General features: G+C 40.2%; 1 protein-coding gene across 1 annotated transcript; it reads right to left on the reverse strand.

Moving 5' to 3' along the window:
- Positions 1-13,855: 13,855 nt before the first annotated feature.
- LOC148049935 (vomeronasal type-2 receptor 26-like) lies at positions 13,856-30,026 on the reverse strand. Its single transcript, XM_087705562.1, has 8 exons — positions 29,832-30,026; positions 29,435-29,633; positions 29,292-29,349; positions 26,489-26,780; positions 25,174-26,010; positions 23,096-23,314; positions 15,418-15,547; positions 13,856-14,760 (listed from the first exon to the last, which is right to left on the reverse strand). The coding sequence occupies exons 1-8, from the start codon at positions 30,024-30,026 to the stop codon at positions 13,856-13,858; spliced, it is 2,835 nt and encodes a 944-aa protein (XP_087561688.1).
- Positions 30,027-72,089: the final 42,063 nt, after the last annotated feature.

The following is a 72,089-nucleotide window of genomic DNA, read 5'->3' on the forward strand; positions in this document are numbered from 1 at the left end:
AAAAAGATACTCAGCTAAGTTAATTTTCACCTTCTTTTATGTTTCTGTGAGTTAGGATCCTATATGACCTCACAAGATTGGTCTTCTAGTCCATTCCCCTGCTCAAGCAGAGGACCCCATTCTATTCCAGACAAATGGCTTTCTAATCTTTTCTTCAGGGTCGGAGAAACCCACAACCTCTGGAAGCAAGTCATTCCAGTAACTAATTCTTCTCACTCTCAGGAAATTTCTCTACAAAGAGGAGGGGATCAATTTATTTTCCAAAGCACCAGAGGGCAGGAGAAGAAACAATGGATGGAAACTAATCAAGGAGAGAAGCAACCTGGAATTAAGGAGAAACTTCCTAGAGAATACTAGAGGAAGTCAGCAGAATTATGCACTCTTCTAATATAAATTATTTAACCATTCAACAAAATGCAAAGTGACTTATATAGAAGCCACTACATGTACATTTAAAAATATACTGTACAGCCAAATATCACATGAGGAAAACCACACAATAAAAATTTAAAATGTGGGCTTAACTTTTTTGTATGCAACTAATTCTAACTTTGGTTAAAACTTGTGGAAGCCAAAATATAAATGTCCAATTATAAAGAGAATCTTGTATTGTTATATCAAAAGAGTCAAATATTTGATGTTACTCCTGATTGCTCATATCTCAACCAAGGGACCAACTCTTGTTTTTTAAATATATACCTGTTTTCTATGATGATGGCCACCACAAAATCTTAGAAGCCATGATGTCTCTTTTCTGCCTTTCAGCTAATTGCTCCAATTTCAGAAGATCTTTTTTTTTGTTTCAGATACTTGACAATTTGAGGAATGTCCACTTCAACAACAGTGCCGGAGATGAAGTCTCCTTCTCACAAAATGGACTGAGAACTGCTCGTTATGATATCGTCAACTGGGTTGTCCACCCCAATAAAATTTTAGTACCTGTGAAAGTTGGGCACAAGAATCCCAGAGCTGCCCCAGGCCAGGATTTCTCCATTAACCCTGATGCGATCATCTGGGCCTCAAAGGTGAGTTGGAAGAAAATGTGGTAAATTCAGGAAGGGAATCACTTTTTCCTGGCCTGGGGATGCCAAACATCCTTCTAAAGTGAAAACAGGTCTATTGAATCCAAAAATACTCTTGGCTTTGGTGAATTATCTGCATTTGAGGTTAACACATTTTAGGTCTAATTTGTAAAATGTCAAATAATGGGTGGGAATCAGAAGAACTGTTGGAAACCTGCTAGAAGATGCCCTTTGCCAGGTGAGATTTCAAGTTATGACAGCACTAAATGAATGCTACTTATGTCTGGTTTTCAAAATAATGACCATTGGAGAACCCCTGCAATCACATGATGAAATAACACTATCTCCAGTCTCTCTCTCTCTTTTTTCTTTTAGAAGGTACCCTTGGCCAGATGTGGCAAGAAGAGGTGCCAGGCAGGAGAGAGGAAAAGAGTTCCAGAGGGTGAGCCAGTTTGCTGCTACCAATGTGCCCCTTGTCCAGAAGGAACCATCTCAAATCAGACAGGTAGAACACTTTTCAAATGCAGATCTTCCAGGATCTAGGAAGTCACTGAGTAGATAAAGATGTTAATTTTGTGATTTTTGTTGGGAATAAACTACGTTAGGGTATTCATACTTTTCAGTCAGTTTATGGATTGAGCTGTCCTGCCCTGTCAGGCTATTTTTCTGCTCCTTAATAATGTGATGCAGGATAGTTTTAGAGTACAGTGTATGGGTCCCCTTCCAGCCTTATCAACTGTCACATCCCATCAGGAAACCCTTTTGCCAGTTCTGTGAAAGAGTGGCTTATGCGAGTCAAGCTTTAGCACTCATTATTTAAAGTGTCCTTCTTTTGTCAGCATTTTCCATCTCCAACAGAATTGATACACACGTCAGAGAATGAGGAGATCCATCTATGACTGCTAGCTGCCAAGAGTCACCTTATACGAGAGGGGAGGAATATAATATACAATAATAAATATTAACCCTTAATAAAGATTAATCCTTCCCTGAAATAAAAAGGCTGAATGAGCAGATTTGAAGTAGAAAGCAGAGAAGCTGAGCCTGTCAATCATGAGGAAATCAGGAAATTCAGGAAGTTAAATACAAATTCAGTGGAACTCAAGATGGTCTGGACTTAGATCTCTTGTGGGTGTGAAGGGACTCATGACTGATGGTGTATTTAACCTCAGGCTGGCCATATTCAAAAGAATCAGGGGGAACCAACAAACAACGTGTACACAAAATACTGGATTGCTGGCAGATTCCTCTATTGTACTGGGGTTCCAGTTTATAGTGGAAAAGGAAAGTGTATAATCTCTCTCACACAGAAAGCCACATCAATAACAAGTTAGCAGTGACTGGAGATGGCCTTTTCTTTGTCACAAACACTGACCATGCCAGCTGGAACTGAACAGTTTAGTTTAGTTTAGTTTAGTTTAGTTTAGTTTAATTTAGTTTAGTTTAGTTTAGTTTAGTTTAGTTTAGTTTAGTTTAGTTTAGTTTAGTTTAGTTTAGTTTAGTTTAGTTTAGTTTAGTTTAGTTTAGTTTAGTTTAGTTTAGTTTAGTTTAATAACATTTATATGCCGCCCAATCCCGTAGGACTCCAGGCGGCTTACAATACAAAAAAATAAAATCAAAAATAAAATACAGAGAAAAAGAAAAGATAGATTTAAAAACAACACACCATACACTCCATTCTAAAGGGGCTGGACCGTATTTTAGGGTCAACAGCCCCAGGCCTGCCGGAACAGCCAGGTTTTAATGGCTTTCTGGAAGGCCGAGAGAGTGGGAAGGGTCCGGATCTCTGCGAGTAGATAATTTCAAAGGGCTGGAGCAGCTACAGAAAAAGCCCTACCCCGAGTAGTCGCCAACCGGCATTGCCCGGTTGACAGTACCCGAAGGAGGCCCAGCCTGTGAGATCTTATGGGTTGTTGGGAGGTATGTGGCAGGAGGCGGTCCTGCAGATATCCAGGTCCCAAGCCATATAGGGCTTTAAAGGTAATAACCAGCACCTTGAAGCACATTCAGAGACCGATGGGAAGCCAGTGCAGCTCGCAGAGGTTAGGTGTTACACGGGTGTATCTAGGTATACCCGATATCGCTCGCGCGGCCGCATTCTGGACCAATTGTAGTCTCCGAAAACTCTTCAGGGGCAGCCCATTGTAAAGCGCATTGCAGTAATCAAGCCTAGAGGTGACGAGAGCATGAGTCACCATTTGAAGTGCCTCCCGGTCCAGGTAGGGCCGCAACTGGTGCAGCAGGCGAATCTGGGCAAAAGCCCACCTGTCGCAGCCGACAGGTGGTGTTCTAACATCAGCTGCAAATCCAGGAGAACACCCAAGTTGCGGACACTTTCTGAGGGGTGAAGAGTTTCACCCCCCCAAGCTGAAAGGTGGAATATCTGGGCCATCCTTGGAGGGCAGCATCAATAGCCACTCGGTCTTGTCTCGATTGAGTGCCAGGTTGTTTAATCCCATCCAGCCTCCAGGCACTGGGACATCACTTCTACCACTTCGCTGAGTTGGCACGGGGCGGACAGATACAACTGGGTATCGTCCGCATATTGGTGGTATTTGATCCCATGCAGGTGAATGATCTCACCCAGCGGCTTCATGTAGATGTTAAATAGGAGGGGGGACAGGACCGAACCCTGAGGCACCCCATACTTTAGGGGCCTAGGGGTCGACCTCTGTCCTCCAAACAACCTATCCGAGAGGTAAGAGGAGAACCACCGTAAAATGGTGCCTCCCACTCCCACCTCTCCCAATCATCGCAGAAGGATACCATGGTCGATGGTATCGAAGGCCACTGAGAGGTCAAGAAGCACCAGGGTAGAGACCCTACTCTAAGGCTTACCTTTCCCCAGGATAATCCTGAATGAAGGTTGATTTTTCCTTTTTGAAGCACCATGAACTGCACTGTATCACTAGCAGCATCATTTGTAGTTCGGCCAGAGCAAAAAGGGGTCAGTCATGTCAATCCTTGGGGAGGGTTAATGCTCATGACAGATGAAGCTGAAATCCTTAAGCAGAATTCTTAATTTCAGATGCAGCCCTCTGTGACACTTGCCCAGAAGACCAATATCCCAACAAGGAGAAGGACCACTGCATTGCCAAGAAGATCCACTTCCTCAGCTATCAAGAGACCCTTGGATACACTTTGACTTCTCTAGCTCTTTTCCTTTCTCTGATCACATCTGCAGTACTGATGATTTTCCGTAAACATAATGAGACACCGATAGTTAAGGCCAACAACCGAAATCTCACCTACATCCTCCTGGTTTCTCTCCTGCTCTGCTTCCTCTGCTCCTTCCTCTTCATTGGTCAACCTGGAAAATTTACCTGTCTCTTGCGGCAAATTACCTTTGCCATTCTCTTTTCTCTTGCAGTTTCCTCTGTGTTGGCAAAAACTGTCATGGTGGTTTTGGCCTTCATGGCCACTAAGCCAGGGAACAAGGCAAGGAAACTCTTAGGAAAACCACTGACCAACTCCATTGTCTTAGGCTGTCCCTTAATCCAAGCAGTTCTTTGTGCCACATGGCTGGTAAGATCTCCCCCATATCCCAACATGGACTTCCACTCCTTGGTAGGAGAGGCCATCTTGGAATGTAATGAAGGCTCAGCTTGGATGTTTTATACTGTCCTTGCCTACCTGGGTTTCCTTGCCCTTGTGAGTTTCATGGTAGCCTTTCTGGCTAGGAAACTGCCCGACAGCTTTAACGAAGCGAAGTTCATTACTTTTAGTATGTTGGTCTTTTGCAGTGTTTGGATCTCCTTCCTCCCCACCTACCTGAGCACCAAAGGGAAGTCCATGGTGGCCGTGGAGATCTTCTCCATCTTGGCCTCTGGGGCTGGTCTCTTGGCTTGCATCTTTTTCCCCAAATGCTACATTATCCTACTGAGACCCAATCTGAATTGTCGAGAGAATATAATGAGGCACAAAAATCTCTGATTTATATGGGCCTGGGAACTTTATGTTTACTTTTGGAAATGTTTATACCTGATGTTATTTCGGATGACAATGAATCTGTTAATCAGCAACAATCATCTTGCCTTTCATTTTACTTAAATACCATTTTTTTCCAAAGATGTCTCACGATCAGCTTAAGAAACTTTAATATTAAAAATGTGGTTATTAATTTCTAGAATGCCCATTTTTTATTTATTTTAATCACGAGGTTTTTTTTTAAATATTCTCATATTGTCTTTACTGTCAGTGTTTTTAAACATGATTGTTTGTGTGCATCCCTGATATTTTGCTGAGTTCCTTTCTTACTATTTCATTTCATTGATTATTAGAGGTTGTAGAGTTTTATTCTCTATTAACATATTAGGGAAAGAAACTTTATTAATAAAGAAAATCATAATAAAGAAGAATAAATAGAATAAATCATGATGTTCATTATAAAATAGTATAAAAGACAAGATTATATGTTGTTCTTTTGTTGTTTAACAACTTAAAGATAAAAGTACAGAAAATGCTTAGACATTTGCTATTTGAGAAGGCAATTGTCTGTGTACTTCTATATGAATATCATAATACGTTATCTCAGGACTCAAATCATTTCCACCAATATTCCAGAGATTTGACATATACAGACTTGTTTTATGTATTTGAAAACCAATATATCAAACACCAAGATAATCATGTCTGATAGAGAAATGGAGTGCCCAATCAAGGACAATATTTGTATGTGTGGTCCTTTGTGCTCTCTGACCATGGTTGATTTCATGGAGACATTTTGTTATCCAAACTAGGTAACATCATCAGTGTTAAGGTTGATGAGCTAGCACTGATGATGTTATCTAGTTTAGGTAATGAAATGTCTGGAAGAAAATAACCAAGCTCAGAGAGCACCAATGACCTTCAAATAGAAGGATTTATAAGAAACCCTTATCAGAGAGAACCGATCTATTCCCAATGTCTGCCTAGAAAAAATCATGCTAAGGGTAGGTGGATGAATTTGTGTACCATGAGAGAAGCATAAAGATTGAAAAATGGCTGGAAGAATTATGAGATGTGCAAATATTTGTAGAAACATTGTTGATAATATTTGGTGAGGAATGAACTTTGATGAAAAAGCCAATGTCATGAAGGACATTTGCTTAGAGGGAGTTGATGACTTCCTCCCCCCCCCAAAGAACCTGAAAGAAGGAAAGGGAATTATTTGGATTTGTTGAAATAATGGAGGTCTAAAGAAAGGAAAAGTAAACTGAATGGGGCTGGTGGAGATTAGTTTTTGCTAATCTTCCTTTGTTCATTTGCAATTCAAAACAGTCCACAATTCACTAGAAAAATAACTTTAGTACCAATAAAATTGAGACCAAATACATTTCATAGAAATTCTTCTGCAAATAGATTGGGGAACATGGGAGATCTCAATGGAAGCTATTTTACAGTATAGGGTCCAGTGGTGGCATTCATTATTTTTTACTACTGATTCTATGAGCATGGCTTGGTTGGCATCATGTCAGGGGATGGATACTGCAAAATCCCCATTTCCTCCTATCAGATGGGACTTGGAAGGCAGAGAACAGATGGGGGCAGGGCCAGTCATAGGTGGTATCTACCGGTTCTCCAAACTGTACAAAATTTCTTCTACTAGTTCTCCAGAACTGGTCAGAACCTGCTGAATACCACCTCTGATAGGGCCCGCATGAGAAAAGCAGGACCAGCGTACTTTTACACTCTTCAATTGTGACCAAAAGTGGACTGCTATTGCAGACATGGTTTAATGTCAGACCTGCACAGCTTGGGTGTTCAGGAAAGAAAGACCCTCAATTCCACTTACAATGAAACATATACTTTTACTGAAGCCAAGTGGTTACAGCATGGAAAAGCCCGATCTGAGAATTTCTCTCTTAGTCACAGTAATTTTCCCTCCTCCCATGTCCTCCCTCCCTCCCACAGTCATCCTGGTGATGCCCAATAAGTTTCAAATTAGGTGTTTTGGTAACAGTTCCACATTTTGACACCTCTTTTGATGGGCGATCCACATTCCATTCCCAGGCTTGTTGCCTTGGATCTTTCAACCGTTGTTTCTGGATGGCACCTCTGGTTCCTGTCACCCCCCCTTTCCCTATCCTCCCATTCCCCCTCCCCGGACTTTATAGCAGGATGACATCAATGCAAAGAGAAGCAGGACTGAATCGATTTGATGGCAGATCTGACAGCAGGGCTCTCATGGTTTCTACCGGCACTCCATGGATCTGGTGGTCACGTTTATGGTTAGCAGTTTCAAATTATTTTTTACAAGTCCACTAAACTTCCCTGCCCTTATGAAATATTTTCTTACACTGTAGGTATGTGAGTCTGTAACAAGAACATTATTCTTATTCCAGTTCTTTTGACTTGAGTTTACGTTAAGGTGGTTAAAAGATATTATCTGACTCTAATTTCATTAGTTTGGTCTCACCATTATTTCTTTTCCAAATAAAGTTTCCTGAGCTGCATTTTGAGGGCCACTCAGTCTTTCAATCAGATGAAACAACAAGGATCAAAACATGGTTCTAAATGTGGTTACTCGAACCTTTAGCCATTTGACATTATTTCAACGATTGGTAGTGTCTAGAATAAAAACAACATCTTTGGTAAAACCTTCATCATAATTAAAGAAATTCTACTCAAAAAGGATAATCACAAATTTATTCCTTCTCAGTAAGTCTATTTTCATTTCATTTCAAACAGGGACAAATTTATTTTGGAATGGGTGGGCATTTGTTAGTGTCACCTCAAGGTATTTACTTCACCTTATTATGTGATGTCTTTATCAACATTTCATAATCTTTACTCCTATTTGAAACCAGCTCTTTCTTTATTTTAAAACTGGCTATGTGTCAGTATTCCAAATACCATGCAGAATTAAATCAGAGTCCAAGGCAGAGATATCCTTAAAGTTCCAATTTAATAAGACAGACATTTTGGCACATCTTTGGGAATCCCAATTCTGAAAACTTCCTGGGATTCAACCCAGTTGAAAGTTCATGATCTTATCCCCACACCCATAAATCCATCATATGGGCCAATTTTCTTCGGCCACGCTGGCATATCCACCCAGCTGGTTCCAGTCAGATGCAGAGGTGCGGAGACAAAAGATGACCTTGGGCTTCTAGAAAGGAATGACAACAACACATTCCATAATTCTACTCCTTTCTATTCCCTCCTCCCAATTACTACACTAATGAAACAGCATAGTGAAATAATAGAAAGTGTGACAGGCCAAAGATCCTAAAAGGAACATGACTACAGGCCTGACACTATGTCCCAATATGGGGGGGGGGGAAGCATCCACAGGGTCCGCCCGAATGATGAATGTATGTTGTCTATTATTTTATTATATGTTGTTATCTTAATGTTGTATCCCCCCCTTCCTGGTTTTGTGTGAGCCGCCCTGAGTCCCCTCAGGGAAAAGGGCGGCCTACAAATGCTAATAAACCTAATAAACCTAAACCTAAACCTTTGTTCTGGTTTTTGCTAGGATTAAATATGAGAGTTTCTTTATATCCAACAACATTCAGGCACTAGGACAAAACCTTCAGAACATTGTTTGGACTGCAAAACATAGTAGAACACATTTTCTGGCTCCAAATAGTTTAAATGGACAGGAGGTTGGACTAGATGACCTACAAGGTCCCTTCCAACTCTCTTATTCTTTCTGTTAAATTATCATAACATCTTTAGAGATCTTCCTACCTACCTACTTCTATTGGAGAAATCAATTTTTAATTTCACCCCCTAACAAATATAAGTAAAAGAGTTGTTTCATATAAATTTTGGTATGATTGCTCAAACTTACTAGAATACAACTGATTTCCTTGTGCCACTAGGCCTCATTAGCACTCAATACTATCCAATTTTAAAGGTTAATCTTTAAAGAAGGCAAGAAGGTGACAAGCAGCAGAACTATTTAACTCATGTTTTGCATCTGTCTTTACACAAAGGGATAAAACAGTCCAACCTATCAAAAACAGCACCACAAAAATCAGATTAGGAACACAAATTGAAATAGGGAAGAAAATGGTAAGTGAGCACCTGTCTACCCCAGACAAATTCAAATCACCAGGACCAGATGGATTATACCCAGGGTTCTGAAGGAACTGGCAGACAATATCTCAGAACGACTGAATTATATCTTTCAGAGATCCTGGAACTACCAGAGGACTGGAAAAGAGCTGATGTGGTTCCCATCTTCAAAAAAGGAAAAAAAATAGATCCAGGAAACTACAGACCTATCAGCCTGACTTCAATACCAGGAAAGATTCTGGAAAAAATAATCAAGCAACAAATTAGCGAACACCTAGAAACAAACAAAGTAAGCCAACATGGGTTTGTCAAAAACAGATTATGCCAGACTAATCTTACTGCATTCTTTGATGATGTAACAAAATTAGTGGACCAGAGGAATGCCGTCGATATAGTTTACTTGGACTTCAGTAAGGCATTTGATAAGGTAGACAATAACCTACTACTATATAAAGTAGAAGAATGTGGGTTAGACAGCATCACCACCAGATGGATTCGTAACTGGCTGACCAACCGCACTCAATGTGTAGTCCTCAAGGGAACTGCATCTTCATGGAGGGAAGTATGCAGTGGAGTACCCCAAGGCTCTGTTTCGGGCCCAGTACTCTTCAACATCTTCATCAATGATTTGGAAGAGGGAATAAATGGGGAACTCATCAAATTTGCAGATGACACCAAGCTGGCAGGAATAGCCAACACTCCAGAAGTGAGGCTTAAGATACAGAAGGATCTGGACAAACTTGAAAATTGGGCCCTATCTAATAAAATGAAATTTAATGGTGAAAAGAGTAAAGTCCTACATTTAGGCAAGAAAAACAAAATGCACAAGTACAGTATAGATGGTATCTTGCTCAATAGTAGTAACTGTGAAAGAGATATTGGAGTCCTAGTGGACAATCTTTTAAATATGAGCCAGCAGGGTGCAGCAGTTGTCAAAAAAGCCAACACGGTTCTAGGCTGCATAAACAGAGGGATAGAATCAAGATCACATGAAGTGTTAATACCATTTTATAATTCCTTGGTAAGTCCACACATGGAATACTGCATTCAGTTTTGGTCGCCACGATGTAGAAAAGATGTGGAGACTCTAAAAAGAGTGCAGAGAAGAGCAACAAAGATGATTAGGGGATTGCAGACTAAAATGTATGAAGAATGGTTGCAGGAACTTGGTATGTCTAGTTTAATAAAAAGAAGGACTAGGGGAGACATGATAGTAGTGTTCCAATATCTCAGGGGTTACCACAAAGAAGAGGTAGTCAAAGTATTCTCCAAGGCACCTGAGTGTAGAACAAGAAGCAATGGGTGGAAACTAATCAAGGAGAGAAGCAACTTAGAACTGAGGATGAGTGTAGGACGAGGGTGCAGATTTGTTCTCTGAGTTTGTGGGTTGGTTTACGAACGTTTCTTTACCAGGCTAAGTAACATCATCACATCTTCAGTGGAATGATACATCTGGGAACCAACCCCCAAGCTTGGAGAATGAACCTCCACCCTCAGGACTATATGTGTCCAGTATTGTCAGCTAGTGTAGGAAGGATTCCATCACCCATGGTAAACCCTTGACTGACGGGGGTAATAAGAATGGGCGCAATGTGTTTGTTATGTGCTTCTTTCCTTTCTCTGAAGATGGTTCCAGTCAGTGTTGCTTGGAAATGAGAGACTGAGCCTAAACTGCTGATTCTTTAGTTGGCTCAGTGAGGCCTTCTCAGTTCCAGCTCAGAGGTCAACTGTAGGTTGATGATGTTCAGTTCTACAAGCATTGACTGACAAAGCAATGCAGTCAATTTTTTGTCCAGGTGCTTGAAGGCTGTTGGAAGGGGAGGAAAAATCTCAGTTTGAATCCTAGCAAAACTAAGCAGCTGTAGATGATTGGTCCATTCAGGACTTTCCCTCTTTGGTCCTGCATGATGCTACACTGCCTTGTGGTGTGATATCGGTCTCTCTGTGTGTCCCCCACTTGATTCTCAGCTCCTGCTCAAGAATCTGATTCTTTTCTTCTGCTGCCCCTGTTCTCTGGAGGTTTTGTTTTGTCTATTTATTTAAAATATTTATAGAGCCTCCCACCTTCCAGGACACTGTCAGCTTTGCCTGAGAAACTAGATCTGCTTCTTGTGTCCCACAAGCTATTAAAAATAGATTTATTCTGGAATGTATTTGGTGTTTAATGCCTTGCCCTCAATCCATACTAGTGTCTGTTTATTTCTTTGTTAGTAAAACATAAATTCAACACAAAAATGGTTTGTCACAAAAGCAACTGCCTATGAAGGCTCCTGGATTGGGGCTGAAAGGCAAAAATGAAAATGGAAGCAGTACACTCCATCCCATAATTGGGTAGACCAGGTTGCCCTGGCAAAAAAAAAAATCCTTGCTCTCAATTTCATTGGTTTTATATGAAATATGGCTAAACTCAGCATAGCTCTTCATACCTTTCCCTTCCTTCAGGCCACCATAGTTTCCCCCAAAATCTGTACAGCACAAAATAATTGCCCTTCCTTCTTTCACGTTCTTTTGGGAGTCTCCCCTCAATTCCCCCCATCCATGACCTTTTTTTCCAGATGGCAAATGGGAACTAAGGTTCTGTAACACTCTGGCAAGGGCTTCTGAATAGTTCGCTCCAGAGGTGGTATTCAGCCAGTTCTGACTGCTTCTGGCAAACAAGTAGTGAAAAATTTGAGTAGTTTGGAGAACCAGCAAATGCCACCTCTGGCTTGCCCTGCCCTCAACTATCCTCTGCCTCCCAAATCCCAGCTGATCTGAGTCCCAGATGATTGGCTGGGTCTTCTTATGTTGCCTTGCACCAGAGAATGGAGCTGGAAAGCAGGTTAGTGGAGTGGGGAGGGAATGGGGATTTTATGGTATCCTTTCCCCGGAATTGGGTGGAAATGGAGATTTTACAGTATCCTTGCCCTGGAGTGGTGTTGGAATGGATATTTTACAGTGTTCTTCCCCTGGGGTGGTGTTGGAATGGAGATTTTACAGTATCCTTCCCTGGAGTTGGGTTGAAATGGAGATTTGACATTATTTCTGCCCTGGAGTGGGATGGAAATGGAGATTTTGCAGTATCCTTTTCCTGCCACACCCACCAAGCCATGCCCACCAAGCCACACACACAGGACTGCTAGTAAAAAAATTGAATTCCACAATTGGTTCACTCAATTCGTCTGCCAAATCCAACTGTTTTGGTATTTGATATATTAATTTGCAAATACATTCAACAAGTATGTATTTCAAATCTAGGAAACAATTATTTTGACTTCTGAGAAAACATTTATTGTCATTCATGCTTCTTTCCTTTCTTCCATTCATCTCTTCATCCTTCCTTCTTCATCAATAAAAAGTAGTAACAATTAGCAGGGACAGAAAAATATTGGTAATATCTACTTTTAATATCTACTATTGTTATTATCTTACATCTTCATAAAGTATTTTTCAATTAATAGAGAGAAAAACAATGTGGATTATTTGAATTCTATAATTTATTTTAAAAGAACTAGTAATCAGTTGAATGAAAAAATTAATAAGAAATTCAGCAAACTTTCAGTGATCTGTGGAAACAAACGTGCTTAAAAATAACGATAGTAAATCCACCCAACATATTTTCTTAGACACTTTTGATTCAAATAAATCCATCATTTTGGAAAGGAATATTTACATCTTTAACATCCAGATTTATTTCCAAGATGATCAACTCAAGGGGATCGACTCAGAAGAGGATCTGGATTGGGGTGAACAAACTCGTACTCAATCCTGACAAGACTGAGTGGCTGTGGATGTTGCCCCCGAGGGACAGTCCAGACAGTCCATCCTTGCTCCTTTTTTTGAAAACTTTTGAAAACTTACACCCCTCAGAGAGGGCCCGTAATTTGGGAGTCCTCCTGGATTCACAGCTGACACTGGAACACCATCTGTCGGCTGTGACCAGGGGGACCTTTGCCCAGGTTTGCCTGGTGCATCAATTGCGGCCCTACTTGGATCGGGAGGCACTCCAAACGGTCACTCACACCCTAGTCACATCAAGGCTGGATTACTGCAACACGCTCTACATGGGGTTACCCTTGAAAAGTGTTTGGAGACTGCAACTAGTGCAAAATGCAGCCGTGCGAGCAATACTGGGTGTACTTAGGTACACCCACGTTACACCGATCCTCTGCGAGCTGCACTGGCTACCTATTGGTCTCTGGATGCAATTCAAGGTGTTGGTTATTACCTTTAAAGCACTACATGGCTTAGGGCCAGCATACCTGCAAGACCGCCTACTGCCACACTCCTCCCAACGACTGGTGAGATCCCACAGGGTGGGCCTCCTTCAGATGCCGTTAGCCAGACAATGCTGGCTGGCAGCTCCCCAGAGGAGAGCCTTCTCTGTGGCTGCTCCGACCCTTTGGAACGAGCTACCCCCAGAGATCCGGACCTTACCCACTCTCATGGCCTTCAGAAAAGCTGTTAAAACCTGGCTATTCCGACAGGCCTGGGGCTGTTGACCTCATTGTTGAGGTCCAGCCCCGATCGTAACAAATGTATGCATGTTGATTTTAACCTGCTTTTATTTTCATTTTTTATTATTTCTTTTTCTTTCGTTGTAAGCCACCCGGAGTCCTCCGGGATTGGGCTCCCTATAAATTGATTAAATAAATAAAAACAAATAAGAGAAAATAAAAAAATAAAAAATAAAATGTAAGTGACTGTTTCAGATTAACAGATACTTTGTAATGGTTTGCATCATCTGATTATTTCATGGAAAAGCCCTTTCCTCATTTAATAATTTAAAGAAAGCTGATAAAATAAAAAAAGTCCAAAAATCAAATAAAAGTTCTCAGAAACTACATTAGTCAGAGATTCTTGGGTCTCATTATGTTTTCTCTACAATTTAGATCAGGTCTCAGTAGAATAATATAACATTTGGGGAAAAAGATGCAAGCCAAGAGACCAGCCCCAGATGCTAAGATGGAGAAGATCTCAACGGCCACCATAGACTTTCCTTTGGTGCTCAGATAGGTGGGGATGAAAGTGATCCAAACACTGCAGAAGATCAGCATGCTGAAAGTAATGAATTTGGCTTCGTTAAAGCTGTCAGGCAAGTTTCTAGCCAGAAAGGCCACAGTGAAACTCACAAGGGCCAGAAAACCCAGGTAGGCCAGGACAGTGTAAAACATTAAAGCTGAGCCTTCATTACATTCCAAGATGGCCTCTCCAATCAAGGATTGGAAATCAAAATTGGGAAATGGGGGAGTGCTTATCAGCCAGGTAGCACAAAGAATTGCCTGGATCAGGGGACAGCCTAATACAATGGAGTTGGTCAGTGGTTTTCCTAAGAATTTCCTTGCCCTGTTTCCTGGCTTGGTGGCCATGAAGGCCAGAACCACCATGACAGTTTTTGCCAAGACAGAGGAAACTGCAAGGGAAAACAGAATGGCAAAGGCTGTTTGTCGGAAGAGACAGGTGAGCATCCAAGGTCGCCCAATGAAAAGGAAGGAGCAGAGGAAGCAGAGCAGGAGAGAGACTAGGAGGATGTAGGTGAGATCTCGGTTGTTGGCCTTGACAATTGGCGTGTCATGATGTTTATGGAAAACCACCAGGACTGCAGATGTGGTCACAGAGAGAAAAAGAGCAAGAGAAACTAAGATGTATCCCAGAGTCTCTTGATAGGAGAGGAAGTGGAGCATCTTGGCAATGCAGTGGTCCTTGTCTTTGTTGGGATACTGGTCTTCTGGACAGGGGTCACAGTGAGCTGCATCTGAAATCAAGAGTCATTTTGTATTTCATGATGGATCAAAAAGGGTTAATCAACCTTTCCTATTGGCCCTGATGACAGGTTAGCTAGAGGCAAGGATGTTTTAACCTCTTTGCCTCAAATTCTCTGCTTTGTGTTTTCAATTACACTTTCAGGATTTTGTTGCAGAGGAGAATACATAGATATAGCTGGATATAACTTCTCATTCCCCAACAGGTCTATCATTTTCCTGGGACTGAACAATCATATTCTAGATAATAAATATTAGAGCTTGAACCTCACACTCCTTCATGAAAAGATTTGTAGTGGGATTTCCCAATGGGTTGTAAGAGAAGGAGTAAAAAGTAAAGGAGGTAACACATGAAGAGCACCAAGGACTCCTCAACACATTAATTGTGTCCCAAACTACCTTGCGTTAAATTGCTGAGCAGCGGGACAGGTTGTCTCCTCAGGACAACCTCAGGACAACCCTGACACAGGTGGCCTGGGGTGGGAGGTGGGCAGGACAGTTTAGATCCCATGAACTCAGAATTTCTGCTGAAAAACATGAATATGTTAAAGAATTTCAATTTATGAAAAATAACAACAAAATTGATATTTGCTTCTACTGAGTGGTTTCCTGGATCTTAGTAGAAGATCTACATTAAAAGTTTGTTCTACCTGTCTGATTAGAAATGGTCCCCTCTAGACAAGGGTCGCATCGATAGCAGCAGACCTGCTCTCCCTCTGGAACACTCCTCTTCTCTCCTGCATGGCACCTCTTCATGGCACACCGACCAAAGGGCACTTTCTGAAAGAGAATAAGGAGATGCTTGAGATAGTATAAGCAACAAACATGCTTCACTGATTCATTTGTACATTTCTGTTTCCATTATCAAAATGTTAGAAAAGAAATGGTTAACTGGGCTCTAGCAGAAACCTGGAAAAGGCACAGAGAGATTAAGGCCGATTCCATTCCAGACCACCAATGGATGCTGGAGATTGTAACTGGGGCTTGACATGCAATAGAAGGGTCATGAATTGAGCTATAGCTTTTCTGAAGCAAACACTGATGGAGATCCAACTGAATGGGAATGGTCCATGGAAACCACTATTGCCTGCTCCATCTGCATCCTGGGTATCAAGCAGAATTTCTTCCTAATCTCAAACCTTTTGGATCTGTCACAAATCAGACCTCAAATATGTTACATGCAAAGTAGTTTTGTCATCAAATCGTTGCCAAAGTTTTGATTCAGTAACCTGTTCTCCAGTAAAGGAGATGTTTTGAATCCCTAGAAGAGAATGACTCTTTTGGACTTCCTGGGCAGGACCTTGCTGATGGTAGCAGCTTAATAGGGCTGCTCCCAAGTTCCTGGTCGCGTTATCTGTCTAGACATCTGACAGATACCTTATCCATTCAGGCAAGAAGGGAAGGAGAGAGATCCAGCTGGCAAAGTGCCTTTTTGATCTTTGCAGCTTTTTTGTCTGTGAAGAGAGGGGGGGGCAGCCGAGGCAGAATTATTTCTGCACCAGAATCTACAGCTGCTTTTTGCAGCCCAAAGTAAGATCCTCCTACTTAGAACAATATTTGAACTATTTGATTTTAATACAAGCAGAGCCCGTATCTGAGAACTTCATTTGCTTATTTAATCCTAGCTTCATTTTTTTACAAGATCTTCCTTTGTTAATTTGTTTTTTTTTAAAAAAAAAAAGCTTTTAAAATATTCTCCGTAACAACACTCACCTCCTTAATCTTCTTGCAAAGGACAGCTATAAAACTTCAAAGGAAGGGAGTGATTCATTGCTCTGCCTTATAGCCGGCCAGCAGATTTGTATTAATTAATTTCATTTCTACAAGATTCCACAAGACCTTTTTTTAAATCAACTTTGCTAATATATATTTCTAATATAGAGAAGTTTAAAATGGCGTTGAATATGCTGAGCTGTTCCGTTACAATGCTTTTTTTCTGAAACCTTCTGAAAAGTCCTACGGAGCTAATAAAGGGGTGATTTAATGCCTCTTTTTGTAGCTGCATAGCGGGCCAGTAGAGTTTGATTAATTGCTCGAAGATAAGACTTGGAATGGCCTCAAAATTAAATCCTGCTTTGAAACCACCTCCTAGAAGTACATCCCCAATACCTGGCACAAAGTCGCAGCCTCCACCCTCTATGCCCCATACTGGAGATTTGCTAATGAAAGAACTTTTTTGGAAACTTTTAGAGATTTTAAAGAGGAGATAAAAGAGGAGATAAAAGAACTTAAGGCGGACTTGTATGATAAAATTGATACTAGGATTGCTAAAATGAAAGATGATATGCTGGGACTTGTAACTGTACTGACAGAAAATGTTTCTGGAATTGAAGATAGTCTAGAGGATCTTAACGAAGCTAATACCAATTTGACATCCAAAACTGAGGTGGTGCAACAAAAAGTTGAAAACACTGAAAAACAAATTATTATGATACAGTAGAGGCAGATGGAGCTGGCATTAAGAGTAAGAGGGTTGCATGAGGATAAACAGAACTTGAAACAGATTCTTTCAGAAGCTTTTGATTGTCTGGTGGGAAGACCGGGGTCCAACTTTGACTGGCAGATTGATAAAGCTTATCGCGTTAATTCTTGGGTGGGAAAACAGAAGCAACTTCCCCGAGATGTAGTTATATATTTCACTACAAGAGAGTTCAGAAACATGATATTACAAGAGTCCTATAACACTAGGCTCCAAATTGGGGGCCAGGATTTGACTGTTTTGAAAGAAATACCACCTCAAATGCTAAGAGCCAGGAGAGACTATGCTTTTTTAGTGGAAGAACTCAGAAACTGTCAGATACACTACAGATGGGATGCACCATTTGGTATTATATTTACATTTGACAGGCAAAGATATCATCTCAACTCTGTATGGAAAGCTCGAGATTTTTATCACAATATTTTGAAGGTGGGACACCCTGCACCATCTGGATCCGGAGAAAGACCACAAGAAGGACAAGACAGACAGCAAAACTACCAGACAAGATGTACCATCTCCCCTCCCTAGAAGGGCAAGGTGTTATGGAACAAAAACCTAGCTGTATGACTACCAGACGAATGGAAAAACAAGCAAAAAGGCAACAACCTCAACAATCACCGGCCATCAATCAAGGAGTTACAGCAACAAGCTGAGAAGCCATGGGAGGAGCTATGCCAAAGGTTAAACAGGCCATGCAGGAGGCTCTAAAAAAGCTTCAGGTAACCAAAGATGACAACTAAGATTCTAACATGGAATGTCAATGGACTGAATTCTCCACAGAAGAGAAAGAAAATATTTCACTATCTTAAACAGTTTAAGAATGATATAATTTGTTTGCAAGAAACTCATATCAAATCAACTGATCAAAAATATTTGATTAACCCAAAACGTGGTCAACATTTTGTAGCCTCTGCCATGGAAAAGAAAAATGGTATAGTTGTATACTTAAGAAAAGATATCAAAGCTGAATTGATTGAAGCAGATCCCTTTGGAACATATATCATGTTAGATCTAATCTTAGAAGGGAAAAAGATATTACTTTTGGGAATTTATGCTCCTAATCAAAAGCAAGAATGATTCTATAGACATCTTCATGCTAAATTAGTTCAGTGGGACTACAGGTCTTGTATACTATTGGGTGATTGGAATGGTGTGATAGACACTAAAAGAGATAAGAAGACTTCTCGCCCAAATACTAAGATGCGAGCAAAGCTACCCAAATCTTTTTTTGACATGATGGATGACTTCGAATTGAGAGATATTTGGCGAGAGAGAAATGCAGAGGAACATGATTTCACTTTCTTTTCTGATAGACATCAATCCTTTTCAAGGATTGATTTTATACTAATCACTAATGATTTGCTTTCTAGGGTGAAGTAGACAAAGATTGCGGCTAGGGTCCTTTCGGATCATAACCCAGTTTGGATGGAATTGGGAAGGGCAGTGCAGGCAAGAAGGTCTTGGAGATTGAATGAAAACTTATTTAGATATGAAAAGTATATTAATGATTGTAAAAAAATGTTATCTGAATACTTTGTTTTGAAAATGAATAAGGGTACACCTATGGAATTCATATGGGATGCAAGCAAAGTGTATATGAGAGGAGTGCTGATGAATATAAATAAAACACATAGATATAAACAAAGGCTAAAATGAAGAGAATTGGAAGAGGAAATTAAGAGGAAAGAGTTGGAGTTAACAATAAATCCAGGCGATACAAAGGTTAAGGAAGCAATCACCATATTAAAATCTCAATTTGACATGTTGATCTCTGACCAGGTAGCCACTAGTTTATTATATGCAAAACACAATACTTTTTGTAACGCAAACAAACCTGGCAGATGGTTAGCTTATCAGATTAGGAAAAAAAGGAAAATTTGAAATATATCTAAACTGACTTACAGAGGGAAGGAGGTGTTTCAACAAGAGAAGATTCAAAAGGCATTTTGGGAATTTTTTACAGAATTGTATAAAGGGGATAAAATTAATGGTTTAGATATAGACAAATATTTAGATAAAGAGAAAATACCCTCAGTTAGAGAAGAGCACAGGCAAAAGTTGAACCAACGAATAACCTCGGGGGAAATTTTGCAGGTAATCAAGCAATTAAAGTTAGGGAAAGCACCAGGTACAGATGGTTTGACAGCGGTTTACTATAAAAATTTACAGTTAGAAATGGTAGAACCTCTTAGAGAATTATTTAATAAGATTCAAACGGAAGGTAAGGTGCCTCCATCTTGGAAGACAGCGTTTATATCATTGATACCCAAAGAAGATCAAGATATTACCCAACCAAAAAATTATAGACCTATTTCATTACTTAATGTAGATTATAAAATCTTTACTAAAATACTAGCAAATAGGTTAATGGTGGTTATTCAACAACTGATACATACCGACCAAACAGGTTTTATACAGGGGAGACAGATGAAGAGTAATGTTAGATTAATTATTAATGCTTTAGAATATTTGGGAAAGAATAATCAAATTCCTGCTGCGTTCATATTTTTGGATGCTGAGAAGGCCTTTGATCGAGTTAACTGGCAATTTCTGTTGAAGATATTGCAAAAAATGCAGATAGGAGATAGCTTTTTACAGTCAATTAAAGCAATATACCAACAGCAAACAGCCCAAATCATAGTCAACTGAAGTTTAACAGATCCTTTTCAAATCGGAAAAGGTACAAGACAGAGCTGTCCTTTGTCCCCACTATTGTTCATTATAACTCTGGAAGTAATGTTGAATAAAATACGGGGCTTGGATGGTCTAAAAGGGATCAAGATTAGGCAGCAAGAATACAGAGTGCACGCTTTTGCAGATGATTTTGGTCATAATATTGGAACAACCGCAGGAATCCAGTATGGTTTTAATGAATACGATTTATCAATATGGTCAAGTGTCTGGTTTTAAAATAAATTTAGGAAAAACAAAAATATTAGCTATAAATATGAATACTAAACAAAAGTAAGAACTAGGAGGGATGCTAGGATGTGAGGTAGTCAAAAAAGTCAAATATCTTGGAGTTAATATTTTAACTCTGGAATACTGCAACGTGCTCTACATGGGGCTGCCCTTGAAGAGCATCCAGCGACTTCAGCTAGTACAGAATGCGGCCGCGCGAGTGATTGTGGGTGCACCTCGGTTCGCCCACATAACACCTATCCTCCGCGAGCTGCGCTGGCTACCTGTTGATCTCCGGGTGTGCTTCAAGGTGCTACTTACCACCCATAAAGCCCTCCATAGTAGTGGATCTGGGTACTTGAGAGACCACCTCCTGCCAATTACCTCCTTACGACCTATTAGATCACACAGATTAGGCCTCCTCCGAGTTCCATCCGCCAGTCAGTGTCGACTGGCAACTACGCGGAGGAGAGCCTTTTCAGTAGTAGCTCCGACCCTTTGGAACGATCTCCCCATGGAGATTCGTACACTCACCACCCTTCAGACCTTCCGCACAGCCCTCAAGATCTGGCTATCCCGTCAGGCCTGGGGTTAAAGATTATAATCCGTCTCTTCCCGAATGATGAGTGAATGTTGCTTCTACTTTTAATTATGTACTGTTTTTATATGTCATTGTGTGTACTCCCTTCCCTATACGTTGTAAGCTGCCCTGAGTCCCCTCAGGGAAAAGAGTGGCCTATAAATAAATTTATCTTATCTATCTTATCTACAACTTCAAATCGGAAACTATATAAGCATAATTATGAACCACTTTGGTATAGTATACAGATAGAGATGAAAAAATGGGAGAAATTGCACTTATCTTTGCTGAGTAGGATAGCGGCAGTTAAAATGAACATTTTACCAAAATTTTTATTTCTCTTCCAAATGTTACCTATACTTAAAACAGATGTGAATCTGTTAGAATGGCAGAAGGGTATCAACAAATTTGTATGGGCAGGAAAGAAGCCGAGGGTAAAGCTGAAAATAATGCAAGATGCACGCGAGAGAGGAGGCTTGAAATTACCTAACATAAAACTATATTATGATACAGTGGCGCTATCTCTAATTAGTGATTGGACTCATTTAACTAATGATAGAATATTGAATATTGAGGGACACGATCTGGTATATGGTTGGCATGCTTACCTATTATTCAACAAAAAATTGGACAAGAATTTTAAAAGTCATATCTTAAGAAATGCTTTACTGCGGGTCTGGAAAAAATACCAATATAAATTAAATGACAAGTTACCCATGTGGGCAATTCCTAGACATGCAATTGAAAATATGAATATAACACAAAAACAGGATAGAACTACCTACAGACAGCTTCTAATTTTGGAAAGGGGGGTACTACAACTAAAATCTTTAGAGGTATTAAAAGAGGAGAAGGTAGTTCAAACATGGTTCCAGTATGGGCAATTACAGGCCAGGTGGAAAAGAGATAAAAAAATTGGTTTTATCCAAGTTGAGGATAATCTATTTAAACAAATAGATTAAAGCATAATGCATATAAAGGGGATATATAATGTATTAATACAGATGGATTCGGAAACAGAATTAGTTAAAGACTGTATGATAAAGTGGGCTCAAAATATTGAAGAACCAATAATGTTGGATACATGGGAAAGAATCTGGGTAAGAAATGTGAAATTTACACAAGCTCAAAACCTGAGAGAAAATTTTTATAAGATGTTCTATAGATGGCATTTAGATCCTAAAACACTGGCTTCTATGTATCCAAATTTACAGCCTAAATGTTGGAGATGTGGTTCTCTCGATGCTACATATTTTCATATATGGTGGACCTGCCAAAAGGTTAAGGCATTTTGGATAAAAATATGGTGGATTATGCAAAATATCTTTAAAAGAAGGATAAAGTTTACTCCTCAGCTATTTTTACTAGGTATAAGTACTGACTTTACAGTGGTAGAGACTAACTTGATTTTGCACCTAATAATGGCAGCAAGACTGTTGGTGGCGCAATACTGGAAGAAGGAAGACTTGCCTACAACTCAAGAATGGACATTGAATGTTACAAATTTAGCCGAGATGGCTAAAATATCGGCATATCTTAAAGGTCACTCAAATGAAAGATATAAACGAGACTGGAAAAAATGGATTGACTATATACAAAACAAATATGGGACTAAGAAATTCCAGATAGCCTACGCTTAAGATCAGGAATGATTTAAACTGTTTAAAGTTAGCATAGCAAGAAGAAGCTAAGATCAATGTAGAGATGTTATTAACCATTTTTTTATTTCTTTTTTCTCAATATACTTTAGACTGTGTTTGTTAAAAATCTATACCGTGTATAGGCTCTGGGAAGTTGGGGGGGGGAGGTGGGGTGTTGGGGGGGAGGGTGGGGGGAGGGAGGGATATTTATGTGTTAAATTTCAATGTAATGCGACTTCACATGTATACTGTTTTTCTTTAATTTCTGTGTAAAAATAGGATGTTAAGTACATTGACATATAGTGGAAATACACCAAGGGGAGGAGGAGTGGGATAGAAGAAAGATGGGTAGAGAGGGCGGGAGAGAGGATGAGAGGGAGGGTGAGAAGGAAGGAAGGGAGTGGATCGGGAGAGAGGAGTGGTAGAGGGGGAGGGGAAGTAGGGTAGAGGGGGATGATGGAGGGAAGATAGAAAGTTGGAGGGGGTGGAAGAGAGAGGTATACGGAGAGTGGAAGAGGTATATTGGGCTTCTAATTTGGGGGGTATTGTTGACAAGAGGAATTGCTGCGATTATTGTTTAATGTTGTATGGCTCCGGCTATGCACAGTATATATGTGAGTGTATGAAAATGAAAAAAAAAAAGGAAAATAAAAACCTTTTAATAATAATAATAAAAAAATAACAAGAGAATGACTCTTTTGCTGCATTTATTTTAACTTCCAGCTCACCCTTTTTGTCCAGACAATTGCATCAGAGTTAATGTTGAAATCCTGCCCTGGGGGAGCCTCAGGTTCTATCTGTCCAACTTTACTGTGGACAAAAGATAGATTGGGGAAGAAAACCCAGTTGAGAAGATCATAATGAGCAGCTCCCAGTCCACTTTCTGAGAAGGAGATTTCATCACCAGCACTGTTGTTGAAGCGGACCTTCCTCAAATAGGGAAGAAGCTGAATGAAAAGAAATTGGAATAACTGGTTTCTATCATTGTGTGATGGCCCTCATATTAGGGGATTCGTATCTATCTGGGAATCTAGAAGAGTTTCCTTGTTGAAGATCTGAGCAATCTAGAATAACATCAAGTTTTTACCTACTTCCCCTACAAAAGTTTCTCTTTTGTATTGGCCATTTGCATTACAGCTACTTCAGCTGCAGTTTTTATCAGAATGGTGTCTACATACAAATATGTCAAATTCAAAATTCCTTGTATGATCTTGCTTCGGTGATACTAGGCTCTTTTTAAATGTTGACTTTGGCCCAAAGTCTTGAAAATGAGCAATGCATTTTAGGAACAATTAAATCATTTTTACCACATCGGTGTGGAATCCGAGTGACTTTCTCTAGCTGACAATCAAGGAAAGCAGAATGTGGGAACAAGATATGACCAAGTGGGGCCATGTGAAGGAATTTCCTGCCCCAGTTTGTTATTCTACTGTCCAGAAGAGGCCCAAGGTTTAGCCTTTGATGCCGAATTGTGTGTTTGCTTATTCCCTTCTTGCCATTTTCTTCCATTAATGGATCAATTGTTTCCTTGATTTTTTTCTTCTTTTTCAAATGTTAAAATAAGTTTTTTTATTTTTTTAAAACTTTTGTAAAAGTTTTGTAAAAGGAAAAGTTCCTTTTAATATGCCAATTAGCAAACATCCCTTCTTTATTTCTGTTCTGCTGATACTCCCCCACTCCTCTAAGGATTTGTTTTCCACACAGTGCCTGCCCTGATTTGTGGCTTCACTGGCCAAAGAGATCCATTCTTTAGCCTTTGAGGCAGAAATACAAAACATCTGATGAATTTCAGACTAGGTTGAGTCCAGTTCTGTGTGGTAAATTTGACAAAGGTTGCTTGAACACAACAAGCTGTTCAGTACAACACGTTGCAAACTAAAGACACGAGGAAGGTCACACAGCATGCTAAGCCATAGAAACACAAACCAAGATTAAAATCAACTGAGTTTACTATCTTTTAAAAAAGTAGTACAAGATTGGAGAATGACGAGCAATCTGGACCACAGAATCACCAAAAGTCAGGCATGACGGATAACATCATCATCGTCATCAAGGGCACATCCAGAAGAAAACTGAGGTGGTTCTGCAAATGTGCCCACTAGGACTGTTTAAGCCTCTGGCAAAATTGCTATCTTGCTCTTTGTTCTCTCTTGCTCTGGGATGGTGCTTCCTCCCTGGAATGACCACTTTATGAAACTCAGGCAACCCTTGAAGACCTTTGAAGAATTTTTAGGAAGGTCTTTCCTACATGAACCTCATGGACACTGGTTTGGTTTATTTCCCTTCTCTCCTCCACCTCTCTCAACAAAATATTTTGTTTAATTCACTTTACTGTTGTTTTCTGCTTAAATACTATTTCAATCTGGTTTCATGCAGTGATATGATACCATGCATATATTTGATGAAAGAAATACACATTGTGAGTTTCCTATTTAAAGATGATGATGATGATGATGATGATGATGATGATGATGATGATGATGGTGATGGTGGTGATGATGATGATTGCAGAAATTACCTTTCCAGACTGGACATTGGATCACTCTTGATAATCTTCCATTTGTTACTTCCTGTACTGCTCTCAGTTTCTTTGGAATATAGGTTGACCCCTCATTTGTGTTTTTGTTAATAATTACTGTTTTAATCTGGTTTAATGCAGATTTGATGCAGTGATATGATGCCATAGAATTGTTTAATTCAAGAAATACACACGGGGATCTTCCTCTCTAAGCATCTGTGTCCTGCATTAAAAACCTTTATCCAGTCCAAAGAATGGACTGGGTCAAAAAAACCTCACAGAAATTACCTGCCATGACTGGACATTTGAGATCCTCTTTCCAATCCTCATCATGGCTGGTTGCCCTCTGGATCCATGCATGGCATGTGACGCGTGTGCCACAGCATAAATGGCATTGTAGATGTTGTAACTTTCCCCTGTCGTGCTTGTTTCAAACACGTAAGATGGCAGATTCCGTAAATCCTCCTTTCCTGTACAAGGTTTTCTCCCCTTTGGAGGGATCCTGCCTGGTTTGTAGATCTTGCAGCCAAAGACCCATTCCCACCACGTTGGGAGAAAAACGTCCCCTTGTGGGTTCAAAGGGTCTAAAGACAGGAGAAAATGGCTGAATTTTGAGACATCCCTGGTGTGGTCCCTAAAATGCAAAGCTCCATGGAAGGGTTTTATACTTTTCAATAAGTATTGAGAGTTCAGCGCATTAAGTTTCCAACTGGATGTAAAGATCCAGACTTTCAGAAATGATGCATGTCTCTCTATTTCATAAGCAAACATAACTATCTGTACATTTGTAATAGTATTGGAGTCTGCAAACAAAATAATCACTTCACCTATAGACCAAGTATTGAAAATATGATGTAATTTTGAATGTAAAGTAGGAATAAAATCAAATTTCATAATTTCAGTGAAGGCCAGGCAGATCTCCTTCTCCTTCAGCATTGGCACCAGAGAGGAAATGAAATGTTCTCCACTGTCATTTTCAGGGGCCACCAGCCCAACCCAGTTCCACTGGAAATACAGGAGTAGCTGGGCTATACCCACATACTGAGGAAATTCCCTGGGATTAATCCGGAAGAAGGACGGATAAACTCTTCTGTCTCCCTGAGTGAACTCAGAGCCAACACCGAGCTGGAAAAAAGGAGAATCTTCTTGAAAAGACAAAGTACATTTTAATGCTGACTTCAAGGGTCCCCATTGTGTGGTTCATTGCCCCACCAGTCAGGTTTATCCACTTTGAGTGGCAGGCTTCATCTTCCTCCCTTCTTAGGAAGAGCCACCAGTTATCTATTGTTTCCTGGTTGTGACAGATCAGAAGTAAAAGGAACAAATCCTAAATCTGACACAGAGAATAAATTGCACTGAAAGCTGCAGAAATATGATAAACTTCTATGAAAGTCAGGAACTAATTCCTTTTTCAGAATTATATCAATATGGTTTTGTTGTTATATAAAAATGTATCTTGATATATAAAATCCAGAAATCAATTCAAATATGAGATGGATTATTTAAGTCATATACATCTAATATTCTCCCCTCCCCACCAAAACATTGATTTCATCCTTGCCTTCTCTATGTTTGTCTACTCCATACTGTAATCCCCACTTACCTGTGGGATCTTGAAGATGCTGAAGATGGAGGCCATCTGCCTTGAGGATTTGGGGCCCTCACCCCCAATGACGGAGAGAAGGGTGTCCTGCCTGTCACATTTATAACCTGGAACCATTCGGCCTCGTGTGGAGAGCAGGGAGAGGCTGAATAAGGAAATCTCCCTGTGAATCTTGCTATTCTCATAGATGTGGAAGCCAAGAGTGATGTTGGGCAGGAGATCCAGATCCTTGTTCACCTCCGTGACAGTAAACACCAAGGCTAGGAAGTACTGGTAGTTTGGGGGTGTGAGTCTGTAGTGGGAAAAATATGGGGAGCATTATATTTTTGGTGCTGTTGATGTTGGCATTGCCTTTCTTAAGTGTCCTTGGAACAGAAAGTCACAAATTTCATTTGTTTGGATTTTTTAAACGATGTTCCTTGACTTAACTTGGAGGGATTTCTGAGTAAGGAGAAAGGCCTGGCTGTCCTTCTCCCATATCATTTTACCACCACCACCCCTCTGTTCTCCCTCTTTCCTTCATTTGGTATGAAATCCTCTCCAGTTGCTCCTCTTCTTCCCTAATCATTTTCTTCCTCTCTCGGAGCAGCTTCTTCAGGTCTGAGCAAAAGACTCCAGTGAGGGTCACAACACAGACTCACTAAGGGCCATTATTCATGAGCTCTGCAGATTCCTAAACTGAGGGGTTTTTATTTGGCAATGTCCCACATTGGAATAAGATTGAACATTTCTTTGATGTTTTTTAATTACTATAACTTTAGGTCCAAATTAATATTATAAGTCAACATCTTGACTAGGGCAGCTAGAGTCTCATAGTGTTGTCTCTCCTCAGTTTTATGTTGTCTCTCATCTTCCTCATGAATAGTTCTGGAGCGATGGAAAATTCTAGCCTATTTCTTGAATTTGCCTCTTTATTGAGACAAGGACTTAAATTTGAAGATCCCCAGAATGAGGATTTCTTAAAAGAGGCCCTGAATCCAAAGGAAAGAAAACAATCACCTATATCTTTCCCCTCCAGGTGAAACTTACGTAACTTTATTATTAAAATGCAACAGGTCCTTTTGGAAATCTGGGATTCTGAACTCCAGAGAGGTTAACAGGGGCAAATTCCCCCCAATATTCAGATCACCAGGCCTGTAAAATTCCCATGGATCTTGAAACTGTAAATGTTTTTGCGATGCGCATACGGTTTGAATTTCCTTAGTAGCAATGGGAGGCAGGAGGCAGAGGATCAACATCAGCAGCAGGAGAGGCAGCCCAGCCATTCTTCTCACCTTCCCTCCTAGATCAGAAATGAAGGTTTGTACAGAAGCTGAATTGCAGGGAGCTTTGGAAATCTCACCAGATTAACAGAGTTGAGACTGCCCAAATTACCTCAGGGCAAATTTATCAGATGTCTCTTTTAATTAACACATTTGTATTTTATCACGTTATTTCCTCCTATCTATCGTATTCTGAAATTAGATTTGCTGCATTTTATTCTATTTTAAGGAAAGGTCTGCAAGACTAATCAATCAATAAACTACTCTAATATCATGCTTTCTCTTACTTGTGTTTTGAGGCAAAGACCAGTTGAATCTCACTGAACCCTGGAGTTGGCTCTTTGGAAGACAAAGTAAAGTCTTCCACCACTGGGATAACTCAGTACATATTTCCTAAAGCCCTTTTTGTTACTTTGGAAGATTCATGTGGGTTAAAATCCACAGGGGATACAATACGAATTACTGTTCTTCTGATAATTGCAAGGAAAAACCATTGTCCTACCCACTGAGCAATAGATGTGATTTGCACCTGAGATAGGAAAAAACATGTTTGTGTCCCCTGTAGCTAATCCACAGAGCAGATGGACTTGAGAGTCAAAATGAAGTTGACTTTTTGAACTACCTGAAAGTGAACACCTGCACACAAGATGGAATTTGGCCTGTGCCATAGTATGTTCAGATAGAATGGGTGCTGATGGGGCAGGGTGGCAGTCAGCTGAACCCTAGGAAGAGTGAGCAATCACCCCAGTGTTTAGATAGAAGAACTGGTTTAGTTATATCCACAAAAGAAGGGATGTAATGGATTGATTGATCAAATTTATGTGGCCCCCATCTCATGCAAAGTGATTCTGAGCAGCATGCAACAGTCCAATGAAAAGTGTAAATAAGTGTAAATAAAGTGTAAATGTAAATAAAGAAAACCTTTATACAACATTTATTAAAAGGAATTATTGGGTTTCCCAAGTCTGCAAGCATGACCAGATTTGAAAGACCTTCAGAAGCTCAGGAGTGATGAGGCCACACAATGCAGCTCAGCAAGCAAAGGTGTGATGAGATCTCCAAGAAACATAACTGCTCTTGTTAATGCAGTTTACACCAGCTGAAGCTACTGGATACTCTTCAAGGGAAGGCTCATATGGAACACATTGCCTTAGTCCAACCAAGATGTGACCGGGGCATTTTCTGTCTTGGAAGAGGTGCGACTGGCATATACAGTTGTGAAAAGGCCTTTCTAGCCATGTCCTCAAGCGGGAGTTGTGAGTCTAGAAGGACCCCACCTTTCTTGCAAGGTCTGTTTTGGGCAAATGCTACTCCACCCAGCACCATAGATTGTATAGTCCTAGAATTAGAGATCCCCCCAAACCCAAAGCCACTCAGTCTTGCTGAGGTTCCTTAGAAGTCTGTTTTTCCCCATCCAGATATTCATAGCCTCCAGACAGCAGGACAGAACATGTACAGCACTGCTTAATTTACCAGAAGCACTGATGGGGTGTCATCAGCATATAGCGGATACCTCACCACAAGGAGATACATGAGCTTACCCTGGGGTCTCATGCAGATGTCGAATAGAAGAGGGGACAGCACTGACCCCTGTGGCATCTCAGAATAAGAAGGTCCAGGGTGGGGTCACTCTTCCACATTTGCCATTGAGTCGAGTAAGATGAGGATGGACACACTAATTTACCTGTTCCTAGCACTTCACTCTTCTGGGCCCAGAGCTCTGCTGTTGTTCCTGGGATCTGCTGGAGTCCCTCTACCAGTTTAAAAGCCACAGCCCAAAATACCCCTATCACTAGGACCACTTTGTCCTTGACTTTCCTCTCCAATTCATCCTTTAGACCCCAGAACTTTTCAGTGTCCCACCCTCCTTCTTCCTGATCTTGCTGTCATTCACAGATACAGATTAACAGAGTTGGAAGGGACCTTGTAGGTCATTTAGTCCAACACACCACCCAAGAAGACTCTATACCATTTTTGACAGATGGCAATCCAGTCTCTTCTGGAAAGCTTCCAGTTATGACATGCCCACAATTTCTGAAGGCAACTTCTGTTCCATTTGACACTGCTTCATCTATCCCCACCTCTGCCTTCTTCTCTATGACCTCTATGTCTGGTTCATTGGCCAGGACCTGCCTGTCTGCTTTGATCTGGAAGTTCCAGAGGATCTTAGCCCTGTTATTCTCCACAACTTTGTGTGGAATATCACAACTGGGTTTTAGAAAGCTTAGCTCATACAGTGTGCATATGTTCCTGTTCCAACTACCTGGTGGTGTCATTCAGTGTATGCTGTCCCTGCCTGCATCTTACACCCTGTCACTTATGTATTGGATTCTCTCGGAGGCTGGATGAAATATTGAGGTGTGATCTACCCAATATATAATAGGGATCGATATCCATTGAGTTGGATACGTCTCTCAGTGATTCTATGGGCCAGGCCTCTCCACATCTTCTGATCCTGCACTATACTTTTGAATTGTTTTATGTTCCAGCTGTTGTCACCTTTGGTAATGTCCAGTCATGGTATTTTTGGTGGCCTGGTTTCCTTTTACTTTTCCAAACATCATTGCTTTCTCCAATTGTCAAAGTAAATGAGACTCAATTTCATAATTTTCTTCCAGCAGCATACCTGGTGTTCTATGCTCCAATACTTGCTTGTCAGTCACATTTACTGTCCAAAAGGTTGTTTAATATGTTATTTTAATCAGTTAAGCATAGCACATCACAATACTGAGACCCAAGGAGAAATGTTTTAATACTCTAAATTATTTTGTACCAAATCTGAAGGAATTTCATACAGGAACTAAAATGATGTGTCTTTGGACAGAGATGATTATAAAATACAAATAGTACTTAGACTAATTTATGACTTTACAACTTACAGCCCTCTCTAAGTGGTTTACAGAGTCAGCCTATTGCCCCCAACAATCTGGGTTCTCCTTTTATCCACCTTGGAAGGATGGAAGGCTGAGTCAAAATTGGTGAGACCCGAACTGGCAGCCGGTGATCAGCAGAAATCCTGCACGCCTTCCCTGGCCCTGTTGCTCCTCGCTCACCCTGCCCATTTGTAAGCCTCTCCATCACTCGCTCACCCCACCCGTCCACACGATCCTAGCTGAATTCGGTGTCAAGTCCCATACCTGGGAGTGGAGGTGGTGAACAGAGAAGCATGGAGAGGTACACTCCACTAGACAGCAGCAGCAAGCTCAGGAGTTTTCTCCTGGATTCTTCTCTGTCATGCCTCCTCCTATCTCCCAAAGTTCTTTCCCCAGTCTGTGATAGCTTTCTACTGGATTCTCCTCTGTCTTGCCTCCTCCGATCTCCCAAAGTTCTTTCCCCAGCATGTGATAGCTTTGTCTTGGATTCCTCTCTGTCTTGCCTCCTCCAATCTCTCAAAGTTCTTTCTCCAGAGTCTGATAGCTTTCTACTGGATTCCCCTCTGTCTTGCCTCCTCCAATCTCCCAAAGTTTTTTCCCCAGCGTGTGATAGCTTTGTCTTGGATTCCCCTCTGTCATGCCTCCTCCGATCTCCCAAAATTCTTTCCCCATCGTGTGATAGCTTTCTACTGGATTCCCCTCTGTCTTGCCTCCTCCAATCTCCCAAAGTTTTTTCCCCAGCGTGTGATAGCTTTGTCTTGGATTCCCCTCTGTCTTGCCTCCTCCGATCTCCCAAAATTCTTTCCCCATCGTGTGATAGCTTTCTACTGGATTCCCCTCTGTCTTGCCTCCTCCAATCTCCCAAAGTTTTTTCCCCAGCGTGTGATAGCTTTGTCTTGGATTCCACTCTGTCATGCCTCATCCAATCTCCCAAAATTCTTTCCCCAGCATGTGATAGCTTTCTACTGGATTCCTCTCTGTCTTGCCTCCTCCATTCTTCCAAAATTCTTTCCCCAGCATGTGATAGCTTTCTACTGGATTCCCCTCTGTCCTGCCTTCTCCGATCTTCCTAATTTCAGCCCTTAATCCTCCAGTTGTCAATTTTTGTGAGGTTTTCCCCTCTCTTCCCCCCGCCTTCATAGGAGTCCCAAAAAAGTTTGCCACATGGCTTGGGGGTAGTGGTCATGTGACCGAGTGTGCATGAGTGATGTCAAGTTGGCCATACCTGCCCAATCACATTGCTTCCAAGCCATGCCCACAAAATAGGCCACACCCACATAATAGGTTCTGAAAAATTTGAAACCCACCACTGAGCCCCACCCATCACCCAGGCCATTACAACACAAAACAACAATGGACACACAACCAGCACCAATCAGCACCAGTCTACCAATCATGATACAGCCACACATCCAATCAATCCACCTAGTGAAACAAAGCCAGCACTCCACACCCCCTCCACTAAGATTTATAGAAAGATGGCAGCTCCGACCACGCTTTAAGCCTAAAACCCAGCCTGTAGATGGCGAGTGAGACCTCACCGAAACGTTGCCAAGGCAATCTCAACCTTACATGGGAAAAGACCCGAATACAACAAGACCAGCATATATGTCTCACTCGCCATCAGCAGCAGAAGTAGCAATGAAGAAGTAGTAATGCACTCTAACCACTGTGCTACCATTTTTGGGATTGGATTCAGCAGTGGAACTGAACCAGCCTAGATTCTTCCTTGAGAGATGGTGTGGTACCTCCTCCTCTTAAGGAGGTCTTAATTTCTCCCTCCTCAAGACACACTGGCTGGCTCACATCTTCCCTTTTTTTAAGGAAAGCTTGTGGAGAAGATGATCATGCAGTTCCTTCACCAGATCCTGGGTGGATTATCTACGCCCCTTTCAGTCAAGATAAAACCTGGGTTATAGAACAGAAAAGGCATTGGTTGAACTTTTAGAATGACATTTGGCAGCAATAGGATGGTGGTAACACATCCATTCTTGCTCTTCTTTACCTTTTGGTGGTCTTCAACATCAGATTCTAGATCAGGTCCTTGTTAGGATGTGTGCAGCACTGCATTTTGCAAATTCCTCTCACTTCTACAGAACTGATATAAGTCTGTGTTGATTGGGAGCGACAGGCCTCACAGTTGATCCCTTTATATGGGTGCTGGAATGTTTGGAGTCCCATAGACATATAGTGTTTGGTGCATTCTCCTCTGCTCTTTAACATATACATGAAACTATTGTCCAACTATGTGGGGTGAAGTATTAACAGGGTGCTGAAGATGCTCTAATCTACATCTCTGGCCTTGGTGAACTAAACAGTGCTGTTGACATCCTCACTGCTGCAAACATGCCCAGTGCATAATCTGGGATCCTTTATAACTGTAAGGTCCTTATTCAAGAAAGTAAGAACTCTTGAAACTTGACATTTCAAAAGGAACCTTTTATTGAACAGAGTTATAGCAGGATGTAATCAAAGCAGCCTCTGAGATCCCTCAGGCAGTATAGTTGGAACAAAAGCAATTAGAAACCCCTCCCGAGAGTCCAATGTGGATTTAGCCAATCTGCAGGTGTTAAGATGTTATTGCACCCCTCCCTCCCCGAGAAAGTGATAAGGGAAGTTTCTCACCATCATTCTCTGCTGGCTTTCGAGCAATGTAACCCACATGGCCCGCCCTCCCCTTACATTCCCCTAAATGTGAGAAAATGTTGGGCTATTTAGGTGCCTGGAGAAAGGTTATAAATCAATAGACTAATAGGAGAAAGGAATAAAGTATAAATGTAAGCAATGATCCCTCCCTTCCCCTGAAGAATGGCAGATTCACGGATCTGACAATAACTCTTGACCAAAGAATAGATGCCAGTTGTAGCTTTGAAATCTTTTGTAGAGCTGTGTTTCGTGTGCTAGTTGCACCATTCTTGGTTCATGGTCTGTTCACAATTATTCATGCCCTGGTCACTGCCTGAATGGATTATTGTAATGCATTCTTCTGAGGGCTGATCATATTTGTTAATAAAGTGTGTTCGCTATTAAGTATATAGAGAGTAAAAATGTAGCTCATTTAAACTGCAGAATTGTAAGAACTCTGTTAAAATATTCATGACTGGGAGAGATATGGGAGCAAGGTCAGCCAGTGAATAGGCACAGCAACTAAGTCAGCCAATGGGATGTTAAACAGATCTGAGTCTGTGCAGAGAATTGAAACAGAAACTTAAGCAGTCTGCTGCTCTGAGAAGGAAACAAGCAGTCTGTCTGGGCCTTGTCTGCTGTGTTTGCCTGTAAATCTCCTGTCTTGTGTTTACTTGGAAGAACCAACTGTTGGTATTTTACATTTATTCATCTGTTCTTCTGTATATAAAGAAGTTAATGAATCCAGCTGAATCAGTTATCTGTGTGTGCTTTCTGGATTTCATTTGAATGGAAAAGTTCGTAGGGAACTCAGCAAAGCCTCAAGGATCAATACAAACAAACATGCTTCAAAACAATCCGGCATATATTTAAAGATACTTTTGATGAAAATACAGGGAAATTGTAGTTCTGAGAACTAATATCCACTTCTTTAAAATCAAAGCATATTTTCAAGTTATTCATGAGGCCTCACTGGGATGAACTGACATTAAAGAAAAATAAAAGTGTGGGTGATTACTAAATGGTCTGTGATTATTTAGATCACTTGATTTTCAATTATTTAATGAATTAGCTGCTCTTCTATGTCACATTTTTTTGAAAGCAGATCAAATACAAAAATGCCCTAAAGTCAAAATAAAACTTTCACATCTCTGCATGAATATAGGATTGTAATATACTTTATTTCATTATATTTTCTCTACAATTAAGGTGGGGTCTCAATAGGATAATGTAGCATTTTTGGGGAAAAGATGCAAGCCAAGAGATCAGCCCCAGAGGCCAAGATGGAGAAGATCTCCACGGCCATCATAGACTTCCCTTTGGTACTCCGATAGGTGGGGAGGAAGGTGATCCAAAGACTGCAAAAGACCAGCATGCTAAAAGTAATGAATTTGGCTTCATTAAAATTGTCAGGTAACATCCTAGCCATAAAGACCACTGTGAAACTGACAAGGGCCAGGAAACCCAGGTAGGAGAAAATGATGTAAGAAAGGAAGGAGAAAATATTCATGCAGGCAAATTCATAATACTTTAATGGATTTCAGGTTTCTTCCTGCTCTTTTTTTACCTACCGAGAACTTAGTTAAAATAAACATTTGCATCCAGGGATTCAGAGGTGTCAGAGGTGACAAAAATGGCAACTCACAAAGCATCCCTGGCCTGCTCTCAAGTTGCCATAGGCAAGGGGGATGGGAAACTGACGAAGCAGCATGGCAGCCACAAACAGAAGCACATTCCAGGCATATCTTTCTCAAGGCTGTCTCCCAGGTTACCCACAGTAGCCAGGGGAGGATCTCTACAGCCCAGGAAAGTGCTGCATTGGAGAATGTGATTTACGACACACTCTGTGGGGATGAGGGAAACAGGGTGATAATTGGGCCATAAATTACTTGGGTTCAGATTTGGCTTCACTTGAGTACGTGCTGAAATGTTGCTCCTAATAAATAACTGATTTCTTTTGAAGGTTGGCTCGAGGCTCATGGTTTAACTAGGGCATTTGTTGGAACCCTGACACATCCCCTTAGAGGGCAAAGAGATGCACTGATATTTATTTCAGAAAGGAGAAAATGATGTAAGAAAGGAAGGGGAAATGATTCATGCATACATATTCATAAGTAATACTATAATGGATTTCAGTTTTCTTCCTATTGTTTTGTTACCTATGGAGAACTCCGCGAGCTGCGCTGGCTACCTGTTGGTCTCCGGGTGCACTTCAAGGTGCTACTTACCACTTACAAAGCGCTCCATGGTAGTGGATCTGGCTATTTGAGAGACCGCCTTCTGCCAATTACCTCCCTGCGTCCCATCAGATCGCACAGGGTAGGCCTCCTCCGAATTCCATCCGCCAGTCAGTGCCGACTGGCGACTACGCGGAGGAGAGCCTTCTCAGTTGCAGCTCCGACGCTATGGAACAATCTCCCCGTGGAGATTCGCACCCTCACCACAGCCCAGGCCTTCCGCACGGCCCTCAAGATCTGGCTATCCCGTCAGGCCTGGGGATAAAAAATCTAGTTTGTCCCCTCCCGAATGATGAATGAATGTTGTGCTCCATTTTTAAAATTATGTATTGTCTTATGTTTTTTGTCTTGTACCCCCTTTCCCGCGTTTTGTAAGCCGCCCTGAGTCCCCTCAGGGAAAAGGGCGGCCTATAAATTATAATAAATACGAAATAAATACGAATACGAAACTTAGTTAAAAGAAACATTTGCATCCAGGGATTCAGAGGCTCCTATAGGAATATTCTGAGAAGAATTACAATGGCCTCAGGGAGATATAAGAACATTGTTGGCCTCATGACTCCTGAGCTTCTAAAGTTCCCACAAGACTAGTTATGGAAGCAGACTTGGAGACCACAGGAGCAAGGTAAACCCATGAGTTGGCTTTATGATTATGAACATTCTGTCAGGGTTCCAAGTAACACACCCATAGGAATCAAAACTCAGAGGCAAACATCTTCCTCAAGTTATAGATTTATTAGGCATGTCATATTGGCACATCTGGGGAAACCCGACTCTACCCCCCCTCAGGTTTCTCTCTAGTTAAAAGTAAAATTGTATTTCCCCTGCACATGCAATCCATCACATGGTCCAATCAGGTCAGAGTCTAAAGATCACTTGATCTCAGAGCCCACTTGCTTGCACCTTGTGGGAGAATCCTTGGTTCTCAGAGAAAAGAATTTTATCTTGGCTACAATCCCCTGTCTATCTCTACCTTTTCCCATTCCCACAGCTTGACTCATCTCTGATGTGGCCACCCTGAAGGTGCCAGGGGAAAATGGCTCCAGGGCTGACACATTCCATTGTATATTTTTCTCTTTTCCTGTTTTAGTTCTGCTGTTATAATTTCTGATTCTTTTTTAATAATTATTGCATAAAGTTTTTAAACAAGGATTGTTTTCTTCATTAACAGCTTTTATTGGTTTGTTGTACACTGCCCAGAATAACTTTGCATAAGATGGGTGGTTATATAAATTTGATCAATCAATTCATTTATCCCCCTGTTTTGTGGCAGTTGCATCTTGTTTTCCCACACAAACCCCATTATTGCCTCAAAAATCAACATGCAATCTCAAAGAACCATCTTTCTTCTCCTTGAAGAGTACTGGTACTGCCACCCTAGACTTCACTGGCTGAATAAAGCCCTTAGCCAAATTTTTATCCATGAGCCTCTGGAGCTCTTCCATCTCTCTTGGGGTCATGGAGTACATCTTTGGTTTGGGAACCTTTGCCCCAGGCAGTAAGATGATTGCACAGTATAAGGGGCGGTGAGAGAGGGAGACTCCTGCTCACTAAATACTTCTGCCAAATCTCAGTATTCCTTTGAGATGCTCAGTTTGGCTCCCTCACTCTCCACTAGTGCTTGAACTGAGTGATGTCATCTGTTTAACTTTCAGTGATTTCTCTATCCCCTACACTTTCTCAACTTTGCTCCTCAGGTGCCACTTTTTCTCACTTTCTGACATCGCTATGCTACAACTTTCTCGGAAGTGTCCGGATAGTCTTCATTCATAATGTGAAGGTTAAGGAGAGTTGTTTTAGTGTCAAAAATCTGAATAGTGAACTCAACAAAAGGAATCCTCAAGGAAATTAAGTCCCAGAAAAACCAACTCTGAGATTTCCCGTGCAAAAGCTTGCTTAGCTAAACGTTAGATTCCCATTCCCCCAACCACTGAAGGTTCATATTGTCCAACAGTAATATTTATTTTTGTTTTGGGAACAGTTCACTTCTTCATCAAGCACCTGCATCAATGACCTTGGTATCATGCAGGATCTCATGCTCCATGAATGTGTTCTTGGCATTCCATTCCCTCCTCCCCTTTTTTGGCAAGATGATGAAGCTAACAAGCATTTTAGCAATACAATCTCGACAATAATTAAAGCATTTATTGCATCTAATAATTGGAATGATTGCTCATACTTCCTAAGGTACAGCTCACTTCCACTATGCCCCATTAGCACCCATTCTATCTGAACATACTATTGCACAGGCCAAACTCCATCTTATTTGCAGGTGTTGACTTTCAGGTAGTTCAAAAAGTCAACTTCACTTTGATTCCCAAGTCCATCTGCTCTGTGGATTAGCAACAAGAGACACAAACATGTTTTTCCCTGTCTGGTGTGCAAACAACATCCATTGCCCAACAGATAGGACAATTGCCTTCCCCTCCAATTATTAAAAGAACAGTAATTTTAATGTATCCCCTGTGGATTTCAACATGCAGAAATCTTCCAAGGTTAAACCTGCTTTAAAAAATATTCTCTGAGTTCTCCCAGTGTTGGAGGATTTTGCTTTGTCTTCCAAAGAGCTAACTGCAAGGTTTGTTGAAACTCTGCTGGCCTTTGTGCCAAAGCCCAAACACAGGTAAGAGAAAGCATGATTGATACAGTAGTTTATTGATGGATTAGTCTTGTGAAAATATTTTATTTTATTCATATAAACAACGGTTGCTAGAACTGGGAACATCTAGTCTGATAAAAAGAAGGACTAGAGGTGACAATGATAGCAGTGTCCCAATATCTAAAGGGCTGCCCCAAAGAAGAGGAAGTCAAGCTATTCTCCAAAGCACCTTAGCGGAGAACAAGAAGCAATGGGTGGGAATAATCAAGGAGTGAAGCAACTTAGAACTAAAGAGAAATTTCCTGACAGTTAGAACAATTAACCAGTGGAACAACTTGCCTCCAGAAGTTGTAAATGATCCAACACTGGAAGTTTTAGACAAGAGATTGGATAACTATCTGTCTGAAATGGAATAGGGTTTCCTGCCTTAGCAGGGGGTTGGACTAGAAGACCTCCAAGCTCCTTTCCAACACTGTTATTCTATAAAATAAAATACAGCACATAGTCTCATTTCGGAAAAGGACAGATAGGGTGAAATAAAGTGATAAAATGGAAATGTGTTAATGCAAGGAGACATCAGATAAATTTGACCTGATGCCATCCAGAAGGCACCGAAGCTGGCTATTGTTCTAAAGCTCTGATGGTATTTCAAATACTCGCTGCAATTCAGCTGTGTTGAGAATTCAAGTGCTACCTGCAGTTAAGCTTCTGCACAAACGAAACCTTCATATCTGATCTAGGAGGGAAGGTGAGAAGAATGGCTGGGCTGCCTCTCCTGTTGCTGCTGCTCTTCTGGCTCCTACCTCCAGTTACTGCTAAGAAGATTCAAACAATGTGTCCATTGAAAAAACATGTAAAGTTTAAAGATGAATGGCAATTTTACAAGCGTGGTGATCTGATCATTGGAGGGAATTTGCCCCTGTCAATTTTAGTGGGGTCCAAATCACTAGATTTTCAAGAGGACCCATTTCATCTTATTAATTACAGCACGTAAGTTTCACCTGAAGGGGAAAGATGTAGGTGATCATTTTCTTTTCTTTGGATTAAAAGCCCCTTTTAAGAAATACTCATTCTAGAGATCTTCAGATCTTTGTCCTTTTTTCAATAAGGAGGAAAATTCGAGAAATAGTCTAGATTTCCCTGTGTTTCCAGAACTGTTCCTGAGAATAGACAGAGAACAACAGTTTATACACAAATTATGTTCTGGGGCATGACTGTCTTTCCAGATGTTTTCATCTGGAAGATTATCAACCATATAAAAGTAGGGAGGGGAAACACCTTGGAAACTTTGCTGACCTAGTAAAGAAGTTGACTTATAATATTAATTTGGACATAAAGTCACAGGAAAAAACCTCAAAGAATTGTCCAATCTTTTTCCAGTGTGGATACTGCCCCAAAAATCCCTCAGTTTTGGAATCAGCAGAGCGGATGAATAATGGCCCTTAGAAAATCTGAGCTGGGATCCTCACTGGAGTCTTTTGCTCAGACCTGAAGAAGCTGCTCCAAGGGAGAAACAAACTGATTAGGGAGGAAGAGGAGCAATTGGGGAGGATTTCAGCCAAGTGAAGAAAGGAGGGAAAATAAAGGAATCTAAAATTATTTGGGATAAGGACGGACAGGCTTTTATCCTTACTCAGAAATCTATACTTGTACTATTCAAGTACAACCATCCTTTAAAAAGCCAAAACAGCTCAAGGAAATTTCTCACTTCCTGCTCCAAGGACACAGAAAAAAGGCGAGGCCAACTCCTCCGGTACACAAGACCTTTCCTATAATGTTCCCCAATCTTTTCCTCACTATAGACACCTACCCAAAAACTACCATCAGTTCCTGGCCTTGATGTTTGCTGTCATGGAGGTGAACAAGGAACTGCTTCTCCTCCCCAACATCACACTTGGCTTCCACCTCTATGACAATCAGAAGTTTGAGAAGAAGATTTTCTTACACAGCCTCACCCTGCTCTCCACATGGAATCGAATATTTCCAGGTTACAAATGTGACAAGCGGCACCCTGTGCTCTCTGTCTTTGGAGGTCACAATGCCAAATCCTCAATGCTGATGGCCTCCATCTTCAGCATCTACAAATTCCCACAGGTAAGGGGGCTACACTGGATATCCCGCAAGCCGGCCTGGCATGAACAGAATAAAATAAATGATTAATTTAATTATTAATTTTAATTGATTTTTTTTAAAATTTTATTGTTAATATTAATTGGGTTTGTTTTTAGATACTTTATTTAATTTCCTTTTTAACTTTTGTAATATGTGTTTTTTTAATGTTGTATGCCACCCTGAGCCTTTTGGGAGAAGGGCGGCACATAAATCCAATAAACAAACAAACAAACAATATAGTATGGAGTACACAAAAAACAGAAACACACACAGTATCCAGGGATAAAAACAAAAGTGTTGGGGGGGGAACATAATAGAGTTATATGACTTAGATAATCCAGTCTAAAGTCAAATTGATTTTTCTTTGTTGTATGTCAGGATACATTTTTAAATAATTGAAAATTATTGACATAATTCTGAAAGGCTGTATTTGCCAAAAGGCATTATAAATTCCTGAGTTTATCAACTTTCTGCACCTTTGACTCCAGTTTATTATCTATATCAAGTACATGCTTTTTTTCCCTTTGACTTCTGACCTATGACAACCAGGCAAAACAGGTAACTGGTAACTCTTCCTAAGAACGGAGGAAGATGAAGCTTGTCACTCAAAGGAGTCACCCTGTCTGGTGGGACAGATAGAACAGAATAGAATTCTTTATTGGCCAAGTATGATTGGACACATGAGGAATTTATCTTTGGTGCATATGCTCTCAGTGTACATAAAGACAAGATACATTCATCAAGAAGCGTAAGGCACAGCACTTAATGATAGTCATAGGGTACAAATAAGCAGTCAGGAAACAATCAATATCAATATAAAATCGTAAATATACAAGCAACAAAGTTACAGTCCTGCAGTCATAAGTGGGAGGAGATGAGTGATAGGAATGATGAAAAGATTAATAGTAATGCAGCTTTAGTGAATAGTTTGGAAGTGATGAAGGAATTATTTGTTTAGCAGAGTGATGGCGTTCAGGAAAAAACATTCTTGTGTAGTTGTCTTGGTGTGCAGTGCTCTATAGTGTCGTTTTGAGGGTAGGAATTGAAACAGTTTATGTCCAGGATGTGAGGGGTCTATAAATATTTTCATGGCCCTCTTTTTGACTCCTGCAGTGTACAGGTTTTCAATGGAAGGCAGGTTGGCAGTAATTGTTTTTTCTGCAGTTCTGATTATCCTCTGAAGTCTGTGTCTGTCTTGTTGGGTTGCAGAACCAAACCAGATGGTTATAGAGGTGCAGATGACAGACCCAATAATTCCTCTGTAAAACTGTATCAGCAGCTAACTACATAATGGTGAACTTTAAAGTCACCATAAAACTTAACTTTGTTTTTGAAAGAATATTCTCACTTTCTACAGCTTGGTGTTGGCTTCGATTTCACTCAAGGAGGTAGAAGAGTTTATCCTTCCTTTTTCCGGATAAATCCCAGTGAATCTGCTCAGTATGAGGGTTTAGTTCGGCTGCTCCTGTATTTCCAGTGGAACTGGGTTGGACTGGTGGCCAACAAAGATGACGGTGGGGAACATTTTGTCTCATCTCTGACGCCAATGCTAAAGGAGAAGGAGATCTGCCTGGCCTTCACTGAAATAATGAAATTTGAAATGTACATTGATGAAGATACAAATTTATATCATATCCTCAACACTTTGTCAAAAGGTGAAGTGATTATTTTTTTTGGAGACTACAGTGCTGCTACAAATATGCAGATAGTCATGTTTGCTTATGAAAAAAGGAGATATGCATCTTTACTGAAAGTTTGGATCTTTACATCCAATTGGAAACTTAATGTGATTAACTCTGAATACACATTGTTTCATATAAATCACTACCATGGTGCTTTGCATTTTAGGGACCACACCAGAGAAGTCTCAGAATTCAGAGATTTTTTCATGTCTTTAGACCCTTTGAACCCACAAGGGAATTTCTATCTCCCTTTATGGTGGGAACTGATCTTTGACTGCAAGATTCAGAAGCCAGGAGAGATCCTTCCAAAGGGTAAAAAACCATGTACAGGAAAGGAGAATTTACAAAGTGTGCCAACTTACATGTTTGAAACAAGCATGACAGGTGAAAGTTACAATATCTACAATGCCATTCATGCTGTGGCACATGCATTCCATGCAATGCATGGATCAGGAGCTCGATCAGCTATGATGAGTCATGGAAAAGGGATCTTAGATGCCCGGTCATGGCAGGTAATCTCTGTGTTTTTTTAATCCAATCCACAGCTCCTTAGAGCCAACATAGAGAGGAAATTTCCCATGTGTAGAAAGGAATAATCGAGTTGGAAGGGACCTCGGAGGTCTTCTAACTCAACCCCCTGCTCAAACAACAGACCCCATGTCATTTCAGACAAATGGTTGTCCACCCTCTTTTTCAACATCTCCAGTGATCGAACCCTCACAACTTCTGAAGGCAAGCTATTCTATTGGTTGATTGCTCTCACTGTTAGGAAATTTCTCCTTAATTCCAAGTTTCTTCTCTCCTTGGTTAACCATTGTTTCTTGTCTTACCTTTTGGTACTTTGGAAGATAGCTTGAACCCCTCATGTTTGTAGGAGCCTTTCAAGTATGGGAACACTGCTATCTTGTCACCCATAGTTCTTCTTTTAATTAGACTAGACATACCAAATTCCTGTAACCATTCTTCTTATGTCTTAGCCTCCAGTCCCCTAATCAGTTTTGTTGCTCTTCTCTGCACTCTTTCCAGAGTCTCCACATCTTTTTAATGTTGTGGTGACCAGAAGTGGTTGCAGTATTCCAAATGTAGCCTTATTGAGGTTTTGTAAAGTGGTATTAGAACTTCATGTGATTTTGATTCTATCCATCTTCTAATACAGGCTATGATTGCGTTGGCTTTTCTTCGTTGCTGCCACACAATGTTTTTGCCTCCATGTAGATATAGTTCTGTTGAGGAGTACTTGTTGAACACGATTTTTCAGACAGTAAAAAACCAACTGGTCATTGTGCTGCCTGTCTCACACATTACTAGCTTGCCAAGAAATAGGTTGTGGTCTACTTTATCAAATGTTTTATTGAAAGAAAAGTATACTACATCTACTACATTTCGCTGACCTACTAATGTGAACATTTTGTCAAAGAATGAAATAGAATTTGTTTGGCATGATCTATTTATGAAACCATTGCGACTTCTGGTTATAATCTTGTCTGTTCTAGGTGTTTGCAGATTTGTTGCTTGATTATCTTTGCCAATATCTTCTCAAGTACTAATGTCAGGCTGATTGGTCTGTAATTTCCAGGATCTGTTTTCACCCCACCTCTCCTTTTCTGAAAATGAGGACCACATCAGCTCTTTCCCAGTTCTCAGATAGTTCCCTGGTGATCAAAGAACCTTGAAAGATGAGTTTCAAAGGTTCTGAAATCACATCTGCCAGTTTCTTCAGAACTCTGGGATGTAGTTTAGAGCTGACAAGTGTTCTTTTACCTTATTTTTGGGTAGCTTAATTTGCATTCCTAATCTGTCTCTATGGTTCTGTTTTTGGTAAGCTGAGTAGTGTAAAGTGTCTTTCAGGTTACACTATTATATCATTTAGTGTAAAGAAGATGCAGTAAATGAATTTTATCCCTGTGCTCGTTGCCTCCTTGCCATCTTCTCCCTTTATTGGACCAATTTTTTCTTTTACTCTTTTCTTGTTTTTTTATGTGATGAAATAAACTTTTTAAAAAATGGTTTTTTACATTTGCAAATTTTACTTTGTTCAAAGCCTTAGCTTTCCTAACTTCATCTTTGCAGGTTCAAGCTTTTTCTGCATTCTGCCTTAATTATGTCTTCCTCTTTCAAATTGTTGTACTTGTCCTTTTTTCCTTCAGTTAGTCTGAGAGTTCTTTGTGCAACCATCCTAGAATTTTCTTGTTTTTCTTTTTTAGTGGTATTGAACTAGATTGGGCATTTATAACTGTATTTTTCAGAGTTCCCCAGGCTTCTTGCGTTGATTTGCCCTTTAAATTTTCATCATGAATTTCATCCCACCAAGTACACCTCAAGTTCATCCTATGTTTTTTTTTTCTCTTTCTTTCTTCTCTTTACTCCCTACATCCTTATATGACCAGATTTTTGCTTGGAATTAAGTTATAAAGGTCATGAAAATCACCCCCTTCCCCACTAAATTTTAGCCTAAATCACTTGTGATTAGATGAACCAGTCATTTTCCATATATATTCTTTCCAGTTCTTGTGAGCTGCAATCGATCCCTTGCCAGGAGACTTTTATGTAGGTAATGCAGACCATGGTCTCTGAAACCAAAGTTCTCTTGATGACACCAGTTTTAAGTTTGTAACCATTTCTAAAATCATTAGCTCCCTCATTGGATGTTGGTCTTTTGTTGGACATATATATGAAAACACCATCTGTGTTCCTAATTATTTAACTAATTTCCCTAGTTTGTTTTTGTTTTTAGATTATTTGTTGTATTATTGGTCTCCTGCATGTAGAACAAGGGGAAGAAATGTGTAGTAATCTCTGGGGTTGATTATTTTAGCAAGATTCTCAGTGATATCTTTGATTTTTGCCTAGATTGTTCAGTCTGTAGACTATAGTTTCTAGTTTCTTCCCTTCTCTTCACTAAGAATTTTCAGGGAAACGTATGTTGAATTATTGGTTAAATAGCAGTATGGTATTATATCACTGCATCTCAAAGAAGATTAAAGCACAACTAATTTTAAAAACAAGAATAACACAGATTAAGTATAGTGTTTGATTCAATAGGGGTAGAAGGGGGAAGGAGAAATAAAAGAAACCAATTGTACCTAAGTTTCATGGATGTATGGCCTTTCCAAAAGTTTTCAGAAGTATTCAAAGGTTTTGAGACTTTCATGGAGTGGCCACTGCATAGAGGGATCCAGAGCAAGATGACAATTTTGCCAGATGCTTCAGCAGGTCAACTGAAGTCCTACTAGACATATTTGCAGAACCACCTCCATTTCCTTCACGTTGTAGCCTGAATCAAGTTAGAGAAAGACACTTGACTGAATTGATTATAACCCTGATTTATGTTACTGTGGCTTATCATGCTGTGTGATCCCATCCCATGTGTTTTGTTTGCCATTTGTTGCACTGAACTGCTTGTTGTGTGAAACCAGCCTTGGTCAATTTAGCACGGAGAACTTGACTCAATGTATTTCTATATGTTAGCTTGTCAAACATGTAGAAGATAGCAGGTATAAATATAAACATGACCGAAAGAAATTAATACAAATAAATGTGGTCTAAAATTCATGAAATTGTGTCTGTGTGGGGGTGGTGGGGGTGGTGGGGGTTTCTACATCTAATCATAAAGAATGGACTTCTATGACCATTGAAGTCACAAATCAGGGCAGGCACTGTAAGGAAAAAAAATTCTTAGAGGTGTGGAAAGTATTAGCAATTTCTGAAGGTTTCTTTTCATTCAGCTTCTTCCCTATTTGAGGAACATCCAATTTAACAACAGTGCTGGAGATAAAATCTACTTCTCAGAAAATGGGCTGGGATCTTCTTGTTATGATCTTTTCAACTGGGTTCTCTTCCCCAATGAATCTTTTTTTCCTGTGAAAATTGGACAAATAGATCCTGGGGCTCCTGCAGGACAAGGTTTCATCATTAACTCGGATGCAATTGTCTGGGCAAAAGAGGTGAGAAAGTAAAATAAATCTAGCAAAAGAGTCATTCTCTTCTGGGAATTCAAAACATCCCCCTTACTGGAGAACGGGTTATGGAATCAAAAATGTGGGAACCATTTCATGGAAAAGCTGTTTGCATGTAACATATTTGAGGTCTGATTTGTGACAGATGAAAAATGGTTGAGATCAGGAAGGAATTCTTCTTGAAACCAAGGATGCAGATGGAGCAGCCATGAGTTATTTCCATGGACCGTTCGCATCAGTTGGATCTCCATCATTGTTTCCTTCAGAAAAGCTATAGTTCAATTTAAGACCTTCTTTTGTATTCCAACACTAGTTCCAATCTCCAGAATCCATTGGTGGTTGAATTGTCTTTGAATTGCTTTTGAAGATATTCTAATGATAAAAGAAAAATATAGAGAAATGAATAAGTGAAGCATTGTTGAAGACATCTACAGTATTTCTTTTTTCTTTTTTTAGAAGGTGCCCTTTGCCAGGTGTGGCATGAAGAGGTGCCAGGCAGGTGAGAGGAGAAGGGTTCCAGAGGGCAAGGAGGTTTGCTGCTACCAATGTGCCCCTTGCCCAGAAGGGACCATTTCTAATCAGACAGGTAGGGCAAACTTTCTACGTAGATCTTCCAGGACCAAGGAAGCCATTCAGTAGAAACAACCATCAATTTTGTTGTCATTTTTTGTACATTAACATTTTTCAACCTATTCATGCTTTTCAACAGAATTTCTATTCAGGGATCTAAACTGGCCTTTTCCTATCTTCCGGTCACCTTTCCTGCTCCTCAGCAATTTAATGCAGGGTAGTGTCAGGGCACAATTCATGAGTTCCCTTCTAGACTTTCTAGTTTTACTCTTATATCTAACTCAGGGGTGGGTTCCTGAACTAGCTGCCCATTGCTTGTGCATGCACATTTGACTAAAAATTGCTCTGTGCATGTGCAGAACCATGCTGGCAATAGCAGAAGACACCAGCAAACCGGTTTCAGATTGTGTCAGGCCTGGGTTGCTGCTGGTTTTGGGACCCAGGCCTGAATTCCACTACCAGTTTGGCCAACCTGGCAGCAACCCAGCTCTGATCTAACTACATGCAGGAATACCAGATACGAAACTTTTCATGAAGCAGTGGGATGTGAGGTTGAACCTTTGATTTTCATTATTTAGGGTGTGTTTTTTCTGCCAGTGCTATCACTCTCCCAGGATATAGACAGACCTGTTGGGGAAGCAGGAGACCCATCTAACTCAGTCTGCCTGCCCTTCCCTGCAATAAATAAATAAATATCTAAGTCTATGTAAAATACAATGTAGAGAACTTGATCCTGAAAGGTAGAAATGTGCTTGTCTCAAACTAACTTCTCCCCAGAATAATCAATATTGAAGGATGATTTGCCCTTTTTGATACGCCATCAAAAATAAACTGACTCTTGATTTCAGATGCAGCATTCTGTGATCCCTGCCCAGAAGACCAATATCCCAACATGGACAAGAACCACTGTATTGCCAAAAAGATCCACTTCCTTGCCTATCAAGAGCTTCTGGGATATGCTTTAGCTTTGCTTACACTTTCTCTCTCTGCAATCACATTGGGAGTCCTGGCAATTTTCCTTAAACATCGTGACACCCCAATCGTCAAGGCAAACAATCGAGATCTGACATACATCCTCTTAGTCTCCCTCCTACTCTGCTTCCTTTGCTCCTTCCTCTTCATTGGTCAGCCCAGGAAGCTCACCTGCCTCTTTCGACAAACTGCCTTTGCCATTCTCTTTTCCCTTGCAGTTTCCTCTGTCTTGGCAAAAACTGTCATGGTGGTTCTGGCCTTCATGGCCACCAAGCCTGGAAACAGGGCAAGGAAATTCTTAGGAAAACCACTGACCAACTTTATTGTCATAGTCTGTCCCCTTGTCCAAGCAGTTCTTTGTGCCACCTGGTTGGTAATTTCTCCCCCATTTCCCAACATGGACTTCCATTCCTTGGCAGGAGAGGCCATCTTGGAATGTAATGAAGGCTCAGTTTCAATGTTTTATGCTGTCCTTGCCTTCCTGGGTTTTCTGGCCCTTGTGAGTTTCACTGTGGCCTTTCTGGCCAGGAAATTGCCCGACAGCTTTAATGAAGCCAAGTTCATTACTTTTAGCATGCTGGTCTTTTGCTGTGTTTGGATCACCTTCCTTCCCACCTACCTTAGCACCAAAGGGAAGACCATGGTGGCCGTGGAGACCTTCTCCATTTTGGTCTCTGGGGCTGGTCTCCTGGCTTGCATCTTTTTCCCCAAATGTTACATTATCCTACTGAGGCCACATCTGAATTGTAGAGAGACTATAATGAGGCACAAGAATCTCTGATTTGTCCTGGGATTGGGAAATTTTACTTGGACTGGGGCATTTTGCCAGTTGTCATCTGAGTAATATACATTGATATCAAATATGTGGATACTTACAAATTAAACACATTTTTAAGCCACCCAACTCACACACAGGTGACTCTGGGCAGCTGAAACCATATTTTGCTATATTTTCACATCTTTATATTCTACATCTCAATACATGCATTTATTGTTGACGTCTATATTTCTGTTGTCTTAATTCTAGTTGATCACTGTCACTCTCTAAGGAGCTACCCTCCTTTTTATGGAGTTCAATCTGCCTTTTATATATATTTTAATATATGCTTTTTTTCTCTTTCTGGTCTGTCTCTAATTTTTTTTAACATTTCTTTTTTATTTTTTATTTTCAAAACAAACATAACATATAAAATCTTCATTCTTTACATACTGTAGAAGGTGTTTCAGTTGGTTACAAAAAGCTTTCGTGCATCTCTTCCACGGTCATCAAGCATAATTCATATTAACTGAAGTATTTTAACTCAGATGTTTCCATCATCATACCTCCAGTTTTATTTGTCTATCATTGTTGAAATGTCCTACATCATAAAATATACCAAAGTTTAACATATAACCACATATTGGCATTTCATTTACTATTTCTAAAATCCTCCAATACTACTGAGTTCTTATGTCCTATTCTAGCCAAACATCCATAATATTTAGTAACTAAATTTTCCAATTCTCCTTTTCAAAACACTGTTTACAATTTACATCCAGTTTCCTTATGTTGTACCCATACATATATATGAATTATTATTTGACTATATCCTATATCATAACATTTCCTCCCAAATAGTCAAAGCTTAACTCTATCTAATTTAGTTCTTTTTTTTAATTAATCCTTATATATAATCCAAAAGGTTTTCTGGTCTTCCCTTCATGAGTATCATTCATTATTCATATACAATTATTGTTTATCATAAAACTACACATTGTATACATTATTATCATTATCAATTTTTTATTTAACTATACCTATTGTCACTAAATTTCACTAAATTTAACTAATTTTAAATTATCAACCTGTATCTTTCCAGTAACAAAACAATCTCATATCCTCTGCCATTTGTGGTATCAATCTTCTAAGCATCTTCTTGATCAGCTTTGTATGGATTTCTCCTAGCAACTCCTTGTTTGTAAGATCTCTCATATAATCCTGATGCCTTCTTTCTGTTTCTTTATTCTGCTTGTCTTTAATTGTCAGCAGTGTTATCTATATTTTTGCAGATAAAGTTTCATAGTCCATAAATTCTTTACTTTTTTCTTCTTCTATATCTTCCCTTTTGAGATAGATTTCATCTCCATTTGTTTCCTCTTTCAATATTCAATTCTTTGCATTTTCAAAAACAAACCGATTGCCATAAATATCAACAAGTTTAATTTCTTTATATTCATTTTCCACTTCAATTTTTTGGGTTTTAATCCCCTCATTTTGCATTTGGTAAACAACATCAAATTTTCCATCACATTTTGTTGTTAGCTGCCCCAAATATTCCAGTTTTTGTTCAATTTTCTCATATGTATTTGATAGTTTTAGTAATTCTGAAAATATTGTCTGCAAGCTTATAATCTCTATATTTTCTTGACATTCTGCCATCTTAACAAACAAAAGTGCTCTCACTTGGAAGATTTTTTCAAGTTAAAACATGGATTCACAAAAGCCATTTTCCCCTCTTCTCTGGTTGAAAACATGCTTCAAAGGGACATTTGGCTTACCCCTATCGCTCTGTAAAGAGCCATCAAAACAAACCGTGAAGAAAGGGAAAGGTTCCGTTTGAATTCACAAAGCTCTAATCTACAAAACCTCCCAGCATGTAACACTGTTAAGATGTTTCTTTTTTATCTATTTTGTATTTCAAATTAGAAAATGAGGTCCAATCTTTAAATGAATTAAAAAAAAATACCCACAACGATGAAAGAGGAAAGCTTTGGTCTATAAATCACAGAGAGTCATAAAGAGAAGTAGAAAAAGAAGACTTAATCTGTCCATTTTAAAAGGCTTGTAAAGATTCCATCCATGAAGATAGCATGTAAAAAAATGGGATAACCACTGTCCAGAACTGTTACGGGTTTAATTTCGCCACTTGATTCTTCTATTCTTCCATTTAAATCATTTTTTAAGTTTTTATAGGCAGTCTCTCTTTTAAAACAATAAAGATTCCTCACCAGCTGGAAACACTTTCACTTTCCATTCCTTCCGTTTTGGGGCTGCCCCGACTTCATCAGCCTTGGCTGGATTTTTTGTCACCGGCTTGAAGAAACTTCTCTTGCTTCTTTCAGGGATTTTGTGATATCCCTGAGATCAGCAAGATGTATTCTTCCTGTTCACTGTCTCTTCGGGACAGTTTAGATCCGTTTGGACCCCCCCCCCCAGTGGCAAAAGTGTCAACTGCAATCTTAGAGCATTGAGATCGCATGTCGTGTTGTCACCACATTGGCCCCGCCCCCTGTCTGTCTTTAATTTTTAAGTCATAAAGAAAAGAATAAAGCTTGTGATTATTTAAAAAAAAACATTCCGCTCCTCATAGCTGAAATACATCTCCATTGGCCAGTTTGGGAAACACCACTAGGACAGAGGCCATGGTGAGTTATTCCAGGAAGTCCCAGGGAGTTTCTTTATCTGGAGAGAGTTTGATGGTGGCAGCAGAAACAGCCAATCCCAAAGAAATCTCAGAGATTTAAAAGTTTGTCTCATGTGTATCCTACATTAAGGGGATCAGAATAGGTGACCCCATATTCTTGTCCAATTCTAAACCAATCATAGTTGCTGATAGACTGAGAGACACAATTGTGGTTTCAGAAGTAGATTTTCCTCCTATCAAAATGACAAAATTATTCCAGTGTTATAGGGATAATGTGGACATTTCCCTCTCCTGGGATTCATCAAACACTAGTAATTCTTACTTCATCTCAGCAGAATTCCTAACCCTAAAGAGGTTGCAGTGAAAACATGCTCATCTACAAGCCTAAATTCAAAGAAATTCATAATTTAACTGTTGTGAGCACGGATACGTAAGTGGGTGCATTAAGCTGAAGCGGCTAGTAAAGACGGACAGGGAAAGATTTAAGAGAGCTGAGTGGCAGATCGGATAGAGAAGGACTGAGTTTTTGAATATTTAAATTTGAAGGATTAACAGTGGGCGAGACGGAGAAGAGAAAGGCAGTTGGTTGGATCTGTCCTCCTCGTGGGAAAAAGGGGAAAAAGATCTGTGAGCCACGAGGGTTTGAATCAGCTTTAAAACTCTGGTGAGGCGGTGCCAAGTCATACTGATAGAGACAACAGAAGGGCGACACCTTGAAAGCGAAAACTGAGCGCCGGGGGGGGGGGAAACAAACAAACCATCCCCCCCCCTGCCTCTTTCTTCACCTCACTGACAACAAGAAGTGATTGATCAGTGAGCTCTGAAACACTTTCAGGAGCTCTGACCTCTCCCGTCTCTTGACTTTCCATGCTGAAACATTTTCTCCCTATCTAGTGGATGCCTCCTAGATACTACAGAACTGTTCTATTGTATACTGTATAGTACTGCTCTAATTTAACTATCCTACTTTTTTGGGGGTGTGCATTATAGTGGATTGATTGTGGTTGAACAACACACTGAGACTTGGGTAACTGATATATTGTTAACATTACTGTCTAGATACCTAACTCATTGGTTAACCAATTAATTAATTAAGTATAAACTATTCAAAAAGTTTATAGATTAATGTAATAGAACTGTATAAATACTCTAACAGCAGCTAGAAGGTACTGGAACTACAGATCAAAGGGGGAGAGCTGAATTAAGTTAAATGGCAACAAGAACAGTAACTTTAACTAAAGGAAGCAAAAAACAAACTTCTCTATCCACTCCGGTGAGGGAAAAGTCGCCTGAGGGCAGGCAGATGGGAGATAAGACAGCCTCAACTTCACAAGGCCAGGAGGTAACAATGGACTCTCTACAAGAAGCAGTACTGAAGATGAATGAAAACATCACCAAAGGCCTGGAGGGAGTAAAGAACGAAATGAGTGAAGTTAAAAATAATATGGGGAGGATTGAGGAACGTATAGGGGCTATCCAAACAGCTTTGTCAAGGAATGAACAGGAAATCAAAAATGTTAAGGAGAGAACGGAAGTAGCAGAAAAAAGAATAGATAAGACAGAGGATAGACTGGAATCCATAAACACAAATCTGGAGGAGGCCATCCTCCACCTAGAATTAGAGAGATCAGCGTTTTATTTGAGACTACAAAATGTAGAAGAAGCGAGAGATGAAAATCTTCGGGAGCTGATTGGAGAAATTCTGGGACTAGTTCTCGACAGGCCCAAAAATGAGGTCATTAACGAATTGGATGAAGTTTATAGAATTAACACAAGTTTTGCGAGATGCCATCGACTTCCGAGGGAGATCCATGTGAGGGTTCTAAGAAGACAATTGAGAGAGGATATTCTAAGCACAATAAGAGGGGACTCATTAACATATAAAGGTAAAGAAATTCTCATCTTAAAGCAGATCCCCCGGAGAGTTAGAGAGAAGAGAAGGAAATATAACTTCCTCTCCTCACAATTAAATAGACATAGAATCCAGTTTCGATGGCTCCTTCCGGAAGGAATGCTAGTAACATGGAGGGAAAAGAAGTACCGGATAGACACCTTGGAGAAAGCTCAAGAATTCCAGGAACTTTTACTTGCAGACGAAGAGAGGTTTAATAAAGAAGGAACCTTAAGTAGAAGACAGGAAGATATTATAACTGAATCCCAACTGGAGGGGCGAGAGACGGGAGAGGTCAGAGAGCGAGAGAGATATGGCAGAGAAGAATCAAGAGCAAGGTCACCAATTGAGACAAGATCTAAAGGTGCCCTCAAAGCAAATAACATGTAAAGGAGTTGAGGAATGGGAAACGAATATACTATCAGCAAATATAAATGGTCTTAACATAACATCCAAAAGAAAACATGTACTGTTGGATTTATTGAAACAAAGGTTAGATGTAATCTGTCTTCAGGAAACCCACATTAAAGAGAAATATAATAACCTGTTGAAATGCCCAAAACTAGGTAAAACATTTTGTTCATCAGCACAAACTAGAAAAAGGGGAATTGTGATGTATATAAAAGAATGGTTGAACCCCAAATTAATATATGCAGATAAAGAGGGTAGAATATTAATGGTGGAGATAACAAATGGTGGGGAAAATTTTTTACTAGTTGGAATTTATGCCCCAAACCAAAAACAAGAAAGATTTTATGTAAATTTACACAAGAGGATAAATGAAATAAAGTGGCAAAATATATGTATTCTAGGGGACTTCAACGCAGTAGTAGACGGTAAAATGGATTACAAGGGTATACATAAGAAAAGTACTAGAAGGAAACTACCGACTGCCTATGCAAATATGGTGAAGGAACTAGACCTCTATGATGTCTGGTGAACAATGAATGACAAGATACAACAGTACACATTCTACTCTCAACCACATAATTCTTGGTCCCATATCGATATGGTCTGGTCAAACCCGGAACTACTTATGGATACTGTAAATATTGAAATAACAACAAACAAGTGGGCCGACCATCATCCACTCTTATGGCAATGGAAAGGAAAGACAAGGATAAAAGCTAGGTGGACATTAAACCAGAACATATTACAAGAGAAACAATTTGTACAATCAATAGAAAAGGAATTGGGATATTTTTTCAAAGAAAACGGTAAAGAGCAGACATCAATACAAAACGTCTGGGATACGATGAAGGCAGTCGTGAGGGGAACATCAATAGCCTATATAGCAAGAAGAAATAAAATGCATAGGGAAAAACTTAATACATTGAACAAAGAATTAAGAGCGATAGAACTGCTGATTCAGAAAGAGCCAGACAATATTAAATACAGGGAAAAAGGAGAGTTAATTAAACACCAAATAAATCTGATTTCTCAAGAGGAAGTAGCACAAAACATTAAGAGAATGAAGCAGAACTATTTTGAACATGCAAATAAAACTGGGAGATGGCTGGCCCACAAAATAAGAAAAGATGAGGCAAAAAGAACTATTAAACAATTGAGCGATGAGGAGGGGAACTTGAAACAGGAAATAGGGGAAAAGAAAAAGATTGTACAGAACTACTATAAGAAACTATATGAACCGGACGAAATTAGTGAACAAGACATCAGAAAATATCTAATAGAACAGAAACTTCCAGTCTTGCCGGAGGAGATGAGAGAGATGCTTGATAAGGAAATTACACAAGAGGAATTGAAAAAGGCCATTCAAAAACAAAAAAACAATAAAACACCTGGTCCAGATGGGCTTCCGTCGGAAATCTATAAAAAAACTCCAAAATACCGTAGAAGACAAATTATTAGAATTATTTAATGAGGCACTACAAAACGGCAAGGTTCCAAAATCATGGGGGGAAGCTTTCATTACCCTAATACCAAAGGAAGAGGCGGATAGTAGTAAAATTCAAAACTATGGACCTATATCCTTGTTAAACGCGGATTACAAAAGTTTTATATCAATTTGGCGGAAAGATTAAAAATAATATTAAATCAAAATATCCATTCGGACCAAAATGGCTTTCTCCCTAAAAGACACATTCAGAACAATACAAGAATAATAATTAACACCTTGGAATTCTACGAAATAAGATCTGAGAAACAATTAGCATTAATTTTTGTCAACACGCAGAAAGCATTTGATAACTTAGATTGGAATTTTTTAATCACACAACTAAAAATGATGAAATTCGGCGACAAATTTATTAAGATTATAGAAACTATATATTCACAGCAATCAGCAAACATTATAATTAATGGAGAACTAACAGAGAGGGTATGAATCGGAAAGGGTGTTTGACAAGGGTGTCCGCTCTCCCCATTACTATTTATTATGTCGTTAGAGGTTCTCCTAAATCAGATAAGATTAAATCAGGAAATTAGGGGTTTGACCATAAAAAAAGAACAATATAAAACACAGGCCTTCGCGGACGACATGGTCTTTATTGTGGAAGACCCTCTAATCTCAGGACCGAAATTAATGAAGGACATTGAGGACTTTGGGCGTGTGGCCGGATTAAAAATAAATAAGGAAAAAACAAAAATGATTATAAAGAACTTTCCCAAAAGAACAGATAGAAGAACTAGAGAAAGCAATGGAATTAAAGGTAATTAAAAAGGTCAAATACTTAGGGATTTGGCTATCTGCGAAATGCTCTTCTATAAAAGAAGATAACTATGATAAACTATTACGAAACATCCAAAAAGATTTTAAAAATTGGTCGAAGCTACAAATATCATTGATGGGAAGAATCGCAGTAATCAAGATGAATGTCTTGCCAAAAATCCTCTATTTATTTCAAACGGCACCGGTCAAATTAGGAGAAAATTTTTATAATGATTTGGATAAAATGGTACGAAACTTTGTGTGGAATGGCAACAAGCCTAGAATAAAATATAAGCATCTTCAAGATAAAAGAGTGCAAGGTGGAATGGGCCTACCGGAATGGAAAGCACATCATCAAGCAGCAACAACAATGTGGATAAAAGAGTGGGTAATGTTAACCAACAAAAGAATCTTAACGATAGAGGGCCACGACTTGCAATGTGGGTGGTACAATTACTTATGGTGTGAGGGAAATAAAATCCACAATTATTTTAGAAGACACCATTTAAGAGGGGTACTGATTAAGGATTGGCTGGAAATTTGAAGGAAATTTTATATCCAACTACCCAAATGGATATCCCCGACGGAAGCCCTGATATACCCAAATTTGATAAATTTTGACAAAAATGTTATTTACAAACAGCTGTTAGATGATCAAAATAGACTAAATTCCAGGGAAAATTTGGCTGAAATGGGAATAAATATTGATTGGTGGCCATACTTTCAAATACAAAATAAATACAAATCAGATCTAGCACAATTTGGCTTTCAGGACAAGGACCAGGAACTGGATAAAATCTTAATAGGACCAGACGAGAAATTAATCTCGAAAATATATAACTGCTTGCTGATCCGAGAAATGGAAGCAGAAAGAGTAAAAGAAGTCATGGTAACCTGGGCCCAAAATATCGGCCACAAAATTGACCTGGATGACTGGGAAAGGGTATGGGAGTGGAACCTGAAATTGACGAAATCGACGGCCTATAAATAAAATATATACAAAATGTTCTACCGCTGGCATTTCCCTCCGACAAGACTGGCAAAAATTTCCTCAAAATTATTGGCCAAATGCTGGAAATGCAAAACAACGCTGGGCACGTACTACCACATGTGGTGGACGTGTCCGGTTGCTAAGACGTATTGGAAGCGAACGCTAAGATGGCTGAATGAAATCATGTCAATTAAATTAAGTCTTAAGCCGGAAATCTTTCTATTAGGGATAACAGATCAAAAAATATGTAAAACCAATCAATACCTTCTCGTCCACATCTTGACGGCGGCAAGGATCGCTTACGTGCAGTGCTGGAAGAGTGAAAATGCCCCCACTAGCACAATGGTGATGAACAAAATCTTAGAATTAGCAGAAATGAACAAATTGACAATGCGGATTAACGATAAAGAAGACACAGACTTCTATAAAGTCTGGGAGAAATTGTACAAATGGCTTGATGAGACAGTGAAGATTCAGATATAAAAGGAGATAGCTGACTAACTTAAAACGATCTAAGCAACAACTCAAATAAACAATACACAAAGACAGAGGGACAAATGAGAGTAGAAATGTATTAGAGGTGAGAATTCACCGTTGAGTAACACCATTAGACCACAACGTTGGAATAACTTGAAAAGCTGATAGGTAATCCGTTATAACTACCTGCATGGAATTAGCAACCTAGTTTCATACTAGGTAAGGCGAGATGAGCAATGGGAGATGAAAATATGTAAAGAGCTTTATCTATTTTTGTATCTTGTATTTTGTAAATCTTGCTTTTTTTATATAACTTTCAAATAAGGAAAAAAAAGAAAAGAAAAAGAGAACCAGGTCATCCTCTGAAGAGGAGAATATGTAAACACAACAACGGTTAGTGTGGATGGAGGGAGGAATAGAAGGAAAGATAGGAAGGAGAGGAGAAAGGAGATGAATAGGAGAAAGGGAAAGGCAGAGGAAGAATGGGAGGCAATGTAAGAGTAGGAAAGAGGGGAGGAATGGGAAGAAGAGGGGAAGGGTAAAGGGGAGGAAGGGGAAGGAGAGAAGGGAAAGGAGAGGAGGAAGGAAGGAAGGAGAGAAGAAAGAGAAGAAAGGGGGGTAGGAAGGAGGGAGGGAAGCAAGGAGGGCAGCAAGGAGGGAAGGAAGGAGAGAAGGAGAGAAGAAAGGAGGGAAGGAAGGAGGGAAGAAAGGAGGGAAGGAAGGAGGGAAGGAAGGAAGGAATGTAGGAGAGAAGGAAGGGGGGAAGGAAGGAGGAAAGGAAGGGGGAAAGAAAGGAGAGAAGGAGAAAAGAAAGGAGGGAAGGAAGGAGGGAAGGAGAGAAGGAGGGAGGGAAGGAAGGGGAGTAGGAGAGAAGAAACGAGGGAAGGAAAGAGGGAGGGAGGGAGGGAAGAAGAAGTAGGACCGTTGTAAGATAAGATGGATCTATGGGATGATAAAAAAGCAATCTTCAAGTATATTGTCAACAGTAGGGAAAAATTGTTATAAATACATATTATTAATAACAGTTATGAGATCATATAATTATGAATGTATAGATGAAATTGATAAAATAAAATAAATTATTAAAAAAAACCTAAGATATTAGTGAAAAATATGACAAATTAGCAGAAAAATGAATTATAAAAAAATGAATTATAATTAGAAAAAATATACCATTATCTATTGGATTATATAATGGGGGAAGAGCAGGTAAAGGAAACCATGTTAGCATGGAATAGGAACTTTGGTTACAGCATAAATTTGGACAATTGGCAAGACTTATGGGAAAGGAAGAGAAAGTTAACTTTAGCCACCTCATATAAAGAAAACTTATACAAGATGTTCTACAGGTGGCACATCCCACTCACAAGTTTAGCTAAAATTAACAAAAACTTATTGCCATGATGTTAGAAATGTAATGCTGCATTAGGGATCTTCTACCATATGTGGTGGGAGTGCATGAAAGCTAGGGCTTTTTGGCACCAGATAAAAAAAGTTTTTTTGGAAGAGATGCTAAATCAAAGGATGGAGTTGAGGCCAGAATTATCTCTACTAGGGATTAAAAAAGAAAAACATGGCAAAGGTGGACTATATTTAATGCTGCGTATTTTAACGGCGGCAAGGCTGGTTTTTGCACAGAAATGGAAAAATAAGGAGACTCCCTTGGAACAAGAAATAATAAATAAGATGCTAACATGCACAGAGATGGACAGACTGACTCTAGAGCTCAAAGACAAGGGTGAGACAGAATATCATGAAATCTGGGACAAATGGTTAGAAATGACGGAAGAAAGGCTGGGACAGAAAAACAGAAAAATTAAGAATTGGAAAATATGGTATTAAGAATATGTGATATGTAGAAATTGGATATGTATTTGTATGATTAGTAATTATATAAAAGAAAGGATCAACAGACAGGTAATCTGACTGACTACATACAACTATGTAATGGGTATAAAATATAAGATCTAATCACTATATGGAAATGTTGATGCCAGAAATTTTTCACTATGTCCAATGTTTTTAATGTTTATCAAATAAAAAACTTTATTAAAAAAAAGTTCCCATCACAGACTGGGAGGTTGAGCATGCAATAAGGAGAAAATCTATGACTTCTACCAGTGCCAACCACATATTTCCACCAGGATCCCAGACTGGACATCCAGACCCACCTTTTCTAGTCACTATTTTTTTTTAATGAAATCAGCCAAACAGGTACTGTGACCCCCATCCAGAACAAAGGATAGAAAATCACTGGAGCTTGTTATGAGTTCTCTTTTAACTGTATCTGCCTGGATTATGCTAGACTCAAAAGATCTGCAAAAGCATTGGACCCTGGACAGTTGGATGTTTATATACGCCTATAAGGTGTTTCATTTTGATAAAAATATCTGAGATACAAGAGTGAAAGATTAAGTCTGTGAGTTCTTTCTATGTATATTGTCCTATATTTCGATCACTATTGATAATACTATTATTTCTATGTTAAAGTATTTGTCAGGTCTGGAAGCCATCTTTTGAATTGGGCCTTCAGCCTGCCACAATTGTATCAGTGGGAAACTGGGAGGGGGGATTGTAAGGAGTAGGGGTGATATATAGTCATAACAACATTCCATTCTCAGAGTCTCAAGACAACTTGCTCTGCACCTGGATGGGAGTGACTAGGAGACATCTCAGGTTGGGATGATGTTTGATTGGGCCATGTGACGTGTGGGTGCTGGGCAGGGTCTTGAACTTTGAACTGGGAGGGGAAAACCTGGAAGCTTTCAGATTTGGGTTTTCCTAGATGTGCCAAAATAGCATCTCTAATAAAATGGAACTTTGAGGACTTTCAAGCTTCAGACTCTTATTTCATTGGGGATGTTATTTGGAACCCTGACACAGGCAGTAGGTCAACTGCACAGTACAAGGGGGGGTAGGGTGCAGCACACCTGACTCCTGCTTACTAAATACTTGGTGCAGTGGTTAAATGCAGCACTGCAGGCTACTTCAGCTGACTGCAGTTCTGCAGTCCAGCTGTTCAAATCTCACCGGCTCAGGGTTGACTCAGCCTTCCATCCTTCCGAGGTGGGTAAAATGAGGACTCGGATTGTTGTTGGGGGCAATATGCTGACTCTGTAAACCGCTTAGAGAGGGCTGAAAGCCCTATGAAGCGGTATATAAGTCTAACTGCTATTGCTATTGCAAGTGCTATTCTGCCAAAGCTTGGTCTTCCTTCTGGATGCTCGACTTAGCTCCTTCGCTTTCCACTAGAGCTTCAACTGGCTCCACTCTCACTTTCTCAGCCGACACCACTTGTTTAACTTTTGGCGGTTTCTCTACCCCCTGCACTTTCTCAACTTTGCTCCTCAGGTGCCACATTTTCCTACTTCCTGTCATTGCTATGTTACAACTTTCTCAGAAGTGTCCGGATAGGCTGCATTCATAACGTGAAGTTTAAGGACAGTTGGTTTAATGTCTACAATACGTTCTACCTGAACATAATACGACACAGGCCAAACTCCATCTTGTTCACTTTTAAGTAGTTCAAAAAGTCAACGTCACTTTGACTCTCAAGTCCTTCTGCTCTGTGGATTAGCAACAAGAGACACAAACATGTTTTCCCCTGTCTGGTGTGCAAACAACATCCATTACCCAACAGATAGGCCAATTGCTTTCTTCTCCAATTATTAGAAGAACGGTGATTCTAAATGTATCCCCAATGGATTTCAACCTGCAGAAACCTTCGAAGGTTAAACCTGCTTTAAAAAATATTCTCTGAGTTCTCCCAGTGTTTGAGGATTTTACCTTGTCTTCCAAAGAGCTAACTGTGAGATTTGGTGAGATTCTGCTGGCCTTTGTATCAAAGCCCAAACACAGGTAAGAGAAAGTATGATTGATATAATAGCAATAGCAATAGCAATAGCAGTAGACTTATATACCGCTTCATGGGGCTTTCAGCCCTCTCTAAGCGGTTTACAGAGAGTCAGCATATTGCCCCCAACAATCTGGGTCCTCATTTTACCCACCTCGGAAGGATGGAAGGCTGAGTCAACCCTGAGCCGGTGGGATTTGAACCGCTGAACTGCTGATCTAGCAGTAGCCTGCAGTGCTGCATTTAACCACTGCGCCACCTTGGCTCTTAATAGTAATCCATCAATAGTTTATTGATGGATTATTCTAGTGAGTTTATCATTACAATAGAATGCAGCCCATAGTCTAATTTCAGAATAAGATAGAGAGAAACAAATAAAGCAGTACAATACAAATGTGTTAATGCAAAGAGATATCCAGTAAATTTGCCCTGAGGTCATCCAGCTGGCAAGGAAGGCTCAGCTATATAAATCTGGTAAGATTTCAACTGCAGTTGAACTTCTTCACAAGATTTCTCATCTAGGAGAGAAGATGAGAAGAATGGCTGGGCTGCCTCTCCTGCTGCTGCTGCTCTTCTGGCTCATGCCTCCAGTTACTGCTAAGAAGACTCAAACCATATGTCCATTGCAAACACATGTAAAATTTGGACTTCATTGGGACTTTTATAGGCCTGGTGATCTGATCATTGGAGGGAATTTGCCGCTGTCAACTTTTGTGGAGTCCAAATCACCAGATTTTCAAGGGGACCCATTTCAGCTTATTATTTACAACCAGTAAGTTTCATGTGGAGGGGGAAAACGTAGGTGATTGTTTTCTTTCCTTTGGATTCAGGGCATCTTTTAAGAAATACTTATTCTAGGGTAGTAGTGAAATTCAATTTTTTTTAATACCAGTTCTGTGGGCATGACTTGATGGGCATGGCAGGGGAAGGACAGTGCAAAATCTCCATTCCCACCTCACTCTGGGGCCAGCTAGAGGTGATATTTGTCAGTTCTCCGAACTACTCAAAATTTCTGCTACCAGTTCTTCAGAACTTGTGAGAATCTGCTGAATATCACCATTCTTCTAGGGATCTTCAGATCTTTCTCCTTTTCTCAAAAAGAGGAAAATTCAAGACATAGGCTAGAATTCCCTGTCTTTCCAGAACTGTTCTTGAGGACATAGAAGAACAACAGTTTATACACAAATTATATGCTGGGGCATGACTGTCTTTCCAGATGTTTTCATCTGGATGATTATCAACCATATAAAAGTAGGGAGGGGAAACACCTTGGAAACTTTGCTGACCTAGGAAAGAAGTTGACTTATAATATTAATTTGGACATAAAGTCACAGGAAAAAAACTCAAAGAATTGTCCAATCTTTTTCCAGTGTGGATACTGCCCAAAAAATCCCTCAGTTTTGGAATCAGCAGAGCTGATGAATAATGGCCCTTAGCAAATCTGAGCTGGGATCCTCACTGGAGTCTTTTGCTCAGACCTGAAGAAGCTGCTCCAAGGGAGAAACAAACTGATTAGGGAGGAAGAGGAGCAATTGGGGAGGATTTCAGCCAAGTGAAGAAAGGAGGGAAAATAAAGGAGTCTAAAATTATCTGGGATAAGGACGGACAGGCTTTTATCCTTACTCAGAAATCTATACTTGTACTATTCAAGTATAACCATCCTTTAAAAAGCCAAAACAGCCCAAGGAAACGTCTCACTTCCTGCTCCAAGGATACACAAAAAAGGTGAGGCCAACTCCACCAGTACACAAGACCTTTCCTATAATGTTCCCCAATCTGTTCCTCACTATAGACACCTACCCAAAAACTACCATCAGTTCCTGGCCTTGATGTTTGCTGTCATGGAGGTGAACAAGGATCTGCTTCTCCTCCCCAACATCACACTTGGTTTCAGCATCTATGACAATCAGAAGATAGAGAGTAGGATTTTCTTATACAGCCTCACCCTGCTCTCCACATGGCGCCGAATGGTTCCAGGTTACAAATGTGACAAGTGGGACCCTCTGCTCTCTGTCATTGGAGGTCACAATGCCAAATCCTCAATTCTGATGGCCTCCATCTTCAGCATCTACAAAATCCCACAGGTAAGGGGGCTGCACTGGATGCAGTATGGAGTACACAAACAACAAAAACGCACAAAGTATCCAAGGATGAAAACAAAGGTGTTGAGGGGATGACACAATAGGAGTATATGACTTAGACAGTTCATCCTAAAGTTAAATTGATTTTCCTATGTTATATGTCCAGATACATTTTTAAATAACTGCAAAATGACAGTGACATAATTCTGAAAGGTTGCATTTGCCAAAAGGCATTATTACTTCCTGAGTTTATCATCTTTCTGCACTTTTGAGTCCATTGTATTCTCTATATCAGGTAGATATTTTGTTCCTTTGACTTCTGACCTATGACAACCAGGCAAAACAGGTAACTGGTGACTCTTCCTAAGAAGGGAGGAAGATGAAGCTTGTCACTAAAAGAGTCAGCATGAATGGTGAGGCATGAATAGGAATAGGAATAGGAATAGGAATAGGAATAGGAATAGGGTAGAATAGAATAGAATAGAATAGAATAGAATAGAATAGAATAGAATAGAATAGAATAGAATAGAATAGAATAGAATAGAATAGAATAGAATAGAATAGAATAGAATAGAATAGAATAGAATAGAATAGAATAGAATATAAGTCTTTATAGGCCAAGTGTGCTTGGACACACAATGAATTTGTCTTTGGTGCAGATGCTCTCAGTGTACATAAAAAGACAAGATAAATTCTTCAAGAATCCTAAGGCACAACACTTAATGATACTCATAGGGTACAAATAAGCAATCAGGAAACAATCAATATCAATATAAATCATAAGGATACAAGCAATAAAGTTACAGTCCTGCATTCATAAGTGGGAGCAGATGGGTGATAGGAACAATGAGAAGACTAACAGTAATAGTAATGCAGCCTTAGTGAATAGTTTGGCAGTGGTATGAGAATTAGGAGAGTGATGGTGTTTGGGGGAAAAAAACTGTCCTTGTGTCTAGTAGTCTTGGTGTGCAGTGTTCTATAGTGTCGTTTTGAGTGTAGGGGTTGAAACAATTTATGTCCAGGATGCGAGGAGTCTGTAAATATTTTCAAACCCCCTTTTTTTACTTGTGCAGTGTACAGGTCCTCAATGGAAGGCAGGTTGGCAGTAATTGTTTTTTCTGCAGTTCTGATTATCCTCTGAAGTCTGTGTCTGTCTTGTTGGGTTGCAGAACCAAACCAGATGGTTATAGAGGTGCAGATGACAGACCCAATAATTCCTCTGTAAAACTGTATCAGCAGCTAACTACACAATGGTGAACTTTAAAGTCACCATAAAACTTAACTTTGTTTTTGAAAAAACATTCTCACTTTTTACAGCTTGGTGTTGGCTTTGAGTTCACTCAAGAAGACAGAAGAGTTTATCCTTCCTTTTTCCGGATTAATCCCAGTGAATCTGCTCAGTATGAGGGTTTAGTCCAGCTGCTCCTGTACTTCCAGTGGAACTGGGTTGGATTGGTGGCCAACAAAGATAACAGTGGGGAACGTTTCGTCTCATCTCTGATGCCAATGCTCAAGGAGAAGGAGATCTGCCTGGCCTTCACTGAAATAATTAAATTTGATTTTTCCACTGATGAAGATACAAACTTATATCATATATTCAACACTTTGCCTAAAAGTGAAGTGATTATTTTTTTTGGAGACTACAGTACTGCTACAAATGTACGGATAGTCCTGTTTGCTTATGAAAAACATAGATATGCATCTTTACTGAAAGTTTGGATCTTTACATCTAATTGGAAACTTAATGTGCTGAAATCTAAATATACATTGCTTCTTATAAAACCCTACCATGGGGCTTTGCATTTTAGAGACCACACCAGAGAAGTCTCAGAATTCAGAGATTTTCTCATGTCTTTAGACCCTTTCAACCGAAAGGGGAATTTCTTTCTCCCTATATGGTGGGGGCAAATCTTTGACTGCAAGATTCAGAAGCCAGGAGAAATCCTTCCAAAGGGTAAAAAACCATGTACAGGAAAGGAGAATTTACAAAGTGTGCCAACTTACATGTTTGAAACAAGCATGACAGGTGAAAGTTACAATATCTACAATGCCATTTATGCTGTGGCACATGCATTACAAGCAAAGCATGGATCAGGAGCTCGATCAGCTATGATGAGACTTGGAAAAAGGATCTTAGATGCCCGGTCATGGCAGGTAATCTCTGTGTTTAATCTGGTCCACAGTTCCTTAGAGCCAACATAGAGAGAGGAAGTTCCCCATTTGTAGAACGTAGAATAATGGCATTGGAAGGGACCTCGGAGGTCTTCAAACAAATCCTCTGCCCAACCAAACTCCTGATATAGGAGACCCTATATCATTTCAGACAAATGGTTGTCCAGCCTCTTTTTGAAAGTCTCCAGTGATGGAGCACCCACAACCTCTGAAGGCAAGCTATTCCATTGGTTGATTGCTCTCACTGTTAGGAAATTTCTCCTTAGTTCCAGGCTCCTTCTCTCTCCTTGGTTAATTTCCAAACGTTCTTTCAATCATGCCTTTTGATGCTTTGGAAAATAGTTTGACCCCCTTATCTTTGCAGGAGCCCTTCAAGTATGGGAACACTGCTATTGACTGATTGCGGTATTGGCGTTTCACGTGATTTTGATTCTATCCCTTTCTTAATACAGGCATTGGGTTTTTTTGGCTGCTGCCACACATTGCTGTTTCCTCCATGAAGATGTAATTGTTTTGTGGAGTACATGTTGAACACAATTTGTCAGCCAGTAAAAAACTCATCTGGTGGTTATGCTGTCTATCTCATATATTACTAGCTTGCCAAGAAATAGGTTGTGGTCCACTTTAACAAATGCTTTATTGAAATTGAAGTATATCCACAGCATTTTGCTGGCCTACTAATTTGAACACCTTGTCAAAGAATGAAATAGAATTTGGTCTGGATGATCTGTTTGTTATGACCCACGTTGGCTTCTGGTTACAGCTTTGTCCATTCTAGGTGTTTGCAGATTAGTTGCTTGATTATCTTTTCCAAGATCTTCCCATGTATTGATGTCAGGCTGATTGATCTGTAATTTCCAGGTTCTGTTCCCCTCCCCTCTCCTTTTCTGAAAATGGGGACCACATCAACTCTTTTCCAGTCCTCAGGTAGTCCCCTGGTGATCAAAGAACTCTGATTGATGTGTTTCAATAGTTCTGAAATCACGTCTGCCAGTTGTTTCAGTACTCTGGGATGGAGTCCATCATAACCTGGTGATTTGAATCTGTCTACAGCTGACAGGTGTTCTGTTACCTAATTTTTACATAGTTTAATTTGGATTCCTAATCTGTCTTTATGGTTCTGTTTTTGGTAAGCTGAGTAGTGTACAGCATCTTTCAGGTTACACTATTATAACATTTTGTGTAGAGAAGATGCAGTAAATGAATTAAGGAGTTCCTGTTTCTCCCTGTACTTTTTTCTTGTTCTTTTTTGTGATGAAATAAACTTTTTTAAAAATTGTTTTGTACATTTGTTGCAAGTCTTACTTTGTTCAAAGCCTTAGCTTTCCTAACTTCATCTTTGCAGGTTCAAGCTATTTCTGTACTCTGCCTTAATTATGTCTCCCTCTGTCCCTTTTTTGTACTTGTCCTTTTTTCCTTCAGTTACTCTGAGAGTACTTGGTGCAACCATCCTAGATTTTTTTTGTTTTCTTTTTTAGTGGTATTGAACTAAATTGGGTATTTATAACTGTGTTTTTCAGAGTTTCCCAGGCTTCTTGAGTTGATTTGCCCTTTAAATTTTTCATCCATGGGATGCTTCCCATGCTCTCTTTGAGTTTGTTAAAATCATCTCTCTTAAAGTCTAAAACATTGATTTGATTATGTTGTGTTTGGTGGCCTATAGATTATGCCTATGACAATGTCATTCTTTTTTCCCCTTTTCTGTTGACCCATAAGCATTCTAGAAGGCTTTCATCCTTGGTTGTGATGAAACAGAGGAAGTGATCTCTAAGATATAATGCATTTCCACCTCTTCTTTTGTTAGGTCTGTTTCTTTTGAATAGTTTGTATCCTTCCATCAGTACATTCAGTCATGAGTTTAATCCCACCAAGTACACCTCGTATATTCGTATTTCAAGTTCACCTGTTTTTCTTTCTTTCTTTCTTTCTTTCTTTCTTTCTTTCTTTCTTTCTTTCTTTCTTTCTTTCTTTCTTCTCTTTACTCCCTACATCCTTATATGATTGGATATTTAGTGGCTATTGCTTGGAATTAAGTTATAAAGGTGATTAAAATTGCTTCCCTCCCCACTCAATGTTAATTTAAAGCCCTTCCAGTTAAATGAACCAGTCATTTTCCGTATATATTCTTTCCCATTCATGTGAGCTGCAGTTCCTCCCTTGCCAGGAGTCTTTCACGTAGGTAATGCAGACCATGGTCTCTGAAACCAAAGTTCTCTTGATGACACCCGTTTTAAGTTTTAAATCATTTCTAAAATCCTTAGCTCCCTCATTGGATGTTGGCCTTTTGTTGGAAGTATAGATGAAAACAAAACCTGTGTTCCTGATTCTTTAACTTGCTTCCCTAGCTTGTTATTGTTGTATATTGTGGTGTGTTGTTGTGAGGGAAAGACACGCAGGAGCCATGGATGCAAGACAGATCTTTATTAAGACAGAGATGACAGCGATTCAGAAATCCGTTACAACTGTCCGGTATTTATACCCTCAGGTCACCAACTGTCATTAGAACCTCCAATCACAGGCTGTGCTTCGCCCGACCAATTAGAACGCAGCACAGGCTGTTGCTGGGCTATAACACTCCTTCCCCCCAGTTATTTACATACGTGTCAATTAGCGTTTATTTGTTTGCATTTTTTATCTATTTATTTATTGCATTTACAATTTAATTGCATTTTTTTTGTATCATGTTCAACATTTACAATTTATTTGCATTTTTGTGTTCTTGTGTTCATGTTTAACATTTACAATTTATTTGCATTTTTGTGTTCTTGTGTTTATGTTCAACACCTACAAATTTGTGTTCTCTCCTTCCCCCCAGTTAACCAGACACTCCATCCTCATATTCCTATTTGCATATACACCATTTACATATACACATTTGCATTCCCCCCCACCAGTTAACTGGTTCAGGACCTTCAATCAAGTCTTTTTGGCTCGCTCCTGAATCTAACAGCGGCCATCAGTGGCAGGGAGGCAGTATAACTTGTAAGTTTGTGTATGAAGAGATTATCCGCTTTGTGGATTGGCTTTGCTCGATCGGCATGCAGGCAGGTTCCCTGTTGCTGGAAGGATTTAATAAAGATCTGTCTTGCATCCATGGCTCCTGCGTTCCTTTCACCCAATCTTTAAAACTGGCGACGAGGGTGGGATCGCGATTCCGCAGAGCCTGGAATAAGAATAAACTAAACAATAAGCCAGTCGCAACGCAACCAAGCAAACGCGAACAGAAAATACTTTGAAGACCTGCCAGAGCTGCAGCAGCAGTTGCCACCGCCTCAGGTTTCGCCTCCGATCAAGCCAACCTGAGTAGATCCACAGGCACGGACTCCTTCAGTCAAAGGGACGGGCAACCTATGCTTAACCTTGACTGGAGCCGTCGCCTCTGCTCAGGGATGAGCTACAAATCGCGTTGGCTCAACCGTAGCTGAAGCTGCCTGTCTGCCTGCCTCTCTGCCACGAAGATCTACCAGACACAACTCTAGAATCTATCCGGTCTACTGTTAGCTACTGTTACAAACAGTACCAGATGACGAGATGACAAGCGATTCAGAAATCCGTTACAACTGTCCGGTATTTATACCCTCAGGTCACCAACTGTCATTAGAACCTCCAATCACAGGCTGTGCTTCGCCCGACCAATTAGAACGCAGCACAGGCTGTTGCTGGGCTATAACACTTATTCTTTTAAGATTCATTGTAATATTATGGGTGCCCAGCATGCAGATCAAGGAGAAGAAATGTGTAGTAATCCATAGGGTTGATTATTTTAGCAAGGTTCTCAGTGGTATCTTTATTTTTGCTCCAGGGAGAAAACATGCCTACCTATATTGATTGTTTGGCCTGTAGACTATAGTTTCTAGTTTCTTCTCTTCCCTAAGAATTTTCAGGGGAAAGTATCAGTTGAATTATTGGTTACATAGCAGTATGGTGTTATATCACTGCATCTCAAAAAAGATTAAAGCACAACTAATTTTAAAAACGACAATAACACAGATTAAGTATAGTGTTTTATTTAATAGAGACAGAATGGGGGAGGAGAAATAAAACAAACCAATTGTACCTAAAATTCATGGATGTATGACCTTTCCAAAAGTTTTCATAAGTATTCAAAGGTTGTGAGACTTTCATGGAGTGGCCACTGCATAGAGGGATCCAGAGCAAGATGACAATTTTGCCAGAGGCTTCAAAAGGTCAACTGAAGTCCTAGTAGACATATTTGCAGAACTACCACTGTTTCCTTCACGTTGTAGCCTGAATCCAGTTATAGAAAGACACTTGACTAAATTCATTGTAATCCTGATTTATGTTACTGTGGCTTAGCATGCTGTGTGATCCCATCCCACATATTTTGTTTGTCATTTGTTGCACTGAACTGCTTGTTATGTGAAACCAGCCTTGGTAAATTTAGCACACAGAACAGGACTCAATGTATTTGTATTTGTTAGCTTGTCAAACATGTACAAGATAACAGGTATAAATATAAACATGACCGAAATAAATTAATACAAATAAATGTGGTCTAAAATTCATGAAATTGTGTCTGTGTGTGTGGGCGGGGGTTTCTGCATCTAATCATAAAGAATGGACCTCTATGACCACTGAAGTCACAAATCAGGGCAGGCCCTGTGAGGGAAAAAAATTCTTAGAGATATGGAAAGTGTTAGCAATTTCTGAAGGTTTCTTTTCATTCAGCTTCTTCCCTATTTGAGGAACATCCAGTTCAACAACAGTGCTGAAGATGAAATCTACATCTCAGAAAATGGGCTGGGATCTTCTCGTTATGATCTTTTCAACTGGGTTCTCTTCCCCAATGAATCTTTTGTCCCTGTGAAAGTTGGACGAATAGATCCCGGGGCTCCTGCGGGACAAGGTTTCACCATTAACTCCAATGCAATTGTCTGGGCAAAAAAGGTGAGCTGGAAGGTAAAATAAATCCAGAAAAAGAATAATTCTCTTCTGGGGATTCAAAACTTCTCCCTTACTGGAGAACGGGTTACGGAATCAAAATTTTAGCAACCATTTGATGGAAAAGCTGTTTTACATGTAACATATTTGAGGTCTGATTTGTGACAGATCAAAAAGGAAGCAATTCTGCTTGAAACCCAGGATGCAGATGAAGCAGCCAAGAGTGATTTCCATGGACCATTCCCCTTCACTTGGATCTCCATCACTGTTTTCTTCAGAAAAGCTATAGCTCATTTCATGACCCTTCTTTTGCATGTAAAGCCCTAGTTCCAATCTCCAGATTCCATTGGTGGTTAAGAGTGGCACAAGCCTTAATCCCCTGGGAGGTTTTCCTGCTTTGTGCTACACTTGGTTTAACCATTGTTTTTGAATATATCCTGATGATGGAAATAGATTCATATAAAGAAATGAATGTTAAGCATTGCTGAAGACATCTACAGTATTTCTTTCTTTTCTTTTTCAGAAGGTGCCTTTTGCCAGGTGTGGCATGAAGAGGTGCCAAGCAGGAGAGAGGAGAAGAGTTCCAGAGGGCAAGGAGGTTTGCTGCTACCAATGTGCCCTTTGTCCAGAAGGGACCATCTCTAATCAGACAGGTAGAGCAAACTTTCTGTGTAGATCTTCCAGGATCAAGTAAGCCATTCAGTAGAAAGAAATATCATATTTTGCTCATTTCTAGCAGATTAACATTCTTCAACACATTCATCTTGACCCCTTCCAGTCCGGCTTCAGGCCCGGTTAAAGCACAGAAACTGCTTTGGTCGCATTGACCGATGATCTCTGGAGAGCCAGAGATGGAGGCCATGCGTCCATCCTGGTTCTCCTTGACCTCTCAGTGGCTTTCGATACCATCGACCATGGTATCCTTCTGCGACGACTGCGGGAGGTGGGAGTGGGAGGCACTGTTTTGCAGTGGTTCTCCTCCTACCTCTCGGACAGGTCGCAGTCGGTGTTGGTGGGGGGGCAGAGATCGTCCCCGAGGCCCCTAACTTATGGGGTGCCGCAGGGCTCGGTCTTATCCCCCCTACTATTCAACATATACATGAAACCACTGGGTGAGATCATTCGGAGGCACGGGATAAAATACCATCAATACGCGGACGATACACAGTTGTATCTGTCTGCCCCGTGCCAACTCAATGAAGTGGTGGACGTGATGAACCGGGGTCTTGAGGCCGTTAAGGACTGGATGAGAGCTAACAAACTGGTACTCAACCCGGACAAGACCGAGTGGCTGTTGTGCTTCCCTCCCAACAAATTGGCCAACGTTCCATCAATCAGGCTGGGGGGTCAAAATGTATACCCCTCAGACAGGGTCCGCAACTTGGGAGTCCTCCTGAACCCACAGCTGACTTTTGACCATCATTTGTCAGCTGTGACCAGGGGGGCATTTGCCCAGGTTCGCCTGGTACGCCAGTTGCGGCCCTACCTAAATCGGGAGGCACTCACAACAGTCACTCGAGCCCTTGTGATCTCTAGGCTGGAATACTGCAATGTGCTCTACATGGGGCTGCCCTTGAAGAGCATCCGGCGACTTCAGCTAGTCCAGAATGCGGTCGCGTGAGTGATCGTGGGCGCACCACGGTTCGCCCACATAACACCGATCCTCCGTGAGCTGCGCTGGCTACCTGTTGATCTCCGGGTGCGCTTCAAGGTGCTACTCACCATTCATAAAGCTCTCCATGGTAGTGGATCTGACTATTTGAGAGACCGCCTTCTGCCAATTACCTCCCTTCGTCCCATCAGATCGCATAGAGTAGGCCTCCTCCGAATTCCATCCGCCAGCCAGTGCCGACTGGCGACTACGCGGAGGAGAGCCTTCTCGGTTGCAGCTCCGACGCTTTGGAACGATCTCCCCGTGGAGATTCGTACCCTCACCACCGTCCAGGCCTTCCGCACAGCCCTTAAGATCTGGCTAGCCCGTCAGGCCTGGGGATAAGACCTGTACTTTGCCCCACCCGAATGCTGAATGAATGTTGTGTTTTATTGGTTTATTTTTTTTATTATTCACATTTTTTTCTTTATTGTGTTTTGTCCTACACTCCCTTCCCATTAATTGTAAGCTGCCCTGAGTCCCCTCAGGGAAAAGGGCGGCCTATAAATTTAAATAAAATTCTAAATTCTAAATTCTAAAAATTCATGCTTTTCAACAGAATTTCTGTTCAGGGATCTAAATTGGCCTTTTCCCATCTTCTGGCTACCTTTCCTGCTCCTCAG

Source organism: Thamnophis sirtalis, unplaced genomic scaffold, assembly GCF_051295495.1.
Source record: "Thamnophis sirtalis isolate CommonGarterSnake01/CBP01778 unplaced genomic scaffold, rThaSir2_p1.2 scaffold_1, whole genome shotgun sequence".
Taxonomy (NCBI): Eukaryota; Metazoa; Chordata; class Lepidosauria; order Squamata; family Natricidae; genus Thamnophis; species Thamnophis sirtalis.

Coding starts and splice junctions, on each gene's coding strand:
- LOC148049935 (XM_087705562.1), bottom strand. CDS start 30,026: ATGACACCACCAGGTAGTTGGAACAGGAACATATGCACACTGTATGAG. Junction 26,781..29,291: donor CATCTGCATGAGACCCCAGG/GTAAGCTCATGT, acceptor TTCCCACTACAG/ACTCACACCCCCAAACTACC. Junction 14,761..15,417: donor GACCATTTCTAATCAGACAG/GTAGAACAAACT, acceptor TCTTGATTTCAG/ATGCAGCTCACTGTGACCCC.